Source organism: Leucopleurus acutus (genome assembly GCF_964270905.1).
Source record: "Leucopleurus acutus genome assembly, chromosome: X".
NCBI lineage: Eukaryota > Metazoa > Chordata > Mammalia > Artiodactyla > Delphinidae > Leucopleurus > Leucopleurus acutus.
Window position 1 is genome coordinate 89,798,167 of NC_139148.1, and position 72,089 is coordinate 89,870,255.

General features: G+C 44.3%; 2 protein-coding genes across 2 annotated transcripts; both read right to left on the bottom strand.

Moving 5' to 3' along the window:
- Positions 1-9,932: 9,932 nt before the first annotated feature.
- LOC309978030 (nuclear RNA export factor 2-like) lies at positions 9,933-19,631 on the bottom strand (the record flags this gene model as incomplete). The annotated part of the gene is made up of 20 exons (XM_082864393.1): positions 9,933-10,095; positions 10,634-10,706; positions 11,338-11,380; positions 11,476-11,591; positions 11,700-11,758; positions 11,865-11,972; positions 12,116-12,171; positions 12,255-12,377; positions 12,706-12,742; positions 14,541-14,650; positions 14,837-14,944; positions 15,064-15,152; positions 15,299-15,368; positions 15,507-15,587; positions 15,704-15,808; positions 15,926-16,009; positions 16,620-16,773; positions 17,007-17,190; positions 17,612-17,780; positions 19,437-19,631. 20 exons carry the CDS (start codon positions 19,629-19,631, stop codon positions 9,933-9,935), a joined length of 2,127 nt encoding a protein of 708 aa, XP_082720519.1.
- A 13,776-nt stretch (positions 19,632-33,407) lies between these two features.
- LOC309978031 (nuclear RNA export factor 3-like) lies at positions 33,408-48,376 on the bottom strand (the record flags this gene model as incomplete). Its single annotated transcript, XM_082864394.1, has 17 exons — positions 33,408-33,570; positions 34,108-34,180; positions 34,804-34,846; positions 34,942-35,057; positions 35,166-35,218; positions 35,331-35,438; positions 35,581-35,636; positions 35,722-35,790; positions 36,156-36,192; positions 37,058-37,167; positions 37,332-37,439; positions 37,981-38,061; positions 38,186-38,290; positions 38,398-38,481; positions 39,104-39,257; positions 39,478-39,634; positions 48,175-48,376. 17 exons carry the CDS (start codon positions 48,374-48,376, stop codon positions 33,408-33,410), a joined length of 1,719 nt encoding a protein of 572 aa, XP_082720520.1.
- Positions 48,377-72,089: the final 23,713 nt, after the last annotated feature.

The following is a 72,089-nucleotide window of genomic DNA, read 5'->3' on the forward strand; positions in this document are numbered from 1 at the left end:
CGTACAAATTCTTTAATTGCTTCTGCATGTATTGGCAGAAATTCTTTTATAAAAGAATTCTTCCCTCAACAACTATGCGTAGGTATAACAAGCACAGGAAAGGCAAGGTGTATATACAGTTCACTGGCAATATTTGCACTTTCAAAAATCAGGTGTTTCCCTAGGATTCTCAAAGGTGAGCAGTGAGTTGGTTTTGTTGGCTTTTTTTTTAGAGTGTCATAGATGTTTCTATATTTGACGTGTTTTAGTGCATGATAGTCATTAATGTTTTTGATGTTCAAATTGTTCTATCTTTGGCCAATGGGAGGCCCTGAGGTTATGAGTCTTTTTGCTATAATTTCTGGTATGAGAGTTCCGTCCAGACTCACCTGGTACAATCCTTACCTAGACCAAAAATCAGGCATTTCTCCAAGGAAGCCTGGTTGCTTTTAGTGGGAAATTCATTCTAGGGACTACAGTTGCTGATTACTACTGTGTTGGTCATTGTTTCTTGCCCTTTCAGTGCATAGAGCCAGTAATATAGGTTTCATATTTAAGAGAATCTACGTCATTGGCTTGCATCCTGGGCTGCTCTTCTGTCCCCTTATAGGTACGCATTTTTATCATCTTTTGTATTAACTGTACAGTTCTTAAAATATAAGGAAATATAACATACATTTGTTTTCTCCCCGTTTCATACGTAAAAGTTGTCATATTCTACACCAGTGCTCTCCAACAGAAACTTCTGTGGAGATGGGAATGTTCTGTATCTGTGCTGTTCAACACAGCAGTCATTAAGTACCTGAGTCTTATTCAGGAATTGAACATTTAGCACCTAAAACGTGGCAACTCTGAGTAACTGATTTTTTAATTTCATGTAATTTGAATTTAATGTACTGTAAATAGCTACTTGAGGCTACTGGCCGTCATATTGGACAGCAGCAGCTCCACACACTTTTCTGCACCTGGCTTTTATCACTGAACAATATATCCTGGAGATGACTCCACAACAGTACAGAGAAGGAGTCTTCATTGCTTTTTACAGCTGCACAGTCCTCTCAGATGTAGATGGACCACAGTTTATTCAACCAGCCCCTTATTGGTGGATATGTCTTGTTTCTGGCCTTCTGCTGTATGAATTGTTCTGGCAGGAATGGCTTTGTGTTTATGTCTTTTTACATTGTTAGTTTGGGATAGATTCTTAGGAGAGACATTGCTGGTTCCAAGGGTAAGTACCCTGGTAATTTCATAACACCGTATCAAATCCCCTGGCTAGGAGTTATACCATGTTACATTACCACCAGCAATGTACGTGATTGCCTATTTCTTCACTGGCTATGTAAATGATGAGAAGAGGCATCTCGGCTTTTTGGTTTGTTTGTTTTTTTCTTTGCATCTCTTAATCCAGAGTTAGGTTTCACACTTTTTAACATGTTTAAGGAACATTTTTCGGGGAAATTCTTTTTGTATCTAGTGCCCTTTCTCCTTCAGAATGTTCTAATTTGCCCTTGCTTTTTCATAATCTTTCTACTACAAGGTAGATAACCTTTGTCATTGATGTAAGTTGTATGTTTCCCAATTTGTAATTTTTCAGTTTAATTTGCTGATGGGATGCTTTCTGCCTTACAATTTTTAATGAAATCAGGCATACTATGGTTTTCCCTTATTGCTTCTGGATTTGAAGCCATATTTAGAAAACTTTTTTTTAGCTTTTAGAGGAATTTATTGTGGGTATATGTTTGTGGACAGGAGAGAGAGAAAGGGATCATATTTGAGCGTCAGGTGTAAGAGGAACCCAGAAAAGAAGTGACCATCATGTGAGAAATATGTGAAAACCATTTCACTAAGTCAAGAGAATTAGGCATTTGGACCAGAGTCTTGGTCCTGTGTTTGTCTTGATAGCTCGGTCTCTACTCTTTTCTATCTCTTGTGGGTATGGATCCAGGCTCCCCCTGACTGGCAGAGAAGGTCTTCATGAAGCAGGAACTCCATGTCACCTCAAATGGACCTGTCAGATGACTAAATGGATAGAACCACCCTCTTAGGGATAAAACATACAAAACCAGTTCCGAAATGTACCACTCTGACAGAGCAAAGGTCTAAGAGAAAGTAAAACCTCCAGCTGGAGCCTGTGAGGAGAAGCAAAACTGAAAGCAACACTGTTCACCTCATCCTTGACTCTCTGAGTGGTGTCCCGTCAGGGAAGGTAATAGCCTACTCGTCCTATGCAAAAGGACTGGGGTTTGAGTTAGAAGGTGCCACAGTTTCCCAAGTTATAGCCTCTCCCACTAAGCTACATCATTTCCTGTTTCCATGCTGGTTTCCAGGACCCAGGGCCAAGCTTGGACTAATCGTGCTTAGAATGGAGCCTGAGGTCATGGGGCTCCATGGGGTGGGCACTAACATCCATCTGGTTTCCTGGGGGCTTTTCCAGTTATGCAGGTCTGGAGATGAAGAGAGGGAGGTTGGGATGCAGATAAGGAATTGGACTGACAGTTCCTGCCACATGGTAAACACACAGTACACATTAATAAATGAATGAGAAGCAGGGTAGAAACTACACATACGCCCTTTTAGTCTTTCTATACACATATGAATGTTTCAAAGTAAGTTAAGATCACACTGTACTTGTTTTTTTCCAATAGACTTTGAGGAAACTTTTCACTTCTGTTTTTAAAATATATATGTTCCATTGAGGGGAAAAAGAAAAATGTGTAGAAAATGGAGAGCGATGCCACCTAGTGACCAAAGTCAGAACTGCAGGTGTAAAAGTCTGAACTGGGGGCTTGGCAAAGGATGGGGGATGGAAAGGACTGTGGTGGTGGTGGGGAGGGGAATGAATTTCATCCTAAAGGCAAGATTTCTAGACTTCACACTGGCAGCGATCCTTCTGTATTCATGCCCATGCTGGGATCTTCAAGCCCTGGGACTGGAAATCTGGCCCCTAAGTGAACTGAGTCGAAAGCTGCATGAGTTAGTGTATGAATAATTGGTGTAAAGAAATTTGAGACAAAGGGACATATACAAATACACACACATACAAAGAACTGTCAAATCAATTCTTTTGATCTGCTTCCGAAGCCATGAATATATGAATAGCGTATTGGTAATCAGTTTGCAATCTTTTGTATTTTTAACATTTTACTCAATGTTTCCATTCTGGAAACAGCATAGAAATGCAGTTATAAAATAAAAACATCTTCTATCTTCAACAATCCACACTCAGTGATTTATTACCAAAGAAATCTGTTTAGTGTCTAAGTCAATAAATGTATTTCTGCACTATTATTTTGTGACTTGGCTGCTGATATACCTGTTTAACAAAACTTTATCTCAGTACTTTGTTAGGGCACCAATGAATACTTCTCTTTGTTTAACACGTATGGAAAAATATAGACATGCGTTTTTAGAAACCAAAATTACATTGCCACACCCATCTGTCCCTACCTTTTGCCCACCATAATACAAAGAGAGTTTCTCTTCACTTATAGGTGCCTACTTTCCAGATTTTTCTCCGTATGTAATGCACTAACATATTTAATCACCCTCATACACCCATGTTCATATATATTCTTTTGAAGAAAAAGGGTCATCATATTTTACTTTGTACATCATGACAACCCTGTTCGCTTAATATGATTTATTTCCTATTAATTTATTTAGTTTGGTTTGTTTCCAAGTGGTTTTTCTGTGCATCCGCTCTTCATATCATTTACCTAACTCTACTGTTTAAGAATATTTTGTACATTGAAGAGATAAACCTACATCTGAATACAATATCCCCCAGATTTTCACACACCTTTTGTGACTTTTGAAATGCAGAGGATATCTAATCCTTTTTAATGAGCTTTAGTGTTTTTATTTCACTTCACGTTGTTTTAGAGAGAACAAGTGAATAATAATGCTTTCTGAGATGTTGAATGTCAGTTCATAGGATAAAATGTAACTCCAGGTTACTTTGTGTAACTCCAGATTATGAATCCTGGAGCCGCAATTGGTAAGGTTGTTTCTAGGTCACCTTACTTAACTTTTAAGTTCTGTTCCCTGAAATGAATTCAGCAAGGTAGCAGGGTACAAGATTAATATACAGAAATCTGTTGCATTTCATTACACTAATAATGAAATATCAGAAAGGAAAGTAAACAAATAATCCCATTTAAAATCCCATCAAAAAATGAAATACCTAAGAATAAACTTAACCAAGAGGTGAAAGACCTATATGATGAAAACTATAGAACATTGATAAAAGAAATGGAAGGTGATTCAAAGATATGGAAAGGTGTCCCATGCTCTTAGACTGGAAGACTTAATATTGTTAAAATGGCCATACTACCCAAAGCAATCGACAGACTTAATGTAATCCCTATCAAAATACCTGTTACATTTTTCACAGAACTAGAAATAATAGTCCAAAAATTTATATGGCACCACAAAAGACCCAGAATTGCCAAAGAAATCCTGAGGAAAAGAACAGAGCTGGAGGCATAACCTTCCCAGACTTCAGGTTATACTACAAAACTACAGTAATCAAAACAGCATGGTACTGGTACAAAAACAGACATATAGATCAAAGGATAGAATAGATAGCCTAGGAATAAACCCACCCACCTACGGTCAAGTAATCTTCAATAAAGGAGGCAAGAATATACAATGGAGAAAAGACTGTCTCTCCAACAAGCGATGCTGGGAAAGCCGGACAGCTCCATGTAAATCAATGAAATCAGAACACTCCCTCACACCATATACAAAAATAAACTTGAAATGATTTAAAGACCTAAATATAAGATGTGACACCATAAAACTCCTAGAAGAGAACACAGGTGAACCAATCTCTGACATAAATCGTAGCAATATTTTCTCAGATCAGGGTTCCAAGGCAAAATAAATTAAAGCAAAAATAAACAAATGGGACCTAATTAAACTTAAAATCTTTTGCACAGCCAAGGAAGCCATCAACAAAATGAAAAGACAACTTATGGAATGGGAGAAAAATGTTTGCAGGTGATGTGACTGACAAGGGGTTAATATCCAAAAATATACAACTCCATATCAAAATATAAACAACTCAAGCAAAAAATGGGCAGAAGATCTAAATAGATATTTTTCCAAAGGAGACATAAAGACGGCCAACAGGCACATGAAAAGATGCTCAACATCACTAATTACTAGAGAAATGCAAATCAAAACCTCACATGAGTCAGAATGGTTATCATCGAAAAGTCTGCAAATAATAAATGCTGGAGAGGGTGCGGAGAAAAGGGAACCTCCTACACTGTTGGTTCGAATGTAAATTGGTGCAGCCACGTGGAGAGCAGTATGGAGGTTTCTTAAATAGCTAAACACAGAGTTGCCATAGGATCCAGCAATCCCACTCCTGGGTATATATCCAGAAAGAAATGAAAACTGATACACACACACACACACGCACACATACACACACACTGGACTATTACGCAGCCATTTGCAACAACATAGTTGGACTTAGAGAATATTATACTTACTGAAGTAAGTCAGACAGAGAAAGACAAATATTATATGATATCACTTATATGTGGAATCTAACAAATAATACAAATGAATCTATATACAAAACAGAAACAGTCTCACAGACATAGAAAACAAACTTACGGTTAGCAAAGGGGAGAAGGAGGGAGGCGGGACAAATTAGGAGTATGAGACTGACAGATACAAGCTACTATACATAAAATAGATAAGTAACAAGGAGTTATGGTAATAAAGTATGGGGAATTGTATTCAATATCTTTTAATAACATATAATGGGAAATAATCTGATATCCGAATCACTTTGCTGTGCACCTGAAACTAACACAATATTGTAAATCAACTGTACTTCAATCTTAAAAACTACACACAAAAAATTCTGATTCTGATCATTTATAAGTACCTATTGGTCTTAAAAAGAGTTTAGGATTAAATGAGATAAAATGTAAAACCCCTTTCATATAGTAGTTGTGTACATGTTAATATCCTACCATTCAGGTTCTCTTTCCAAAGGGCAACAGCTTGTGCTGCTTTCTGGGTCCAGTTCAGCACCTCAAGAATCAGCTAGTCAAGAATCAGCTAGTCATTGGGTCCAGTTCAGCACCTCAAGAATCAGCTAGTCAGGTTGGCCCACGGAGTAGGATTTCATCCCTATCATCATCTTCAAGTCCAATGGGGAGCATGACACAGCCCAGATTCCACATCAGGCGAGGTTTCCACTATCAGTCTTTTAAGCCCTGGAATTCTATCATCTAAAACAGGAGGCTGCTTGCTTGATCTGTGTAGAGGGCAAAGTGTAGACATGTGACCCTGGAAAATTTACACATTCCGTGAGTCTGAGGTTGGCCCTCTGTAAAATGGGACTAAGGGTGCCTACTTCTAGACTTGTAAGAAGCAAAGGAGAAAACCTCAAAGAATGTCTGGCAGGCAATAGGACTTTGAGATATGTTACTCCTGGCCCACCTTGCCTCCTCTGTCCTATAAAATAGATTTGAAACAGCATCTGGAAATGTAGCAGCAAGAAGTGAACTTTGGTGCCATCTCATCATTTCCTTTTTCCTCATGCTTTCTTGTCTCCTTTTTTTCATTCTAGTTTGACCAGAGGCAATTTCTTATTGAGCCCCAGGAAGAAGGATTAGCACAGAAGAGCAAAGAACAGGAACAGGTCAGCTAGACAGAAGTCATCAAACATATGTCCAGTTCCAGAGCCATCAACTGACCACAGGACCTGGGTTGAGTCTCTTCCCCTGTGTCGGCCTGAGTCCTAACATAGAAGTACACTCAACATAGAAACAGGGGTTAGGGGTGGGGCCTTTTTGGTCAGAAGACCAGGATTTGATACTGGGAACCATTACTGGCTGGTTGACTTATCTTGAGCAAGTAATTCATCTAATATGTGTGCTATAATTGTTGCTATCTTTTATTACTATTGTGGGTTTATTCTTTCAGTTTTATGAGTATTATTATTTTTCTTACCACCCAGCCAAGTGTGAATGGTAGGAGTGGTGATTAGCACAAAGTTAGGGACGAACCCAACTGAGGCTGGAGAATATAGGAAGTGAAGACAGAGAATGGAGGTGAAGTAAGCAGACAAGCCCTGGGCTCTCTCTGGGTGCCAGGCCCTGTGCCCAACCTTTCATGACTCAGGGAAGGTTCTTACCCAACAGCACTCCTGGTTCTCAGCTGCAAACAGTGGCGACCTGGGGGCTTCCAGGGAGGTGCCCAGATGAAGGACTATACCCTTATTAGCTCCCTCCCCACTGAAGACCACCAGAGCTGCCTCTCCACTGCCATCTCCCTGCTCTTGTCTTCTGGGTATCGGAATAGGTACCCCGTGGAAACTTCCACACCTGACCCTTGAAGGGCTTTCTCCTCATACAAAAGATACTCTACCTTCCTCAGTCCTCAAAGGTTGTCCTGAACAACTTACATTCCCACCAACAGTGCAAGAGGGTTATGACACAGCAATCCCACTACTGGGCATACACCCTGAGAAAACCATAATTCAAAAAGAGTCATGGACCACAGTGTTCATTGCAGCTCTATTTACAATAGCCAGGACATGGAAGCAACCTACGTGGCCACTGACAAATGAATGGATAAAGAAGATATGACACATATATACAATGGAATATTTACTCAGCCATAAAAAGAAATGAAATTGAGTTATTTGTAGTGAGGTGGATGGACCTAGAGTCTCTCATACAGAGTGAAGTATGTCAGAAAGAGATAAACAAATACCGTATGCTAACACATGTATATGGAATCTAAAAACCAAAAGCGGTTCTGAAGAAACTAGGGGCAGGACAGGAATAAAGACGCAGATGTAGAGAATGGACTTGACGACACGGGGAAGGGAAGGGTAAGCTGGGACGAAGTGCGAGAGTGGCAAGGACTTATATACACTACCAAATGTAAAACAGACAGCTAGTGGGAAGCAGCTGCATAGCACAGGGAGATCAGCTCGGTGCTTGGTGACCACCTAGAGGGGTGGGTTAGGGAGGGTGGGAGGGAGACGCAAGAGGGAGGCGATATAGGGATATATATATATATATATATACACACACACACATACTGGATTCACTTTGTTATACAGCAGAAACTAACACAATGTTGTAAAGCAATTATACTCCAATAAAGATGTTAAAAATGAAGTTGTCCTGCACACTAAGGAAGGGGGACTCTGAGGTAAAGAAGGAAGTGCCTGCCTCTCAGAGGTATGTCATCTCCACGTTTTTACCTGACATATTGTACTTTTATCACTAATGACTTTAAACATTTCCTATACACAGCCCGTCGATACACACACACAAACACACACACACACGGAGATATGCTGTCAATTCCATTTGGTTCTACTTTACCTCCCCCATGAAATTGAGCACAATGAATGCTTTTCCAAGTTAATGAATGCATGTGCACATGTATGTGCACTATCATATTCTTCAATAGGGGTTTTGAGGGAGTACCCCTTGGGCCTGTTATATCAGGGGAGAACAAAAGGACCATTTCTCCAGGCCTAGAAGCCCACTGTCTAAAAGGGAGGCTGCTCCACTGTCCTCTAGAGAGGGCGAGGGATGGAACCTCATTCCCAAACTCCCACTTACCTGGATAGGTGATAGAAGCTATATGAGGAGGAGTTTGTCATCTGTGAAATGGGACTCATCTTTAACACAGAGCTGTCCTGACGGGTGAATGAGAAAACCTGGGGCTAAGGCAGGCATTATGGAAAGGTGTTTCTCATTGTTTCTCCTAATGAGCATATAGATATCTTTATGAAGGAAGCAAATCTCTCTGGTATGCCTTGAGTTCAAAGTTTTAACGACAGAAGGATCTCTAGCTTCTTGGGAGACTCAGAAGCTCCTAAGAGCTGCCCAACATCGTGCCTCTGAGCAGACCCTAACCCAGTTCCCCACGCTGGGAAGACAGGCTTGCCTTTGACTCACCTGGTGAGCTCAGTGAGAGATGGCACCAGGGCAGCAAGTTGTAGTGTTTGCCTAACTGCTGCTCCTGGACTGCTACGCATGTTAATACGTTTATAGGAAAATTCTAGACCTGTCTCCCATTCAACAGTGCAGGGGTCCTCAGATCATGCGTCATCCAGCCACATCACACCACAGTTTCAACCATGTGCTGCCTCCCTGTGAGACAAAAACCTAAAAAGTACTACCATTTCATTGAAATACAATTGTCCCTTCTTCCATTCACTAATAAATAAATATATATTGGGCTTAAAATTTATACTATTCCATTTGAGGTGTCTCATTAGCTCTGTAGTAGAAATAAGATAAGAAGGAAAATTAATATATGGGCAAATTTAAGAGTTACAAATGAGCTGAGATGGCTCCTTCACATTAGCTGTTAACTTGCTCAAGTTTCAAGGCACTAAAGATTAAATAATCCCTCCTTGGACCCCTCTTCCCCATTCAGCCACAAGCCTCTCTTTCTCATTGTCTCAGTCTCTCTATTTCCTTCTCTCTCTCTCTCTCTCTCTCATGATGAGATCTCATTTTCTGTAGATAAATATAGAAATATATAAACGTGCTTAATAAATATGTAAACACCTACATAAGCAAACTTACAGGAAGATATGATGAAGGTGAAAACATTCAACGGTTACCTCTGGGAGGTATGTTTTGGGGTAATGATTTTTTCCCCTCCACATGTACTGTGACATATACGGTGGAATGAACCTCATGCACACTCCTGAACACCCAACTGTCTGTTAATACAGAAGCAGCATCCATGAAATTAATAAAAATAATACAAGGCTGCTCAAAATAACTAGGTAGCTTTATATGTACCACGAATGAAATGTTCAGATTAAAAATGACTGAAATAAACAAGGAAAACAAATTACCTTCAAGTTCCCATTAATCACTCCTCTACACCTCCCAGCTCCCTCCTATCCCCATGCAACCCCAGCACTCATTTCTGAGAACACTAGAGGTTCATCTCAGATGGGGTGGAGGATGCCTGCATGATGTCCTGCTGCTGCTGGGAGAGGGGTGCATGGAGCTTGAGGTGGGTGTAGGCAGTGGGATGGAGAACACACTCTGGGTCTCACTGGGGTCGGCATCCCTCACAAACAGCTCGTCATTCACGATGCACGGACTGAAGGAAAAATGGGCCCTCAGACAACTGATGGATGGACACCCACACCCCCAATACTGACTCTGCTCCCACTGGCACTCAGCAACCAGATTCCTTCCACGTCCCTCCTGTGTCTGTCTCCCAGGTTCCTTGACTGGTACCTCTGCCCCTCCCCACAGAGCCCACCTTTGGAGAGACTGTCTACCACATTCACTCGATTTATAGGTTTATCCCCAACCCATGGGCAATTTCTCATTTACCCTTTACCACAGCCCAAGGGCTGGACGCTCTGATGCCCATTCTCGGAAGAAGACACTGAGTCACACAGAGGTCATGTGACTTGACCAAGATAACACAGCGAGTGAGTGTTGTTTCAAGGAGAGAACCCATAGGCCGATTCCAGAGCCCACGCTCTTCCTAACCACTAGGCTACACTGCTCCTGGGATCTCCCTGCTGGCTTTCCACAATGCCGAGTAAACCTAAGGTCTTTGCCACCACATTCCCACGCCCCTGAGCCCAGGTGGGGATGGGCATTCCCGCCCACAACAGGGCTCTCACCTGGCGTAGCGGGCAAGGGTAGCAATGAAGGTCCGGGTGAAGGCACGCACACAGCCCTGAGAACTTCCTTCCACTTCAACAGCAAACAAACAACAGTACCTCTTACAACTGCACTTGCTGTACACGCTCACACGGCGGTCCCCAGTCAGGGTGTGACTGGACACTCATGGTGAGAGGGCAATTGTTCACGGGGGCCAGGGTGTCGGGAATGGGGAGGGCAACTATAGGAGCAGTCTGCGCCCAGTGACAGGACCCCTGACGACCACCACACAAGTTCACGGGGTGCATTTTTCACAGTCGCCCAAGAGATGGATACTACTACCCCATTTTGCAAATGAAACCGAGAGGTTCAGTAATGGCCCAAGTTCTCAGAGTAAGGATCTGGGATGAGAGCCACCAAAATCCACAGCCTGTGTCACCAACGCCCAGGGTGTGCAGGGCAGACAGGCATGGACACAGCTCAGACGTGGATTGTCTGTGGGAAGCCTGAGGGCAGGAGAACACAGTGGGGAAGGGGAGGGGAGAGGAGGGGAGGGGAGGTGGGGGAGGGCAGGTGGGGAGGGGAGGGGTGGAATGCAGGGAAGGGAAGGGAAGGGAAAGGAAAGGAAGGGAAGGGGTCAGGGAAGCTAGGTGGTTCTGGGAGTGAGCCTGGCCAGGGGGAGGCAGCAGTGGGGCATCTGCGCTGGGGGTCTACACACACTCACCTGCCTTGAACACCCCACTGACGGAGAAGCAGAGCATCGTTTCCTGAAAGGGAAGAGCCCAGGCGCCCAGTCACCACCTCCACCTCCCACCCACCTGCGGCTTCCTGGGCCCACCCGGGGGAGGAAGCAGGCGCTCACCATCTGGTACCACGTGTCCACCACGAAGGAGCTGAAGGCATGCTGAGTCTTGGGCAACACACAGAGAGTGTGCACAATGACACGTTTTGTGTGCTTCAGCAGCTGGACCCGCAGGTCTGTGAGGGGAGGGGAAGCGAGCGAAGGTCAGGGGCTGTCACGCCCTGGGCCCTATGATTGACCCCTTCACCGCCCTTTCCCACCCAGTCTTCCCATCACACACTCACAGGGGTCCTTGAGCTTCTTCATATTCCTGCTGTCCTTGAAATACTTGCACAAGCTGCTTCTAGGAGACAAAGAGCAACAGTGGGTGGTGGGTGTTTGCAGGAGCTGGCCTGTGTCTGCTGGGGGGCCACATGGCCCGGGAGCAGAGGCTGTACTGTGATACTCACGGGGCTGGGTCCTCGGGGTGGAAGGGAATCATCAGGGAGAAGCAGGCCTCCTCGTGATAAGCACCCGCGAGAACCTGTCTGTCTCCATAGTCATGGATCAAGTAGTACCTAAGGAGGAGCAATGAAGACAGTCTATCTCTATGGTCTGGACCTCAAATGAGACTTGAAAACTCCCCTGAGCAGACCTGTGCTCAGGTGGCCTCACCTGTCCTAGCCCTCCCCCCGTTGCTCAGCTTCCCTGAGGTACTTACTGCTTCAGGAATTGCAGGACTAGGCTCTTCAGCTCATCAGATCCGAAGTAGCTTCCCTGGAATCAAATGGCACTTGAGACTATGCAGTAGATAAAGCCTCCCTGCAACACCCCAAATGTTGTTTGATCCTCTTCCTCACCTTGCAGGGCTTTACTATGTAGGGAGTGTCAACGTCAACGGTCACTGGTGATGGTAACTCCTGGCCATCCTGGAGAAGGGAAGAGGAAGTCAGGAGTGGAGACCAGGGGAGTGGCCCTGGATGATCCGGGAAAAGGATGGGCCCAGGAGGGTGAGGGTCAGAGGTCAGGTGTGAAAGGGCCCTGGAAATTCCATGGGAAAGCTTACAGTGGATGTCTTCATCATGAGGTCCTGGAAGTCTCTAGTGTTATATTCAACTTGTGTGTGTGCGTGTGTGTATTTATGGGTATTTTTCCAGCAAGTATATCCATGTCATTTTCAGGAGTCCATGTCCCCCAAAATGGTTAAGGTTCTGATGCTAATATGTGATCTAGGCAAGACCCAAAGGGCTTGAGGGCAGGTGCAGAGGCCACTGACATTCGTAAGAGACAATGATTTACGTAGGCACTTACCAGGCGTAACAACTTCGGGAAACATTCTCTGATGGCCCTGTCCAAAACCAAAAATAGAGAAGAGGTGGTTGATAGTTCAAGATTGCAATGCTTCCTTTGAGTTAAAACAGTAATACCATAAACAGAGATCAATGTGTTCTGGCCAATCCAGCAGCACCCTTTGCCCACCTCTGCTCCTGATTTTAGGGGTTTTCAGTCCACTTGCATGTTGAGCACTGAGCATCTGTCATCTTACTGTCTGAAAGGCACTGTCTCCTCATCTCTCTCAGTACCTTCACTTTAATATTCCTTCCCTGCCTCCCTTCCTCTCCTTCGCCTGGGTAGCTCCCACCCAGTCTACTAGGACTCCCTTCTCCAGTGCCACAGGGACCAGCATTTCAAACCCGTGCGGCAGGGCTTCCTACTCCTCCCTCCCTTCCTCCAGGGCCCCACTGAAGGCTGTGGGGAGAAGAGCGGATGGAGTGGGAGCCCGGGGCTCTGCTACCTCACTGGGGGTCCAGCACTCTGGCAAGACCCCGACACCCCCCAGGGACGGCCCAGGATTCTGGGCCAGCGAGGTGAGTGAGGTGGGGCTCAGGGAGGGAGATGGAGGGGATGAAGACAGAAAGGGAGTGAAGGTAGGAAGGGAGAGATGAGAGAGACATAGGGGCACAGAGGCAGGGGAGAGAGAGACAACAAAGGGAAGGGAAAGAAGCTCTCCCGTGGTCGGGGTCAGGGTAGAAGAGAGAAGAAAGGGGAAACGGCACACTTGTTGCGGCTCTTCACCTGCCCCAGCATCGCCCAGACACACCAGGTAGGAATGGAAAATATGCACATGTTGGGCTGGGGGCCCACTGGATGCTGGCTGAAACTTTGTCACCTGTGTGAGCTCAGCCAGACTTGGGCATGGGAAACCGAGCAGCCATGGGGGCAGATCTTCCTCAGAAGGAGGAAAGGGTCAGGTCCCAGCTCAGTATGGGGTTGAGGATCCGTGGCCCCCTCTGATGATCACTGTCTTCTCTCCCGATGACCCCTGCACCTCTCTGAGTTGGTTCTTTATCTGAGGAATCATACCTGTCTCAGGCTGCCCAGGGCTCCTGTGAAGGACCAGGCGGGATGATGTGACGTGTGCAGGGAGGGATGGGAAGTGCCCCTCAGAGGCCTGTCCTTCTCTCTCCTCTACCACCTCTGCCCTCTGCCTTCCACTCCTGCCTCAGGAAGCCCTCTGATCACTGGCGTGAGCCCACGTCTGGCCCCTTGACTCAGGGAGCCCTGTTTTTTCCCAAGGAGGTCCAGCTCCTGGCACTGGGCCAGCAGAATGGATGTCATGACAGCAGCCACCCATGGCCTCAGCCCTCAGCATGGCGCAGGAAAGCCCCCATGTCAACCTGGGAGAGGAGGGGTGATCCCTTTGGAGGAAGGGGAAGAGGGCCCCTCTCAGAACGGGGGAGGCAAACCCCATCTCAGCACGAAGAAGGAAGGCTTCTCTCAGCAAGAAGCCCTGGACAGGAGGACCCTTCTCAGTCCAGAGCGCCAGCATCTGGATCAAGGCTGGTCGCTCCTGGTCCTGGTGAGGAGGAGAAGCCCTGCTTCCTGGGGCACACTCTTGGGAAGTCTTGCTGGAATATAGCTGGGCGCAGAGAGCTGGAAACAGACCCCAGAGCGCCTGCAGAGGTGAGCAGGTCAGGGGAAGGAAACTCCTCACCGGTGATAGGCACAGAGAGAGCAGAAGGTGAGGCCTGTGATCCTCCCAGAAGACCAGGGCTGCCACCTTTGGCAAAGGGGCACTGTCACAGATAGTCTAGGCTCCCATGGGTGAAGGTCACCAAGAAGGGTGACAGGGTGTTCACACTGACCTTACATAGGTGGACTGGTCTGGGAAAGTGTCACACAATGGGTTCCCTTGCAGCCACAGCTCTTCAAGCTTCAGCCCTTGCATCTTGTTCAACTCCCACACAGACGTCAGCTGAGAAATATGGGGCGGAAGTGGGAGAAGGAATCCCAGGGAAAGAGGGACATCTGGATCCCTGCACCCCCAGACCCCTCCCTCCCACACAGGTACCTTCACCTGCCTCCTGTCATCACTCTGATGGCCACTAACATGCCCCACCCCCACTCTCAACCCAACTTTGACCTGGCTCCCTCTTCTCACCTCATTTTTGGAGAGGTTCAGGATCTTGACTGTGGGGGCCATCTGTATAATGTCAGACAGGCCATTCAGCTGGTACAGTTTGTTGCTGCTCAAGTTCAAGGACAACAGCTTTGGGGCAAGAAGAGGTAGAGTGAAGGTTACTATCTAGGACCTTGGAGACAAATCTGCCCTCCTCCCCATCTCTTCCACCCCCTACCCTAATACCAGCACTGGGCCTACAGCCTCACCTCAGGGAAATTCTTTTCGATGACCTGCAGGGTGGCAGTCATGCAGCTTCTTCGATTCAGAAATATATCAATATCATAGCCCACCAAGTCTTCAGGAAGGAGAGGGGAGGGAATAGGATGGCTGAGTGGGGTGTGGGGCCAGCACCAGCCCCTCCCCACGTTACCATCCCTAAGTCTCCCTCCAGGAAGACCCCTCTGCCCTCGCACGCCCTAGAATTACTGCTGTCAGCCGTACCTGGGTCAAGGCGGAGCCTCTGGAGGTCAAGAGCTTGCTGGGAGACATCAAATCGTTTGCTCAAGGTCATCTGCGGAGAGAGAGATGGAGAGAGCCACTCTGAGGCTGTGGTGGTGGCAGGGAAATCGGGGGCGAGCGGGACGGGGGACTGGAAGAAGGAGAGGTGGGTCTGAGCGCTGACACACTACTCGCCGTGAGTCTCCATTACCTTTAGCTGCTCCATTTCTTCTGGCTTCAACTTATCCCGCACAGAGTAGGGAACAGCGGAGGGGCTGACAAAGACAGGTATCTGCAGGAAGAAGAGGTGGGGTAAGCACCGGGAACTCTAGTTCCAAAGAAGACAACCAGCCCCTGGCCTGTACTCCTTCCTCAGGACGAGGTACACGTAACACCCTCGACACACACCTTTCGGCTCTCCTCGTCACGAATCTTGTAGCTGACATCCATCAATGCAGAGGCAGTGCTAGCTTCCTGGACAAAGAACCGAGCCCCATTTTGCATAAAGTGGAACTACAGGGATTGAATACAACAGCAATAGTTTCAGAAGCCAGCAGACCCTGCTGAACCAGGTCTCTCTCTCTCCCCCTTCCCTGTGCCCATGCGTCTGGCTTCGGCATCCTCTCTTACGTCCACTGGAGTGAAGGGGACACTGCAATGGCTCTGGATTGACTTCATTAGCCATGTCTTGTCATACTTTATCCCATAAGGAATCTAAGGATGAAAAGAAGGCATGGGAGAGAGGACAGACAACAGGGAATTTAGGCTGGAGGACGAACCTTTTCCTGTTCTTTTCCGGCCTTCTACTGAGCTTGAAAGGGCTTGTAAAGAAGGGACCACTGGCATGAATTCTTATGGGTGTGCGTAATATAGATTTCCTAAATACTCTTTCTCTCCAGTCAAACTCTCTTCCACATAATCAAGGTGTCAGAGATGATGTTCCTTTTATCAATTTCCAGGAGATCCTACCCGGTGCAGACACTGCTTGCCCCTCAGACAAGGTCTCCAGAGGCTCGACCCTCCGTCTCCCACACTCAGCTTGCCAAGCTGAGACCTCCAATGTGGAGTCGCTCCATATCCTTGGCAGTAGTTTCCATCTTTGATTTGAGACAGGCTCCTCCGTTCTCCTCACGGTCAGCCTGCTCCCTGTACATTGCTTCTCTGAACCTGCCCTTAGATGAACAAGACTGTTAACTCCCGCTAGTAAAAAGGACAGATTACAAACTGTCCCCAGTGAAAGAAACCAGCATCTCTACATGAGACCAACACAGCTCCCCCTGCCTTTTCTCTCCTGCGCATTCCGTACATTTTACAGGATACTCACTGTGACCCTGAACCAGCTCCCTGGGATTCCATCTTGTGTGTTCTCCCCCATTTCTCTCTCCAGAGGTTTTCTGTTTCTCCACACAGTAGTATGCATGTGGCCTTCACTGTGCCATCTCACTCCTCTCTTGTTGCCTCGGATGGTACAGGGAGAGCTGCAGGGGGGATGTGGAGAGAAGGCGGGTGAGTGGCCATAAGTGCTAAGAAAGTCTTCTGTACACCCTCGTGTCTTTGACACCAGCTCTACAATTAGGATTGCTCAACCATTATTTCACTTCTAGCATGCCTCAGATTTGCAGTGAGAGAAGAAAAACAAGTCCACGGAGCGTGAGAGAGGTGCATAGTCCCAGGGGCTGCTGTGTACAAACTCTGCTGCCTGGCCACTTACTGGCTTACTTCGGGGTCCTCCTGGACATCCCTCTTCACGACGTTTCCATCATCCTCCTTGAGCTGTGAGGGCTGAGGCTCACATCTATCGTGTTCATAATGAGGGCACCTCTCGCCAGAATTACCTGGGAAAGAACTCCAACCTTTCTTTCTTCCTTGAGGTGATCTACCACCATCACTGTATTCTGAAAAGAGGAGCAAAAATACAAGTTTGCAGACACATCTGTGGTCCACTTACCACGTACCATGTCTTAGGCTAACAGCATGGTAGGGCAGGCAAAGTGCCAACCTGGCCTAAGGGACCAGTCCCACAAGCCTCAGAAAGGACACTCTTCTGCCTGTGCAGAGAGGACAGCCTTATCCGACAGATGGCACTATCAGGGGAAGAATCGAGGAGGAGCAGGATGAGGAAGAGGACGACAAGGAGGACAAAGAGGGAGGAGGGAGGAGAGGACAACTGCGCTGAAACTTTTAAAACAGTGGAGCAGGACTGATAAAGAACCGAGGTGTATGCGTCCATGGGCTAGACTGGACACCAGTCATATATACCAGGAAGGCACCCGAATCTTGCCTTCTCTCAGGACTTTCCAGCAACCACACCAATACCTCTCTCGTGCTTCCCAAATCCAATGAGCCACCAAACCGATTCCACTAACAACCAGCAAGCTAGCTGGACTTCCTTTGCCAGTGCACTTGGAGCTTTAATGTCAGGTGGCACTGATGTAACGGCCTCCTGAACTGTCTCCCTCCCTCCAGCCTTGCCCTGAACAATACTCTGTTGGAAAGAGCCAGAGTGACCTCTCTATTGGGCCAGCCTGAAATGCCTTTCAGCTCAGCAGGCAACTCTTCCTAACTTCAGCCCTTTTATAACAAGGGTGTGAATGATAACCTGGAATGATGTGTCAACCACCATTTCCCAGTGTTTAGGGATTCTTCTTTTGGCTTTCTATTACTGGTGGCTAATTTGATTCCATCATGGCCAGGGAACACACTCTGGGAGATTTCAAGTGTTGTTTTTTTTTTTTTTAATAATTTTATTTCTTTATTTATGGCTTCGTTGGGTCTTCGTTGCTGCACACGGGTTTTCTCTACTTGCGGCGAGCGGTGTTACTCTTCGTTGTGGCGCACGGGCTTCCCGTTGCGGCGGCTTCTCTTGTTGCGGAGCTTGGGCTCTAGGCACACGGGCTTCAGTAGTTGTGGCACACGGGCTCAGTAGTTGTGGCTCGAGGGCTCTAGAGCGCAGGTTCAGTAGTTGAAGCGCACGGGCTTAGCTGCTCCGCGGCATGTGGGATCTTCCTGACCGGGACTCGAACCTCTGTCCCCTGCACTGGCAGGCGGATTCTTAACCAGCACACCACCAGGGAAGTCCCTCAATTCTTTCTGAATTTACTGATGCTTGTCTGATGGTCGAGGAGATGGTCTAACTTGGTGAATGTTACAGAGACCCTCGGGGAAAAACCTCTTCTCTGCTGTTGGTGGGCGGACTGTTCTCTTTATGTCATGCAGATCTCGTTAGTTTACTGTGTTATTCAGGACTCCTATATCCTTGCTGATTTTCTCTCTAGTAATTCTGTCACTTGCTAAGAGGGAGGTGGGTGTGGAAGGCCCCCACTATAAATATAGATCTGGCTCTTTCTCCTTTCAGCTCCACCAGCTTTTCCTTCGTGTACTTTGAGGCTCTGTTGTTTGGTGCGTACACATTTAGGAACGTTATGTCTCCCTGGTGTCCTGATCCTTTCATCATTCTGTAAGGCCTCTCTTTGGCTCTTGTTCATTTTCTTTACTCTGACATCTACTGTACTGGATACTGAAGCTACAGGCATGCTTAGAAAGTGTCCTGGGTATACCTCACCTTGTATTCACTCCTAGCAGTTGTGTTGCTGTTCACCCCTCCACCCACAAATTCTCCCCTCCAGCATATCTAATTCACCATGTCAAAAGATTTGGAAGTTTTTCCACACCTGCAGAAATAAGATCGTGTCAATTCTCTTCCCCATGGGTGGATTCACTAAGGGTATTTTATTTTTAACACATTCCACTGAAACAGTGAACCAGCAGATAATCATACTAGTGGCTTGTGGGGAGGGAGGATTATGGTAATTACACTGTTACAAACCAGCTTCCGTTGGGTTGTAATACTTAAGGTTCTCTAGGTTTGTGTGCTGTGCCTTTTGTACATTAACTATTCCATGTTGCCTCAGGGCACGCTTATGAGTAAAGATCCGCCCACTGCTGATCACTCCACGATGGACTGATTACGACCAGGCCTCAGATGAACTCCTCTGGGGAGCCCTTGCTTTCCCTGCGTGGCCCGCTGTCAGGGCAATCCTGCTACTCACAACCTTGGGACTTTCCCTGTGTGGCACTGGAAGTGAAAGGAAACACAGATAGGGCATTTGACCCACAAATGCCACTTGCTCAGTCCCCAAACCTCGGAGGGGGCCTGGCGTGCTCTCTTTCTCCCACACTCCACATCCAACTGGTCAGGAGATTCTCTCGGCCCCTCTCTCAAAGTATGTCCAGAAGCCAGCCACTTCTCACCACCTTCATTACCACCACCCTGGCCAAGATACCAACGGCTACCTCCTGGACTGTACTGCTGTCCAGCTGGCCCCTCTGCTTTCATCCTGGCTCCCTTACCTGTCTCTTTTCAACCCAGCAGCAGAGAGCAAATCAAATCATTTCACTCCTCTGCTCAACACCACATAACGATGGTTTGAAGCCCACCAACATGTTCAAAAGCCAGGAGTTCATAATGACACTCATCAACAATAACAACAACAAAGAGGAACCTTATTGGTGACCTTTGGAGAATGCCGGGCAACCAACTCGTTTTCAGGAAAATCCAGCAATGAAAGGGAAAAATTCACATTTTAAAGGGAGCAGTAAGGGCATGTGGTCTACGTACGGTGTATAGGAAGAGTCAGAGTCATTTGCAAGAACCCACTTTCCTTCCGAAGTAACGTTGCCGAGGGGAAAGCGTAAAAGGGAGCTATATGACAGCTACCGCAGTCCCCCGGCTGACCAACTACGTCGGGTGCCTGAACAGGGCTAGAGACCTCCCTCATCAAGGTGATTCAGACACAAGCAATCTCAGACATCGACTTGTCAAGTATTTGATAGAATAATCCAGTGAAGCTCTGTCACTTACTGCGTATGTGATTTTAGGCGAGTATTTTACCTCTCTGAGCCTCAGTTCCATCGTGCGGTAGTGCTGTTTGCCATGTGTTTCCATTTGTCCCTGTTCCGGCGACCTGGAAGAGCTGTACTTCTTGACCTCCTTTGTTTGGGCAGGGCTGTGTATGTGACTGGTTCTGGCTAATGGGTTGTGAGTGACATGTGCTATTTCTGGGCCAGAACATATGCTTGTTGGATTGAGACCTTGCAGGGTCCTCTTCCCCTCAGGCACAGAGACTGACAACTTTCTAGATGATGGCTGCTCTGTCAGTTTGGGTCTCCAAGTCATTCCAGTAAGAATGGCTCAGACCCCCAAAGTCCACCATCCTGTGAGGGGCATGCACCTGCCATGGACATGTAGTCGAAGTGAGGAATAAGCCCCTGAGATACGGGGACTGTCTATTACCACAGCATAATCTAGCCTATCTTGACTCTTGTATCTTATCTGTGAATTAAAATAACATCCTCTCAGGATTTTTCTGAGGATTAAATGAGAAAACTGGTATGACAAGGTTGCCACAGTGCTTGACATAAAACAGGAACTCAAAAAATGGCAGCTATAATGATTAAATAATAATAACAAACTAGTTTTGAAAAAGTGTGGAAAATTGGTATAAAATGAGAGCTATTTCATCCACTCATCCTTACGGGTAAGTTGTATCATCTTTTCAAGAGTGGGGCATTTTATTTTATTTTTAAGACTTCCTAATGACTAGCACATATGCACTTATTGCTTGCCGTCATGATATCAGAAACATAAATTGAGGTTATATGTAAAGAATGAAAAACTGGAAAGATTAAGCAAAAGAGAGAATGACTAATGACATAAGATAAAATGAGTTAGCAATAAGTGGTTTCTTAATGAGAAGAACAGATTTTAATTATTAGTAAGCATACATTCTTCTTAGTAAACAAAGGTACAAGGTATTAATGCGGCAGAAGAGATTTACTTTGAACAGGCTTTCCCAAAATGTTTCCTGAGGAACACTAGTACTTTCCACAGTGGTCTGTGGAAAAATGTTCCATTCCCATATAGCTTAAGGAAACTACCTGCTACAGACTGAATGTTTATGTACCAACCTAGTCTCCAAGGTGACAGTATTTGCAGGTAAAGTCTTTGGTAGGTGATTAGGTCATGAGGGAGGTGCCGTCATGAATGGGATTAGTGCCTTTACAAAAGAGGACCCAGAGAGCTCCCTTGCCCTTTCTGCCATGTGAGGATACAGCGTGAAGACAGCCCTTTATGAACCAGGAAGCAGGCTCTCACCAGACACTGAACCTGCTGGTGCCTTGATTATGGACTTCACAGACTCCAACACCATGAAAAATAAATTTTTGTAATTTATATGCCACCCGGTCCATGGTGTTCTACTACAGCAACGTGGACAAGCTAAGACACTACCCTATTCTTTGAGATTCAAGTGGCATATTATCTTTAAAATATGACAATATGGAAATCCTTTTTACCTTCATTTTTGTATGTCCCATATTTCTTCAATGGATAAAAACATTTTTGTTGTTGCTGTCTCTCAGACATAGTGTCTTGTAGAGCAAACCTGAAAGTATTGAAATGAGAGGAAAGAAATGGCTATTATATAATACAAAATATATATATCACCCCCTTAACCACCTCTCAAACAATATTTAAATCCCTCACAAATGTAAACACTATCTTTTACTTGCTGCATTTTACTCATTAAGTACCATCTACGTGATTTTTATGAAATGCATCATCTATAATTTTACTTAATATGGTTTTCTTAAATAAATTCACTGTTTTTTCCCACATGAAGGAAAGGGGAGAGCTTTCAAGGAATGTAACAAGGAATGGTTAGAAAATCAGAAGGAAAATCAGAAGACAATAGTGTCTGGCTGGACTAATTTAAGCCGTTTAGAGAGTCCAAGCAGAAAAAGATTATGGCATCCCACCCCCCACACACACTTCGAAAAGCTACTGATCCGCAAAGCAAATACAGAAAACAAATTCTGAACCTTAAGGTGCTGGCTACTTTCACACATTTACTGGAAAAATACCAAATTAAAAAAAGTCTCTCTCCTTGCCTCTCTCTACAGAAAAAATTAAGAGACAGAAATTCAGATCAGATTTGAAATCATCGATACAAACTGGCATCTTGGAGTTCTCTGGTGTTCTTAACAACAAACGTGGTCAGAGCAGGGCAGAGGACACCACCACATGGCAGGCAGTGAATACGAATACGGGAGATAAGCAAGAGTAGGGCTTTATTGTGGGGGTTGGGAAGGAAGGGAGAAGGGAGGGGTCCACCCAGTTTCCCGAGCCTAGCTGCCGAGAGCAGCCCATGAACGCCTGCCGCCCGCTGTCCCGCCAATTCTGAGTAAACCTCTAGTACCGGCGGGCGCCCGTCCTCCCCGACTACCGCCTACCGTCTACCGCCTACCGTGGCAGAATATGAAAGTCGGTGGAAAGGTTGCCATCGGAGCCAGAGCCTCATCAAAGTTCCCCCTCAGCCAGGACAAGTACCTTAATTCTAAAGGTCTTCTTCACCTCTCGGTCTGACTCCTCAGAAGGCTAAGCCGAGCTACCCACCGTTCGGCAGGCTCTCCACACGCTGAAAGGGCGCCCCCCTCGGTCGCGACCTTATGGCGTCACGTGACTGCGGGACTGACGTAACATAACGCAACGCGCCGCTGTGGGGCCCTACCTGACTTCCGGGGGCTTGGCTGGCGGAGGCCACAGAGTAGAAGGACGCAGGTGACCTCAGGGTTCAGGAGCTCTCAATCGTGAACTGTGACCGAGAGAAGTGAGCCTCAGGAGACCACAGCATGTCCCATGACCGTAGAATATACACAACCAACAGCCGAAGGGTAGGTGCGGTGTTCACATGACGGCAGGCGCTTTGCCTGCCATGTGATGGTAGCGGCCACATCCGTGTTGACTCAGGGATCTGAAGATTCTGGTAGCCAGCAATCTTCACGAGACAGAGATGGCTGAGCCTGATGTGTGACCAAGGGGGATATGTGACCGACCATAGCATCCATACGACTCTCAGAAGCAGGTCACCTGTGTGACTTGGAGGGCTGAGGCTTCCACATGCCACTAGCTAGTGAGGGCCACATGACAGGATGAATCCACATGATGGGCAGGGTTTAGGAGTCTGCCATGCTCTAGCGACTTGAAAAGCTGGATCTACCACATGATCATAGTGGCAATAGGTCCAGAGAGACTACACGAGCTCAGGGTTTAAGGGCTCATGGTGCTGACATGGCCAGTAGGTCTGGACCTGCCACATATCTGTCAGGGCCTGCCTCTTGATGGCCGCATCCGCGTGACCATAGCCTTAGGAGCCCACGGTGCTCAAAAGCTGGGTCAGCCTCCTGAGTGTAGGATAGTGACAGCAGGGTTCTCCCGGCTGCATGTTTCAGGAGGCCGTTCTCTTCACGAGACCTGGAGACCTGAGATTGCCCACATTCCTGGGCTTCCCGTTGATGGTGGTGCCTCCCGATGATCTTCCTCAGAACACAGGCTGGCTTCACCTGCCCCAGCCCCCTTTTAATGTGCTAATGTGCTTCTTTCGTGTGCTAATTGTTTCCCTATAACACGTGAAATTTAACACATAAATTAACACATAGCAATGGACTAGGTCCTCCCTAAATCCATAACCATTGCCATATTTTAGGGACCGCTTCAAAAACCTAAGCGGTGGGTACAGGTAAGCTTTGTTGCCGTAATTTCATGCAAGTCTAAGAGAAACTAAAGCAAACTCAATAAGTGAATTTTAGCTGTTAATTTGAAAAACAAATGTATATAATGATTACTATGTGTCAGGCACTTTGAAACGTCAACTCCTTTAATACTGGCAATTCTATAGACTAGTTACTATGATTATTATTCCAGTTTTCACTAATCAAAGCAGAAGCCAGTTAAGGCCCTCGGATTCATTTTAAGGTATAAATATAAACTTATCCTTAATAAGTGAAGTATTTGTGTATATAAAAGGTGGTATAAAATGTTATACGTTTTTTGAAAACATTTCCTTCTTTTATTTTTAAACATTCTAAGAGAAATATTGCAGACTTTATGGCTCTTAACGGAATTCAAAGGTTAAAAATGAGCAGAATCTGAATTAGATATTACTGCACTTATATTTTGTTTGCATCTTCCTAGAAAGGACAGAGAAAGGAGAATATACAATATAGTTTTAGGGTTGTTTTTTAATTGCAGTTTTACAAATGCCTCTTTTGCTGATTGGTGCGGAAAACTGAAGATCTGTCTGTATATCCAAAAGAGATTTGATGTGATCTTGCCCGTTTGCTGGCTTAGGCAAACTTAATGCTATACAAGCAGTGGGATTATTTTGCCGGCACCCTGCAACGTGGCATGGCTACATAAATAACCTGAAGAAAATACAACAGACCAAATTTTGCACCATCGTTAAATTTGAATATACTAGTAACGATAACAGACTGTGTTTGTAGTTCTAAGCCTGTTGAAGGAAGTAGTGATGTTTTGGAGTGACTCTGCTTGGGCACATTGCTGTTACTTGGATAATTTTGGAAAATTATTTATGGGACACATGTAAATGCACGGTATGAAAATGGAGCCACGTGTTTACAATAGAGCCTATTATGAAACCTCAAGATGCATTTAGGAAGCATCTGTATACAATCACTGGATGGAATCCGACATCAAGACCTGATGTCTGTCCCAACTGTAGCTTCTGTAATGGACAAATCCACTAATGGTGATTGAGGTCAACTTCTTTCACCAAAAGGCAAACCCTGGAGTTCTAATTATAACTTTACCTGGGAAGGGTCAGATATTCTCCTGTCAGAACTAAAGGTCGTATCATTTATTCTTTCCCTGCGATGATTACCAGGCGTTATTTTAGGATTAAAAAATATATTTAGTTACACCAGTGGGTGCCTGTCAGCTCTTTATAACATACATTGGGGAAGGGACGCTAAGGCTATGGGTAAACACCTGTATGAACACAGCTTATATAAGCTAGGCAGTTTAGGCACTCACTGCATGTATCAGGTGCTGTGTCTGTTTAGGTGAGGCAGGCTGATAAGCTATTCTTCTTGAATGTTGTTTGGCAAGGTTTACTGGGAACAACTTTTACTCTTTTATATTTCTGTTTTGGGGTGGACGTTTTGGAGGTCAGTGCTAGTGGCTTTGTTTAACACAGAGACTTGGGAAAGGAGAATAACAGACATTTGTGATGCTGCTAAATTAAACACAAATACTCAAATGCTTTTGGTTCAAACACAAATATGTACAACTCAAGTAGAGATCCTATGTGAATTTACTTTCAGAAAGTAAAATTGACTTAATCTGGTAACATTATCCAAGAGAACTTATGAGATATTGCTGTGCCTTTATAGAAATGGTAATCGAAACATGTTTTTCTTTGTTCCTTTAAGAAGCTTATTAATTAACTAGAAGTGACTTTACTGTCAGTGTCAAGCAATGGGAAAGAAGAGAAACAATTGTAGGTAGTGCTCCCTGTCAGAGTACTCAGTGTGCTCCCTTCCCCCAGCACAGTGTAAATTTTAACAGCTCTAGGTGATGAGCTCATTCATGGGGAGTACCACAGCCTGGAAACAGAAAATTACATCCACCGTGAAAACTTCTTTTGAGGACAAAGAATGGAAAGGGGCGAGAAGGCAGGGATTCCTTACAGGGTTTTTGCTCATAAACTATGTCATTTGTGATGGTATGATTCTCTGATACACTTTGAAAATCCCATCCACGTGAAGACCACTTACACGTGAAGAGCTGGTGCCAGCCTGTTGGTGTTATGGGCTGGGTCCTGGTATGCCAGGCGGCAGGGCTGCGGTGGTTCTTGTGCTAGTGTTCCCAGAGGAATATTACTTTTTGCATATTTACAAATATGTACATTAACAGAAGATGTTCTTTAATTTTATTACATTTTCATGAGACTGAATTTCTTCTAAAACCTTGAAGCTTTTAAAGATATTCCATATTGAAATTTAATGGTGCTCTTTAAAGAAAATTGTTGCTGATCATAAATGTTGGCAATTTTCTTGCTTCTCACCTTTCATACCTTTATGAACTCTGTGTTGTATGTGTACAGAATGGTAATACTTGATGAAATTGTAACTATAAAGAATCCATTCCCTTCTAGTCAAACTATCCTGACACAATAATATCAAAGTACGATAGTAAAGAGAAAGCTTTGCCAAAAATTTGAGAAAGAAAAAGAGATTTCAGTACGCTACCATGGATGCCTTTGTGGTCCTTCCTAAACTTACTGCAGGGGTGAGAGCTCTAGTGCTTTGTAGCTCCCCATTCGCTAATTCAATGTAGGTATTTCCTGAATAGAAGTATTTGTTACCTGGAAAGACATAGTAGTTGAAAACCATTTGAGCTTGAGTACTGTGGGTATTATGCTCATACTGATAATTGTGCTTTCAAATGGTGCCTGAAGGTGAATATTTTTCTTTACCTATGCAATATACATTCCTCATCTTCCTAAGTGGTCTCAAACTTTCATTAGTGCATTTCCTCCCTCATACAGTCACATGTTTGGGGGGAATTTGCCTGCTAGTTCCAAGGGTGAGACCAGAGTTACTCTAGATCTCACGCAATAATCCTATGTCCCTAGTCACAGTCATTGGTTCAAGATTGGGCCTGAGTCTTTATATCTTTGAGCCACTGGATCAACCAACCTAAAGTCTCCTCTACCTCTGGGCTCTCAGTTATATAAGCAAGTATCTTTCCTTATCGTATACACAAAAGTGGATTTTACTTTCTATTACTTGTAACTTTGTTACTTACTGCTATATATGTTTTTGAAGATATGTTATCAGGTGAATGTAAGTTCAGAATTTGTTATCTTCTTAATACATTTTCTTTTATGATTTGATAGTAGCCTTCTTGGTTGCAATCGCTTGATGTCTATTTTGCCTGATAGTAATACAAATTAACCACGTTTCATTCAGTTTTACTGATCATTGGTATTTTTTACCATCACTTTATTTTCATCCTTTCTGACAGTCTACTCTACCTGCTTCATGAACTACTGAAACACGTTCATAATGCCTGTATTAGACTGTTTAGACTGCCACAACAAAAATACCACAGACTAAGTGGCTTAACAACAGAAATTTGTTGTCCCTCTTTGTATACACACTTCTGCTGTCTCTCTGTGTGTCCTAAACTCCTCTTCTTATAAGCACACCAGTCAGATGGGATTAATGTATCCCCTAACAGCCTTAAATTCACTTAATCACCGTTTAAAGGCCCTATCTCCAAATCCAGTCACATTCTGAGGCACTGGTAGTTAGGGCTTCAGGATATGAATTTTGGGAGAACACAGTTCAGTCAATAACAAAACCTAATGTTAAGATGACGTTATCATAGAAAACAAGAGAGCAGAGGCAGGAGCAATGATGCGGAGCAGGCAGGAGGATGGTATGTTAGGCTTTCATTTTCCTATAGCTTCTCCAGTTCCTAAAATTCTCGAATGGCCAATGAATCCCAGGCATTTGACTGAGAAATTTGCATTGCTACTCCCTCAGCCTGGACCTAAAGGATGGGAACTAGTATTCCACACTTGTTAATAGCTCACAGCATAAAATCTAACACTTTCCTCTTATCAATAGATCTGCTATTTTCTTTCAAGATAGTTCACCCTTCTTATCCTCCGCTTCTTAATTAGATACAGAGACAAAATAATTAGTCATACAACTCCAACTGTGAGAATTAAATGAAATTGAGATCTACTTCTGCACATAATCAGGACTGATTGCTGGGTGGAAGGTTTGGAAAGCTGTTTCCTCAGCCATTTATGCACAGAATGTTCAGGCTTATTCTATTCTAACAGCTCTATGTTCTAGGTCATGCCACAGCATTGTCAATGAGACATGCAGAAGGGGAAGAGTTGCATCTGTGCACTGGGGTTAGACCTTTTGGGGCCCCAATTATCTCACCAAATACCTCCCTTACTATTTAGCAACCAGAGCCACGTGCAGTTCCCTATTTTGACTCCTAATCTTCCTGAAGACAGAGACACTGTCTGAATTTTTTCCTGGTCCTATCTTCCCTTCTTAGCACTTCGCTTGACATGCACTAGGTGCATGAATGAATGAATAAGTGGATGAATGATATTTATATTCCACACATATATCTTTCTTGTCTGACAGTTCGTAGCCCCTGGCAGGTCAGAGCCTTAGGCTTACAGCTAAGTCCAGTGGTTAGGACTCGGTGCTCTCACTGCAAGGGGCCCAGGTTCGATCCCCGGATGGGGAACTGAGATCCTGCAAGCCACGCAGCACAGCCAAAAAATAAAATAATAAAAAAAGATGGATGCATTATGTTGAACACAAATTATAGCTCAGTGAAGTTGGATTTAATATGTCTTTGTATCCCTTCCAGAATCTAGAGCTGTGTCATGCTCATATGTGGAATCAACCTGTATTTTCAGATTGAACTGTACAGTTGGGTTTTTCGTTTGCTTGCTTGCATGCTTGTTTTTTTTGTTTCTTTTGGGTTTTTTTTGCCACAGCCAAGAATATTCTCAGGATCTCCTGACTTATACATCCAACCACATGCTCCCCACCCAGATTTTTCATAGGCTCCACAAACGACATGGTCAAAACTGAACGGTTAGTTTCCTGGCATTGCACCAAAGCTGGGCCTCCATTCATTTCCCCATCGAAGAAAACCGCCCTAACCCAGCTGCAAAAATCCACATTCCAAGAGACACACTTAATTCCTCTCTATCCTTACCACAAACGTGGACTTCATCAACAAGTTCAGTACTTTCAAGATACATCTCATCTCAAACCCCATCTCACCCCTTCCATTGCTACGACTGTGGTCTACGAGACTGTAACCTCTCACTGTCATGTGTGTAGTAGCCTCCTAATCTTGTCTCTTGATCGTACAGTTGCTCTATTTCAGTCTGTCCTCCAAGGAACATTTAGAATGAGCTTTAATGAGGTAGATTATAATAATAATTCCCTTCCTTTCAGAAAGGACCCAATGGCTCCATCATAATAAGAACAAAACCCAGAGTCCTTCCCATGGCCCACAGGACCTTCTGTTATTGGGCCCCTCCTACCATTCTCACCTCATTTTCTAACACTGTCCTCCCAATACACACTGCATACAAACTGTTCCTTAAAACTGCCAAGGTTGCCCATATCTTAGGGCCTTTCGTCTTGCTCTTCCCTCTGCCTCGAGGGCTCAGCTCCTATATCTTCCCACTGCTGACTGTGTACTTGTTGTTATTTCAATATTAAATCTAAGTTACGTCTTCAGAAAGTCCTTCCTTGCCTTCCCCACCCTACTCATTCTCTGTCACATTTTCCCATATTATTTTCTTAATGGCTCTCAAATCTTGAGTGTATCAACCCCTGTAGCATGTGAGCTCCATGAGAACCATGACCCTGTCTGTCAGGTTCTCTGATTTATCTCCAGTGCCTATCACAGTGCCTCACATATCATTGGTAACCAATAAATATTTGTTGAATGAATGACTGAGTGAGTAAATGACGTAGATTAAGCATGCTAAGTTGTGAGGACTCAGGCATATTCTGGGACACGGGATTTGGGAGGATGGGAGAGTGAGCTCAGGTGTCTCTGAAGCAGCAGTTTTGTTTGAACCCATGAAAACTGTGGTTGGAAAACTGGGTAGAAAGGACATGATAATTGAGGTAGTGCTTCTAGCTGCCTTGGGTATGAAAGTGTAGCATATGTTCTATACTTATTCTCCTTCTTTCTTAATAAAAGAATCCCAAATTTGTTTGGGACAGTAATGTTTCCAGTAAAAGACCACATTTATAGCCTCCTTTGCAGCCAAGAATGGTCACATGACCGACTTCTAGCTAATGAGGTGATGGCAGAAGTGTTGTATAGTAGTTCCAGGAAGGTGGCTAAAAGGGAGATGAATTTCTCAGACCAAGGTATTTCTCATACCATCTGTTGTGGACTGAACTGTGTCCTACCCAAATTCATATGCTGAAGCTTTACCCCCAGTACCTCAGAATGTGACTGTGTTTGAAGATAGGGCCTTTAAAGAGGTGATTAAATTAAAATGAGGCCATTAGGGTAGCCACCAATCCAATATGATTGGTTTCCTTATAAGAGGAGTTTAGGACACATAAAGAGATACCAGGGTGTGTGCACAGAGGGACAGCCATGTGAAGAAGGAGTAAGAAGGAGGCCATTTGCAAGCCAAGGAGAGAGGCCTCAGAAGAAACCAAACCTGTGGACACCTGGATCTTGGACTTCCAACCTTTAAAACTGTGAGAAATAAATTTCTGTTGTTTAAGCTACTCAGCCTGTGGTGTCTTGTTATGGCAGCCATAGCAAACTAATACACCATCAGATAAGGTTTTCAAGTTTGACAGCTCATTAGAAACAACTGAGGTGAACCTTAAAGATACTGATGACTAGGCTAATCCCTAGAGGCTCTGATTCAGTTGGTTGAATCTGAGCATTCGAGGGGATCCTAATGGATATCCAGAGTTGAAAACCACATGTCTAGGAGAATAGTTTTTTGCACTCCATTGAGCAGGCTGAGAGTGATGAATCTAGCGTCATTTAGAAGGCATCCCCCGTATCTCCCTCCTTCCACTGTTTTTCCTCTACCCCATATCCCCCTTCTTCTTCTGCCCTATCCAGATCTCCACAGATGGACCCAGAGATGCCCCCACCTCTTAATCCTGTTCCATATCCAAGTTCAGTCCTAATTTAAGGAACATTTAATAGCTTCAGCCCCACTTCTGCCCTCCCTGTCAAGAAAAGTGAGTCTCGAGGGGCCTCACATTCTCTTACTCTGCCTGTTAGCCAGAGCCAGGGCACCTCTCTAGAGGTAACTTCTTGCCTCTTAATCCAATTATAAAATGGATGAAAGACATGAACAGAGGGCAAACAGGCTTAGGAAAAGCTATTCAACATCTTTAGCCATCATGCAAATGCAAATTAAAGGCACAATGAAATGTTAAACCCACCTATCAGAATGACTGAAAAAAACAGTGACAAAACCAAATGCAGGCAACACTGGATAAACTGAGTCACTCACACATTGCCAAAGGCAATGCAAAATGGTACAGGCTGTCTGGAAAACAATTTGGCAGGCTTTTCAAAACGAAACATGCGATTACCAAATGATACAGCAGTTGCACTCTGGGCAATTTACCCACAGAAATGAAAATTTATGTTTACACAAAAACCTTTACATGAAGTTCACCACAGTTTTACTCACAATAGTTAAAAAGTGGAAATAGCCCAGATGTCTTTCAGCGGGGGAATGGGTAAGCAAACTGTGGTACATTCACACCATGGTATCCTATTCAGCAATAAAAAGGAACAGACGATAGACACACTTTACAACTTGGATGGATCTCAGGAGAATTATGCTGAGTGAAAGAAATCCATTCCTAACGGTAGTGTACTATATGATTCCATTTCTATGACATTTAGGAAATTATAATAGTGTTTGACAGAGTTTAGGGATGTGGGATCAGGAAGAGGTGGGTGTGGCTATAAAGGCTAACATGAGGGAAACGTGTGGTGATGAAACAGTTTTTGATCTTGTTTGTGGTGATAGTTAGAACACCTACACTGCTGGTAAAAGTGCATGAAATTATATATATAAGTGTACACAAGTGTTCTAACACACAAATGAGTGCATGTAAAATGGCGAAACTGTGGTAAGCTCAGTGGATTGTACCAATGTCCATTTCTTAGTTTCGATACTGTACTAAAGTAATACAAGGTGTTATCATTAGGAGAAGGTGACTGATGGGTATACATGACCTCTCTACACATTTTTTTGCAACTTTTGGTAAATCAATAATTATTTCAAAATAAAATAGTTAAAAAAACACTGGAGTTGTGGGGAAAATACTCTTAGGTACAGAACCTAAGAACCTAATAAATATGTTAACACAGTTTTAGACCTGTTAAATAATTAAGAAATCCATAATTAATGGAGTAAATATGGTACTTTACTTGCTAAATACGTTATATTTGTTTATAGAAGTGAACATCAGAACGGTCGCAACTTGTGGTACTGAAGTGGTGGGGAGAAGCTTATCGGGAGGCAAAGCTTGGATTTTAGGGTTGTCCAGGAATGGAGTCCTTACTCTATAATTTTCAAGCACTGTGTAGGTCGGATATAAATGCTAGAGACTGCCAGGGATGATGTGGGAGATGGGACCTTTTGGTCCTGGCCCCACTAACTCATGGTTGGGTCAGGGGAAGAGCAATCCAAGACACACAACATGCAATGTGCAATGTTACTCTTTAATATAAAGATAAACAAGGATCATGCGTTGGAAAAATATAAAACAACGGGCAGGCCTACATGGTAAACTTCGGCTTCCTGATTAGCTGGACTGCAAGCTTAGTCATGGATATGGCTTCAGTTAAGAGAAGAGAGGTGACAAATATGATGAGGATGAAAATGACATCTAAAGGCTCATTTGCAGAGTTTTGTTCTCAAGATCCCAGGTCAGTGGATGAGGGTCACATGTGGAATTTTGCCCTTGGACTGAAGAAAGTAAAGAGAAAGAATTGGGATGTCAGCAGAGCCAGCAGCCGTGAGTGTCAACCCCAGGGCACCTGACTTCTGTCCACCTTCACCTTCCTGAAAGCCTAGAGGTCTATTTCTTCTTATCTCTGAATTCTCAGAATTCACTTTTTGATGAGTAAAGAAATTTTTAGTTCTGGTATAGTCTAGTCATTGTACTGAAAGCACCTCTAGTGGGGCAGGATAGATGACCTCCCTTAGGACCAAACTGGAGACACTTGACCACACAACTTCACTGCTACATCTATGCTACAAGAGCAAGCCTTCAAGTTTACCAACATGTATGTACCAGAATGAGCAGATGCCACTGCATGTAATGCTGAAAAAGAGGCAAAAAGCTAAATGCCTATCAATAATAGCTTATGGCTTCCTGGAATTCAATTGTTTAATATATTGATCTTAGAAAGAATAATGTAGCTTCACATATACTGAGAAGAAACTATGCTGGCACTAATAATAAAAGAAGTTTCAAAACAGTATATAAGATAGGATACCTGTATTTTATAATACATGGAAATGTATTAGTATGAAATTAGGGTATTTCTCACAAGTAAACGTTTGTAAGAAAAAATAGATTTAAAATAATTACCTGAAAATTCCCATTAATCACTCCTCTACTCCTCCCAGCTCCCTCCTATCCCCATGCAACCCCAGCACTCACTTCTGAGAACACTAGAGGTTCATCTCAGATGGGGTGGGGAATGCCTGCATGATGTCCTGCTGCTGCTGGGAGAGGGGTGCATGGAGCTTGAGGTGGGTATAGGTAGTGCGATGGAGAACACACTCTGGGTCTCACTGGTGTCGGCATCCCTCACAAACAGCTCGTCATTCACGATGCACAGACTGAAGGAAAAATAGGCCCTCAGACAACTGGTGGATGGACACCCACACCCCCAATACTGACTCAGCTCCCACTGGCACTCAGCAACCAGATTCCTTCCACGTCCCTCCTGTGTCTGTCTCCCAGGTTCCTTGACTGGTACCTGTGCCCCTCCCCACAGAGCCCACCTTTGGAGAGACTGTCTACCACCTTCACTTGATTTATAGGTTCATCCCCAACCCAGGGGCAATTTCGCATTTACCCTTTACCACAGTGCAAGGGGTGGACAGTCTGATCCCCATTCTCAGAAGATGACACTGAGTCACACAGAGGTCATGAGAATTGACCAAGGTCACACAGCGAGTGAGCGTTGGGTCAAGGAAAGAACCCATAGGCCGATTCCAGAGCCCACGCTCTTCCTAACCACTAGGCTACACTGCTCCTGGGATCTCCCTGCTGGCTTTCCACAATACTGAGTAAACTAAGGTCTTTGCCACTACATTCCCTTGCCCCTGAGCCCAGGTGGGGATGGGCATTCCCGCCCACAACAGGGCTCTCACCTGGCATAGCTGGCAGGGGTAGCGATGAAGGTCCGGGTGAAGGCACGCACACAGCCCTGAGAACTTCCTTCCACTTCAACAGCAAACAAACAACAGTACCCCTTACAGCTGCACGTGCTGTACACGCTCACACTGCGGTCCCCAGTCAGGGTGTGACTGGACACTCATGCTGAGAGGGCAGTTGTTCACGGGGGCCAGGGTGTCGGGAATGGGGAGGGCAAATATAGGAGCAGTCTGCGCCCAGTGACAGGGTCCCTGACAACCCCTACACAAGTTCACGGGATGCATTTTTCACAGTCGCCCAAGAGATGGATACTACTACCCCATTTTGCAAATGAAACCGAGAGGTTCAGTAATGGCCCAAGTTCTCAGAGTAAGGATCTGGGATGAGAGCCACCAAAATCCACAGCCTGTGTCCCCAACGCCCAGGGTGTGCAGGGCAGACAGGCATGGACACAGCTCAGACCTGGGTTTTCTGTGGGAAGCCTAAGGGCAGGAGAACACAGTGGGGAAGGGGAGGCGGGGGGAGGGGAGGGGAGGGGAGGGAACAGAAGGGAATACAAGGGGAGGGAAGGGAAGAGAAGGGGAAAGAAAGCGAAGGGAAGGGAAGGGGTCAGGGAAGGTGAGTGGTTCTGGGTGTGAGCCTGGCCAGGGGGAGGCAGCAGTGGGGCATCTGCGCTGGGGGTCTACACACACCTTCCTTGAACACCCCGCTGACGGAGAAGCAGAGCATCGTTTCCTGAAAGGGAAGAGCCCAGGCGCCCAGTCACCACCTCCACCTCCCACCCACCTGCAGCTTCCTGGGCCCGCCCGAGGGAGGAAGCAGGCGCTCACCGTCTGGTACCACGTGTCCACCACGAAGGAGCTGAAGGCATGCTGAGTCTTGGGCAACACACAGAGAGTGTGCACAATGACACGTTTTGTGTGCTTCAGCAGCTGGACCCGCAGGTCTGTGAGGGGAGGGGAAGCGAGCGAAGGTCAGGGGCTGCCACGCCCTGGGCCCTATGATTGACCCCTTCACCGCCCTTTCCCACCCAGTCTTCCCATCACACACTCACTGGGGTCCTTGAGTTTCTTCATATTCCTGCTGTCCTTTAAATACTCGCACAAGCTGCTTGTAGGAGACAAAGAGCAACAGTGGGTGGTGGGTGTTTGCAGGAGCTGGCCTGTGTCTGCTGGGGAGCCACACGGCCCGGGAGCAGAGGCTGTACTGTGATACTCACGGGGCTGGGTCCTTGGGGTGGAAGGGAATCGTCAGGGAGAAGCAGGCCTCCTCGTGATAAGCACCCGCGAGACCCTGTCTGTCTCCATAGTCATAGATCAAGTAGTACCTAAGGAGGAGCAATGAAGACAGTCTATCTCTGTGGTCTGGACCTCAAATGGACTTGAAAACTCCCCTGAGCAGACCTGTGCTTAGGTGGCCTCACCTGTCCTAGACCTGCCCCCCTTGCTCACCTTCCCTGAGGTACTTACTGCTGCAGGAATTGCAGGACTAGGCTCTTCAGCTCATCAGATCCAAAGTAGCTTCCCTGGAATCAAAACAGTCCTCAGGACCATGGCTGACAGCCCCTTCTCAGGCACCACTTAAAACCCGGCTTGATCCTCCATCCTCACCTTGCAGCTTGGTAAGCGCTTGCAGGCTTCAAAACCACACTTAGCCAGTGGGGATGTCTCCTGGTCATCCTGGGGAAGAGAAGAGGATGTCAGCAGTGCAGACCAGGAGGTGGTGCTGGATGATCAGGGAAAAGGAAGGGCCCAAGAGAGGGTGAGGGTCAGAGGTGAGTGGTGAAAGGGCCCTGGAAATTCCATGGGCAGGACTACAGTTTGGATCATCACCGTGGATTCCCCAAAGCCTATGAAGAATGTGCTTGAAGAAGGTCCAGAGCGTTTGTCAGGTTCCCACAGGGACTGTACCATCCCCCTCCGCCCAGGACTTTGAAGGGTCAGTTTCAAAACTGTAACTGGGGCAAGACCTAATGGGGTTCAGAGTAGTATGTGGGTGCTGTCAGTGCCAGTTAGAGGAGTCAGTGAACAAGGAATACACTTACCAAGGTTAGTAACTTGGGGAACAATTCCAGGATGGAGCTGCCAAAATCAAGACAAAACAGAAAAGTCAGTGGAACTGTGGCGGTGACCCTCTTCCTCATGGGAGCAAGTACACCCACACCACAGCGTCCCAGGCTTCCAGGGCCCTGAACACGTCCCCCATCGACTGACACAGAGGGAGGGCAGGCCCTCCCTCCCTCCCTCCCTTCCTCTCCTTCCCCTGGGTAGCTCCCCCGCAGACTGCCTGGACTCTCTTCTCCAGTGCCACAGGGACCAGCATTTCAAACCCATGCTGCAGGGCTTCCTTCCCCTCCCTTCCTGCCTCCAGGGCCCCACTGAAGGCTGTGGGGAGAAGAGGGAATGGGGTGTGTGCCCGAGGCTCTGCTACCTCACTGGCAGTCCAGCACTCTGCCAAGACCTGGACCAAGACCTGGACTTCCCCCTTGGATGGCCCAGGGTGCTGGGGCAGGGAGGTGAGTGAGGTGGGGCTCAGGGAGGGAGATGGAGGGGGATGAAGACAGAAAGGGAGTGAAGGTACGAGGGGATAGATGAGAGAGACATATGGGCCTAGACACAAGGGAGAGAGAGAAAACGAAGGGAAGGGAAAGAAGCTTTCCCGTGGTGGGGGTAAGGGAAGAAGAGAGGAGAAAGGGGAAATGGCGCCCCATTTGCAGCTCTTCACCTGCCCCAGAATGGCTCAGACACAGCACGTAAGAATGTAAAATATGCACATGTTGGGCTGGGGGCCCACTGGGTGCTGGTTGAAACTTTGGCAGCTTTGTGATGCAGAGAGGAGAGCATAGGGCCTGTAGTCCTCCCTGAGGTCCACGTCAGCTGCCCCTTGCAAACGGGCACTTTCGGGAGTAGCTCAGGCTGCCACCGGGTAACAGAGGATGCATCTGACCTTATGTTGGTTGACATATCAGGGAAGGTGGTGCACAGGGGGTTTCTGTCTGCACACATCCCTTCTGGCTCCAGCCGCTCACCCTTGTCCATCTCCCCTGCAGACTCCACCTGTGATTATGAGGAGGAACCACATGGGCCAGAGAAACAGAGCCAGGATGGCCGTGCACCCCTAGTCGCTTCCTTTTCCTACAAATCCATTTCCCTTCCTCTGTCACCACCACATGCGCCTTCCCACTTTCCCTTCAAAGACGGATCTGGGTACCACACCTCACCTCAGTGTTGGAGAGGTTCAAGTTCTTGGTGTTGGAAGCATTCGGCATAGTGTTGGACAGGCTGTGCAGCTGGTAGGGTTTCTTATTGCTCAGGTCCAAGGCCAAAAGCTATGATGAGGAAAGAGTTAGAGTGAGGACCCCAGCAGGGGATACCTGAGACAAATCTGCCTCTTCTACCTAATCTCTCCCACCATCACCACCTGCCCCAACATTGGGTCTAAGGTCCTCACCTTGGGCATATTCCCTGGATGGATCTGCAGGGAGGCGGCCACGCCAGTTCTAGGGTTTCGTGCCATTCCAGTATCACGGGTCATCAAGTCTCCAGGAAGACAGGAGGAGGGAAACGGGGACTGAGAGGCTCCTGGCTGGTACAGCTCCAGCACCAACCCCTCCCCGAGTTACCATTCCTGAGTATCCTTTCCAGCTAGACCCCTCTGCCCTCACCTGCTCTACAATTACTGCTGTAGCCATACCAGGGTCAGAGCGGACTCTCTGGATGTCAAGAGATTGCTGGGAGGCATCATATTGTTCCTTCACGGGCAGCTGCAGAGTTAGGGATGGGGTTCAGGGGCTCTGAGTCTGAGGTGGTGATCGGGGGCAATAGGTGGGTCTGGCTGTGAGTGCACAGGTTGTGTTGAGTCTGCATTACCTTTATCTGCTCCACCTTTTCTGACCTCAGCTCCTTCAGCACAGAGTGGGGTGCATCACAGGGATCAACAAAGATAGATATCTGTTGAGAACACAAGAGGGGCTGGGTAAGCTCCAGGAAATCTGAGCCCTGGGATCAAGCAAGACCATGCCTCTGTCCTGCCCTCTTGCCCCCAGCTAGCCCTGCTCATGCCCTTGATACATACCCTTTCATTAGCCTCATTGTAAATCTTGCCGTTGACATTCTTCAGTGCGAAGGCAATGTTGGCATTCTCAACGAAGAACTGGGCCTGCATTTTCTCATAGTGAAACTGTAGGGAGAGTGACAAGAGAAGCACAGTATGAGACCAGAGCCATTTCTCATCTGGGCCTGCCATCTACCCCGTTTCCTCTCATCGGCCTCAATGTCCTCTCTTACTTCGACTGGGGTGAAGGGGACACTGCATTGCTTCTGAATCAAATTCAGCAGCCACTTCTCATCATATTTAATACCGAAGGGAATCTAGGAGCCAAAGAAATAATTGGGGAAAGAAAAGTGATACAATGGAATCCAAGGTTAAGATAAGACCCAGCTGTGTCTTGCTTTAGGACCTTTTTCAGGCTTTAGGTAATTTCTTAAGATAGGACAATATCTGTTCTCGCTAACTTTTACACCAGACAAGGACTTCCTAAATACCCTTTCTTTCCATTTAAATACTTTTCCTGAAATAATCGACTTCATATCTTTCACATGTGCTTACTTTTATAAAGTTCTAAGAGATCCTACCTAAGGCAGACTTGGCCCGCCCCTCTGACGAGGACCCCAGAGACTCAACCTCCTCCCGCACTCAGCTTGAGCCAAACTGTGTCTTCTGGTGTGGAGTTGCTCCATCTCCTTGGCAGTAGTTTCCTCCTTTGCTTTTAGACAGCCTCTCCCATGCTCCCTGCAGTCAGTCTGCTCCCTTTATATTGCTTCTCTGAACCTGCCCTCACATGATCTAGGAAGTTAACTCCTAGGAATAACAAGACAGATTACCAACTCCACTGCCACGAGAGGAAAGTTCCCAGCATCTCTACACGCGCCCAACATGACTCTCTCTGTCATCTTCTTCTACATGTTAGGTCCATTTAGCCAGCACACTCACTCTGATCTTGAACCAGCTCCCCAAGGTCTCATCCTGCCTGCTTCTCTCCATTCTTCTCTCTGGAGGCTTTTGCTCTGTCTCCTTGCTAACATGGGTTTCGTCTTGTTCCTGAAAATTGCCTCTCCGATGACAGGATGGAATGGCATAGGGAGCACTGTGGGGAAGTGGAGAGAAGAATGTGGTCCGTATAGTCTTGGGAAGTCTTCCCTACATTTTCGCCAATGATAGCAGAGCTACAATAAAGACTGCTCAACCGTTAACCTGATCCCATCATTCCTCACTCTTCCAGGTTAGAGAGAAGAATGACATATTTAACTACAAGGTTTTGTTTTTCACTGGTTGATACTGGTCAGCCATGCTGCCTCGTCACTTACTATCTTGCTTGGATGTCCACGTGAGCATCACTTCTTAGTGATTCTCTATATTGCTGCTGCTGGGAAGTGGCCTGTTGAGACCAATAGTTGTGTCTCCTTCGGTAAATACCCCGGCATCTTGCTTTTCTTTGTAAAGTGTTCACTTGATCAATGTTCTCTGAAATTGAGAACAACACATCAATGGGCCCAGTACCAGAAAAATTCCTGGGAAAGTTCTCATGCCTAATGAAGAAATATCACTGGCTTTATAATCTAAAGAGAAATGTATCACAGTGCTAAAAAAGGCTTAGAAACTTCACTGTGTTTCTGCTTCTCAGGAAATGAGAGGTGGGCAGCATTCACAGCCAAGAAGAAAACAAGCTCAGAGGAAAGGGTCTGGACCCAGGGTTTAGTCTGTGATGTTAGTCCCTGCTCTGCTTGGATCCGGTTATGTGACCTGGGACAAGTGGCTTTTCATCTCTAAGTCTCTCTTCTCTGCCCGGCTCTTGGGACACAATAAAACCTACCCTGAAATCTACCCTGGTGTGATGGTTCAAGGGTCAAAGGTGACCTCCCTGCCTGACGGAAGAATTAGACATATGAAGGATAGGTCCGATGAAAAGATCCAGAATGGAGCCTGGAGAGACATAACATGGAGAATACCAAAAGCGAGGGGGAGATAATTAAAGGAGATGCAGTGAACATACCTAACACATGGTTAATGTGAGTCCCGGAAAGAACGGGAGGGAAGAGCGGAGAAGTGGTATTTGAAGAGATCTTGGTTGAGAAGTTTCCAAAAGTAACAAGATATCAACTCAGTGTAACAGTATTATTGTAATAGGAGATAAAGTATGCTTTAAGGAAAAACAGTCCTAAAATATGCATTCATTTCATCATCATGTAAGAAAAACTCGGAAAATATGTGACCAGAAGACTCAAACTCAAAGAAATGTTACAGGCTCTTCTTTGGGCAGAAGAAATATCCTCCCAGGTGGAGGCACATAGATACAGGAAAGAAAGACTAATGACATTTGTGAATATGTAGGCAAATTTAAATGAGTGTTGACTATATAACACAATGATAGTAATTTCTTCTGGGGATTTAAATACAGAGAGAAGGAAAATGCATGACAATAAATTTGGAGGGTATATGGAATCAAAGTGTCTCAAGGTCCCCTAATTGTCTGAGGAGTTTTAAAGAACTAATTAACTAACATTAGACTGAAAGGGCAAAAATGTACATTGTAATCTGAAAGGTAAACACTACAAGAATGGCAAAAGAATGTTTACCTAGCCACATGAGGTAACAATTTAATAGTTATAAAATGTTAATCATTTCACAGGAGAGGAAAGGCAAAAGAACTGAGAAGGGGCAAAAATAAACATACAGTAAGATAGTATATATAAACCAAATTACATCTACTTTTACATTAAAAATTTCAGATTAGTATTCCAAACAGAAAGACAGCTATTATCAGACTGGACAAGAAACCTTCCATCAAATGCTCCTGAAAAGAGACACATGCAAATTTTAATCATCTAGAAAAGCTGAAAATAAAAAAAATGGCAAAATGTATGCCTTTTCCACAGTAACCTACAGAAAGCTTGTATAACCCTATTAGTAAAAGAAAAGGTACACTTTAAAGAAAAAAGCATCACTAGAGAAAGAAGGAGATTTCTTTGTGATAACAGGTTCAATGCAATAAGGAGATATTAATATAAAATTCTAAATTTGTATGCATGTCCTAAAATAGAGCCAAAATATGCAAAGCAAAATCTAACAGAAATAGAGCATGGTCAAATTCACAGTCACAGTGGGAAATTTTAACACAGCTCACTGAGTGATGCACAAAATGGCAGACAAAAACTCAGCTAGAGGGAGAAGGTTTCAAAATGTTACTTAAGTTAACAAATATATTTAGTTGACATAGAGCAATGCACATAACAACTACTCATCGAACATTCCAGAATAGATCATATGCTGGGCAACAAAGCAAGCCTCAGTAAGCTTCTATGGACTAATACAATTTACCCTGACTAGTTAATGTAATAGTCAGTGGTAATGGTGGGTTTTCTGCCCCTCCCCCACCTCGTATAAATCCAAGGGATATTAGTTTACACAATCCCACGCCCCACCTAGGTGACCCTCCCTACTCTCCAAATCCTAGACCTGAGAAGATCACATGACTTGTGCCTTTTTCTCAGCCAGGGGAAATAATTCACCTCAGCCATGGCCATTTCCATAAGAGGGGAGGTTTTCCACATGGAATCAGGACGGGTGTGTCAGAGCCCACCTGGCCCATTTCCTCAAGAGAGTGGGAAATAGTGAGCCTGAGCCCTCTGTATGCCTTCTCTAAAGGGGGGTCAGCTTGTTGGGGGTCCTGTGGGTTGGGGTTAGGGAGGGAACCCAGAACCCCTCCTGCCCTGTGGGGATCTGAGGACAAGGTCTCGTGCTGACCAACTCACCCATGGGGTGGCCTGAAGGCAGTGATCTGTCACCACCCTCCTCACAGGCTGCTCGTGAAGAGAATCTGTGGGTCTGGAGCTGGAGGTTTGGAGAATATCAGGAAGGGCTTCCGAAGAAGGAGAGTGCAAGCCCCAAACCACTTTGTCAGAGCCACACAAACAAGATGGAGTCCTAACAGGAAGTCCCTTCCCCAAGGGCACAGAGGAGGAGAGCCCTGGGGGCCAGAGGAGACTTAACTTCCTGTAATTACTGCCCCCTGAGTTTGCTACCAGCCTAACACCCAGGGCACTCTCTCCAACTGTACCACCCTTGCAGAGGAGGCCATCTGGAATCAGGAGGCTTAGGGGACCTTGATACTTCTGGTTACAAACACAGGGAGCTCTGTATGCCAGACTCTGGATCAGCTACACTACATTGTGTTCCTTCATTCTGCAAACCCAGATAACTCTGTGTGCCAGCTGTAGGCCAGACTCTGTACTTGCTACATTGCCTCTGTTCTTTCATGAATTCCTCACAAGGGGACTCTGATATCAGAATCACCAACTTTCCAAGGTTGCTGAGGCTTACTGAGGTGCTGGAGCTTGTCTAGGGTCATTCAGATGCTACCTGGGGAAACAGAGACTGAAATTGAGCTCCACGGAATGGAAGATGACTTCTCCAAGCACAGATTTACTAAGTTATTGCTGTAGTGTGGGAGATTGTCTTAAGTTAGTACAAAGTAACAGAATTTTCTGAAAATAGTCAAATGGCTGGAATTAACCTCAGCCCACCTCAGAGAGATAATACCAAAAAACAAAAAAAATTACAAGAACCAAACAACAAAGAACAGACCTGAAAACTATAATCGAAATAGCAAGCAGAGTTTTGTGGGTCACTGTAATGACAGTAAAAGAAAACAAATCATGTATTTTCCTTTAAAAAAAAAAAAAAAGTCCTCAATGTAGATAGATACTCCTAGTGGTCAGAGCCGGAATTGTAGCTCTGAAAGTTCCAGACCAGAGAGGTTTCAAGGCAGAGGGAAGGAGAGAGGAGATTGGGCTCCAGTGCATCAGTTAGACATTTCTGGAATTTTCCACTACTTTCTGGAATTTTCCACACCATGTCCACAATCCCTTCCTGGATCTCTATGCCCTGAGAAAAGTCCAGCCACTGAGAGAGGTGAAGAAAAATCTGCACATAAGTGTGTGAACATTTGGGGGTAAAAGAAGTGTAAGACAGAAATGCACATACCACACAGATAAACTGTCAAGTCAAAAATTGAAATTTTGGGGCTTCCCTGGTGGTGCAGTGGTTGAGAGTCCGCCTGCCGATGCAGGGGACACGGGTTCGTGCCCCGGTCCGGGAAGATCCCACATGCCGCGGAGCGGCTGGGCCCGTGAGCCATGGCCGCTGAGCCTGCGTGTCTGGAGCCTGTGCTCCGCAACGGGAGAGGCCACAACAGTGAGAGGCCTGCGTACCGAAAAAAAAAAAAAATCCTTGAGAGTTTCAGGGCACAATGGAAAAGGGCTTTAGACCAAAATATTTGAACATATGTTTGCTTATAGGAGATACCATGTAAAGTGCTTCTGGCCTAAAATAATTCTGTAAGTCATCATTTTGTGGCAAATGAAGATTTTGTGGCAAATGAAGCATTAAGGGCAGACCACGTACATTAAAACTAGTGGCAAAAACATTTCTTCTGCCTCTCCCTCCCATGGAGGGGATCCCATGGAGGGGATCATTTTCTCCCCTCCATGGAGGTTAACTTTCCTCTGCTTCTACCTGGGCCCCACATGCCCAGCACACCCGCCCCCAGACAGTTCAATCCCTGTGGCACTCCAGGCTTAAGGGAGGGTATTTTATATCCATCATGAACTTCCAAGACCAAGACATGGGTGAGAGGGTTGTTTGAGTACCCTATCTGCGTGGCATTGATACCAGGGGAATTCAAAACTGCATATGTGACCCAAAAAACCTTTTATCTGTTACAAATTTATTTGAGAAATTGAAGGGAAGTTAGAAAAAGAAAACCTTGTCAATCCCAAACAAAAATGTCACATAGAAAGGAATGCAAATTATAGGAAAAATATTTTATAGGCAAATGTTTAATATTCTCGTACATAAATAAATCTGATTAGTAGTAAGAGTGTCTTTCAAAGTCTATCGAAAAAAATTAAGTAAGATCTATACATCACAAACATATAAAGATTAAACAAGTAAAAAAACAATTACAAAAATATGTAAGTGTGTACATATATTTACATATGCACATAAACATACATAACATGAGGAAAAGTGTATACATACTGTGAGAAAAATTTGGAAGAATATATATATCATGTAAACCTGTTTATATAGTACTGTACACAGAGAAATATATCTGGGGAATATAAACTAAACTATCAAGGATGTACATCTTGCTCTGTAACAAGATGAAAATAATATAGAAAAATATTTTCTCTAATACACGTTCTTGCACTTCATTAGTTTATAAAGATAGCAGTTTGAAATCAGAAAAATAACTGATGTAAAATTTTATAGCATAGTAGTATATACCTGGTTGGGAATTTCACTACAAAAATAATAGGTGTGTGGATTAACGGTATATTTCTACATCTATATGCTTTTTCACATTACTTTTGTCTCTCAATTACACACATATAGGTTGCCCATCATAGTTGGGAGGGAGAGGCAGAAGAAATGTTTTTGCCACTAGTTTTAATGTACGTGGGCTACCCTTAATGCTTCATTTGCCACAAAATCTTCCAGAAATGTCACTCTGAATGAGAACTGGCTCCCTCCATCCTTCCAAAGATTCCTGCTGCGTGATGTCTAAGCTGCAATTCTAGACACGTGGACCATGGACAACAAAATGTGGTTACTTAAGTCAAAGGGATTGAAAATGGAGCCAGGAGGCTAGTAAGGAAGTAGGACTTACATATTTCTACCCCCAAATGCAACATAAACCTTTGACCTGGCCAACCTGAGACCGACTGGAACTTGTTTTCATTATTCCCTGGAGACCAGAGCATGGCGACCAATCTGGTGCCTCAAGTGACTGAATGCCTGCCAGCACCAATCATAGTTCTGTAAAGATAACCTATATAACTTCTCTGGAATGTCTTTATATGTCACCTTTATAAACTCTTGCCATTTTTGTTTCCCTATGAGCACATTTGAGTTGCTACTCAAATCAGTGCCTCACAAATTATAATTCATAAGACCCGAAGTAAAAACTATTTTTCTTATCTGCAGCCTTCTGCATTTCTTGGTTGACAATATGTTCACCAGTTATCATGGACCGCCAATTTCTGAATTTCCTCCAGTGGAAAATTTGGGAAGAGGAAAGAAAAATTTATTAAAAGTTGCTTGCATAGTGAGTGGTGGAAGAACACGTAAAATAAAATCATACTCAAATTGTTTTACCTAACGACTTTCTTCTTCTCTATGGTTTCACAGATAGAAATCATAGTAATAATATAGGACTCCTCTTAGAGGGCTGGTGGTCAGTAAAGGCCTGAGGTGGGAGCAAGGAGGGCAGAAGGGGTTCAGGTACTTTCTACAACTGTCCTGTTAAGTTTCACAAAGTTTTTCCCAGCGTGACAAACTTCTGGGTAAGGGATTGCCACTCTGGATTTTCCAAATGGATGAACCAGGTTACAGGGTATTTCCTTCCTGTTATATCTGGCTAGTCTCCACTCTCTCCTCTTCTGCTGGCTAAAGCCTCCTTAGGCTCAGATCTCAGCTTAAACTTCACTTCACGTGAGAAGTCTCAGACATACCCTACTGGTGTGATTACCACGAGGCATCTAGTAACTCCACCACCTTTACCATCTCCAGACACATGTTTCATGTGAAAGGGGACCAAAGACTGTGAGCTCACAATGTTTCATAGGCTGTAGCATCACACAGTGGACTTAAGATGCTGAAATTTTCAAATATCTTGTCTGAAGAGTTGCCTCAGATTCTCTCTGCCACTTTTGAGAGGGATGCTGGGGACACAGGTCAGTTCAGCAACGGAAATGCAGAGTTCTTCCACAGACAGCAATTGGAACGTGCAGTTCAGAGAAGCTGAGGAGGCTGTGGATTGATGCTCCTTCCTCTACAAGAGCCCATGAGAGTACTACAACGAGAGGCTGTGATTTTTAGCAGGCATAGTTTTGCATGGCAAAGACCAAATGAACCTTCCAGAGGTAAAATTCCAGGTTTGAAAGGTTTTGAATAATTTGCTGCATGGAATACTCTTAAATATATTTCAAAACATTTAAATGAATTTGGAAAATAGTAAAAGAAAAATTAAGGAAGGAAGCAAAACGTTCCATTAACCCAGGATGAGTTATCATCATTTTTATATTCTCATTAATTATGTGCATAATAGGACACTGGCTTATCTTTTAATCTACACATAACACTTAATCCTTTTGACATGACTACAAACTCCATATTGTGACTCGTTCTTTACTGATAAGGAAACCGAGCCTCAGATTTCAGGCCTGGCTGAGACTAAGGCACTTTTGTGACCTTCACTGTCTTGTGATTTCAATAAATCCTGACAAGGACACTATGAGGGGAAGAATCCTCACTCCCGGGATGGGGAACCTGAGGTTTGGGACCTTAATGTCCCACACTGCCCCATGTCATGCTCCTACTCATTGGCTGATTCCAGACTGGAACCCACGTCTTCTGAACCCGAGGCCTTTACTCTTCCTACTGATTCACTCAGCCTTGCCTCAATTATAGATACGGGTATACTTTGGAAATATTGTGAGCTTGGTTGCAGACCACAGCAACATAGCAAATATTGCCATAAAGTGAGTCAAACAAGTGCTTTGGTTTCCCATTTCTTATAAAAGTTATGGTTACACTATACTGTAGACTATTAAGTGTACAATAGCATGAAGTCTAAAAAACAATGTACATACCTTAATTAAAAAATACTTTATTGCTGAAAGTTGCTACCAATCATCTGAAACTTCAGTGAGCCATAATCTTTTTGCTGTTGGAGGGTCTTGTGTCAGTTTTGATGGCTGCTGACTGATTAGGGTGGTGGTGGTTGAAGGTTGGGGTGGCTGTGGCAGTTTCTTAAGATGAGACAACAGTGAAGTGTGCTGCATCAATGGACTCTCCTTGGCAGAAACGATTTCTATGCACTGTTGTTTGAAAGCATTTTACCCACAGTAGAACTTCTTTCAAAATTGGGATCTGCTAAATAGACATTTCTCCAAAGAAGATAGACAGATTGCCAACAAACACACGAAAGGATGCTCAACATCACTAATCATTAGAGAAATGCAAATCCAAACTACAATGAGGTATCACCTCACACCAGTCAGAATGGCCATCATCAAACAATCTACAAACACTAAATGCTGGAGAGGGTGTGGAGGAAAGGGAACCCTCTTGCACTGTTGGTGGGAATGTAAATTGATACAGTCACTATGGAGAACAGTATGGACGTTCCTTAAGAAACTAAAAATAGAGCTACCATACGACCCAGCAATCCCACTACTGGGCATATACCCTGAGAAAACCATAATTCAAAAAGAGTCATGGACCACAGTGTTCATTGCAGCTCTATTTACAATAGCCAGGACACGGAAGCAACCTAGGTGTCCATCGACTGATGAATGGATAAAGTAGATGTGGCACATATATACAATGGAATATTTACTCAGCCATAAAAAGAAACGAAATTGAGTTATTTGTAGTGAGGTGAATGGACCTAGAGTCTGTCCTACAGAGTGAAGTAAGTCAGAAAGAGAAAAACAAATACCGTATGCTAACACATATATATGGAATCTAAAAGAAAAAAAAAAGGTCATGAAGAACCTAGGGGCAGGACAGGAATAAAGACGCAGACGTGGAGAATGGACTTGAGGACACGGGGAGGGGGAAGGGTAAGATGGGCCGAAGTGAGAGAGTGGTATGGACATATATACACTCCCAAATGTAAGATAGATAGCTAGTGGGAAGCAGCCACATAGCACAGGGAGATCAGCTCGGTGCTTTTGTCCACCAAGAGGGCTGGGATAGGGAGGGTGGGAGGGAGATGCACGTGGGAGGAGATATGGGGATATATGTATATGTATAGCTGATTCACTGTTACACAGCAGAAACTAACACACCATTGTAAAGCAATTATACTCCAATAAACATGTTTAAAAATAAATTGGGTCTGTCCTCTCAAAGCCTGCCACTTTTTTTATCAACTAAGTTTATGTAATATTCTAAATCCTTTGTTGTCATTTCAACAATCTTCACAGCATCTTCACCAGGGGTAGATTCCACCTCAAGAAACCACTTTCTTCTCTCATCCATAAGAAACAGCTCCTCGTCGGTTAAAGTTTCATCATGAGATTGCAGCAATTCAATCACGTATTCAGGCTCCTCTTCTAATTCTAATTCTCTTGCTCTTTCCACCACATCTGCAGTTACTTCTTCCACTAAAGTCCTGCATCCCTCAAAGTCATCCATCAACTTCTTTCAAACTCCTGTTAATGTGGATATTTTGACATCTTTCAATGAACCAGTAATGTTCTTAATGACATCTAGAATGGTAAATCCTTTCCAGAAGATTCTCAATTTACTTTGCCCAGATCCATCAAAGGAATCACTGTCTATGGCAGCTATAGCCTTATGAAATGTATTTCTTAAATAACAATACATGAGGGTTAAAACTACTCCTTGATCTATGGGTTGCAGCATGGATGTAATTTTAGCAGGCATGAAAACATTAGTCTCACTATACCTCTACATCAGAACTCTTGGGTGAGCATGTGAGTTGTCTATGAGCAGTAATATTTTGAAATAATTCTTTATTTTTCTGATCAGTAGGTCCCCAACAGTGGACATAAAATATTCAGTAAACCATGTTGTAAACAGATGTGCGGTCATTCAGTCTTTGTTGCTCCATTTATAGAGCACAGAGTAGATTTAGCATAATTCTTAAGGGCCCTAGGATTTTAAGAATGGTAAATGAGCGTTGACTTCTATTTAAAGTCACCAGCTGAATTAGCCCATTACAAGAGAGCCAGCCTGTCCTTTGAAGCTTTGAAGCCAGGCATTGACTTCTCCTCTCCAGCTATGAAATTCCTAGATGGCATCCTCTTCCAATATAAGGCTGTTTTGTCTACATGGAAAATCTGTTGTTTAGTGTAGGCACCTTCATTAATTATCTTAGCTAGATCTTCTGGATAACTTGCTGCAGCTTTTACATCAGCACTTGCTGCTGTACCTCACACTTTGATGTTATGGAGATGGCTCCTTTCCCTAAACCTCATGAACCAACCTATTCTAGCTTGAAACTTTTCTTCTGCAGCTTCCTCACCTCTCTCAGCCTTCATAGAATTGCAGAGAATTAAAGCCTCACTCTGGATTAGGCTTTGGTTTAAGGGAATGTTGTGACTGTTTTCATCTTCTCTCCTGAGTACTAAAACTCTCCCCACATCCGCAATAAGGTTGGTTTCCTTTCTTGTCCTTTGTGTGTTCACTGGAGTAGCACTTTCAATTTCCCTCAAGAAGTTTTCGTTTTAATTCACAATTTGACTAACTGTGTGGTACAAAAGGCCTAGTTTTTGCCCTGTCTTGCCTTTTGACATGCCTTCCTCGCTAAGCTTAATCATTTCTCTTTGTGGAACTTATACTTTGAAGGGGAAGAGGGAGAGAGAGAGAAGGACAGAGAGACACCTGTGTCTGCATAAGGATTAGGGGCCCTAAGAGGGTTTTGTTGTTGTTGTTGTTGTTGAATCTTCAACGCCATGAAGTTTGAGCAAGTTTAAAATTTAATATGAAGGAGCAATCGCATCTCAGATTTAACCCTTGAATTTTCCTACATGTTCATTTCCTTCCTTATCTTCTTACCTTCTTATTTCACAATAGAGTTAATGAAACACTTTCAATAAACAGAATGGATTATAATATAAATTTTTATTAATTATTATAATAATTATTAAGTTATTAATATTAATAACTAATAAAATTATTAATATTGTGTTAATTATAATATTAATGATTAATATAATTATTATAATGATTAATAAGTTATTAATAATTAAAGAATGGGCAATTGTGTCCAACAACGCTAGTACTTCTTGGATTTTTGCCTCTCAGGGAGGCAGCGGGTGGCTGAAATTCTGGGGTGACATGATCTGAGGACTCCTGTCCTGGTGGCTGTGGGTCGGATTCAGAATTTTCCTATAAACGTATTAACATGCGCAGCAGTCCAGGAGCAGCAGTTAGGCAAACACTACGGCTTGCTGCCCTGGTGCCATCTCTCACTGAGCTCACCAGGTGAGTCAAAGGCAAGCCTGTCTTCCCAGCGTGGGGAACTGGGTTAGGGTCTGCTCAGAGGCACGATGTTGGGCAGCTCTTAGGAGCTTCTGAGTCTCCCAAGAAGCTAGAGATCCTTCTGTCTTTAAAACGTTGAACTCAAGGCATACCAGAGAGAGATTTGCTTCCTTCATAAAGATATCTATATGCTCATTAGGAGAAACAATGAGAAACACCTTTCCACAGTGCCTGCCTTAGCCCTAAGGCTCAGCCAGCCTCTGCTACTGAGTCTTGACTTTTTTAAAGAGCCTTTGAAGTTCTACAGTATGCCATATACTTTGGGCAGGTTTTCTCATTCACCCCTCAGGACAGCTCTGTGACACAGGTATCGTGAGTCCCCTGTCACAGATGCCCAAGCTCAGGCTGACAGAGCCTAGGTCACCTGTCCAGTAAGTGGCAGGACGGGATGAGGCTCCTGCCCTCACCCGCCCTAGAGGACACAGAGCAGCCTCCCTTTTAGAAGATGGGCTTCCAGGGCTGGAGAAGTGGTCGGATCACATTCCCTGCTATTGTGGCCCCGCGGGTACTCACTCAGCAACCCTTCTGGGTGAGGAAGATGACAGATGTCAGGTGGCATCATGTCCACCTCCATTTTTGTTCTTTTTAAGTGAAAAAGCGTGTACTTGGAAAGAGTAAAATATGAAACTGTTTACTATGATAGCAGTTCTATTCGGAGAATTTCTATTTATGTTGAAGCAGTTCCATCTGCTGTTGACTGCAAATCTATGTCGCGTGCACTGATTTATCTCTTCCCTCATTAATGTCTGCTGATGTACTTTGTGGACTCTACAGAGGGTTCCTACCAGCGAACACGTGTTAACCCCCATAACCCTACAGGCTGTACAGGCTGCCTAGTCCTTGTCTCACACACTCTGTCATCCCCTGTCAGGACACAGAACACTACTGTGCAGGCTGCCCACACCACGATCCAAAGCCCCATCCTCTCTCAGTCACCTCCTTCCTGCCCTTTGCCTGCCCACCAACTGACAAGTTTCGCTGCTGCCACTTGGTGTTCCATCGTGTGCAAGCTCTGGAGTATATGCTTTCACAATCTTCATTTACACCTACCAGTGTTTTCAGACAGAATTAGAATCATTCTGTACATATATTCATAGGCTGAATGTTAAGGGAAGGTACTGTATTTTTCGTTGCTGTTTGAATAAACTTATTTGTAAGAAATTTGCAAATGGCGGTTCTTTAGTGCCACCTGGTGACAGAAGCCTGAACTGCAACTCGAACATTGCAGGACAGGAAAGTGGGAGGGAGGGGCTGTGGCAAAAAGCCACAACAAAGAGCCTTTTGGAAGTCTGGGTGTAAAGCGGGGAATTCCTTGGGTACAGCTATACTAATTGCCTTTTTCTGGACATTGCATATAGATAGAATCATATACTATGCGGTCTTTTGCATATTTGGCTTCCTTCACTTGGCATAATGTTTTCAATGTTCATCTATGTTATGGCATGTATCAGTACTTCATTCCTTTTTATTACCAAATAGTACACCACATTTTATTTACCCATTCTTTAATTGGTGGACATTTGGATTGTTTCCACTTTTGGCTGCTGTGAATAATGATGCTACATACATTTGTGTGCAGGTTTTTATGTAAAAATATGTTGTCATTGCTCTTAGCTGTGTACCTAGGAGTGGAATTGCTGGGTCATATGGTGACTCTCTGTTTAACCATCTGAGGAACTGCCACACTGTTTTCATGACCCTGACAGTCTTGAGGAGTACAGGCATAGCGTCTTATTTTTCTTGTGATTAGCCTGTGGTTGTGGGTTTTGAGAAAGAATACCACAGAGTTGAAGTGCCCTTCCCGTCACATCATATCTGGGAGGACATGGTACACACGTGACATCACTGGGTCACTGGAGATGTCGACCTTCATCAGTGGGTTAAGGTGCTGTTTGCCCAGTTTCTCCAGTGTACAGTAACTGTTTTCCATTTTCCTCCTCTGTTCTTCAGAAGTGAGTCACTAAGTCTGCCCTACTCTCAGAGGTGGAAGGCAGATTTCAGGTTCACTTCACAGAGGCAGGCTATCACCATGTATTATTTGGAATTGTTTGATAAACACAGTTACTCTCATCACCCATTTCTTTATTAATTCAAACATTTATTGATATCCACATGGATTGATGTATATGGATTCTGTACGTTGTTTTTTTTCTTACTTAATGGATACATCCCAAAAGAAAGTCAAGCATCATAATTTCTACAATGCAGTAAGAGAATTTTGACTTATCAGTCAGGAAACTGCAAAAGAGTTCCCTATACCTACCAATATATTGTCCAAATATGGTATATCACACAGTGCTTTCAGACAATATATTTTCATGGCAGAGCCTGGAACAACAATATAATTTCAGACAATTTTATTCCATACTTGGTAATCCCTTGAGAAAGAAACAAACAGATAAAACAAAGGTTACTGAAGTGACCATAAAAATAATTATTGCTAACTTTCACTTAACATATTTGCAAAATACATTTCAATGAAGTAAAATTATGAGATATGTCCGAGAAAATGTGTGCGTCATTTGAAAGCCAATTGTCAAAAGCACAGCCTTCATGTTATCTAACTCTAACTCCATGGAAGGTATGTTACAGCTTGAACTTTTCGGTAACTGATTGCCCTGTAATGTAATTCCTTGTCTGTATCCAAGTATTTGAATTCTGCCCTGTGGAAGGGAAATCCTTTCCTCTTGAGGAAATACCTATCTGTCTCTATTTGAAAAATTATTTCCACATTCTGGATCTACAGTATAAGTGTGACAAATAAGTGGTGGTTGAATTGGCAAGTGTAATGTCAGTGGAAGCGTGGGGGAACACAGCCCTGTTAGATGAGGGATGAAGACAGAGTTGGAAGGGAGGTGCAGGGAGATGTGAACTGAGTGTGCAGAATTCTTGGTAGAACTTCGGTGCGAGGGGAGAATCTATGTAAAGAGGACAGTAACTAGAGATGTGGAGGGGGGATAGGGCTTGAAGCATATTTTAAAATCATCAATTATAAGAAACTTGAGCAGGTTGAAATCTTAATGGGAAGGAGCCATCTCTTCCTAGATTTAACAACTGAGCTTACCACACCTGCCTTTCCACACTTTAATTCCTTGTTTCCATTCTGGAGAAGCCTAAAACTCAACCAAAGAGATCGTGTAAAGTTTGGTCTTAATGCCTGTTAACTGGATGAATAGATGGATGGATGAGGATATGTCAAACATGTGCTGGGTATTCACAGATTTTTATGTCCCAGTGCAGAGCTCCTCATGCAGATGACAGAACCCATGGTGTTGTGTGGCTGAGAGCATGCAGTCTCTCAAGACTGCAAATGATGGCCACAACATAGGAGGCATTTCAGTGTGGAGGACAGGGCTGCGCATTGCAGTTGCTGTGGAAACCTAACGTCATGGTGGCAACCGTGACGTCTTTTTAAGGGAGACAGACATAAACTGGGGAAAAGAGCAGCTCCCACCTTCAGGTGTTTGGGACTCAGCTGAGGGTGTGGGTCCCTGGTGGGGGCTGGACCACGCCGGTGTGTGGGGAGACAAAGGGATCCACATCCAGGTCACCTCTTTCCCGCTTTGGGGCTTGGTGCCTCTGCTGTCTCGTAGGTAAAGCCATTGCGGTCCCTCCTGGCCCCAGTGAGTGTGGTGTCCTGCTCCAGGGGTGTCCGGGAGCCACTTTCCTTCTAAAGGAGGGGCACAGGAGGTGAGATAGGTATCGACTTAAAAAAGGTGCACAACGTGAGAGTTGCAAGTTAAGTTTTATTTGGGGAAAAATGAGGACTATAGCCCGGGAGACAGCATTTCAGATAGCTCTGAGAAACTACTCTAAAGAGGTAGGCGGGGGGAAGGTCAGTATATATGTGATTTTGGTAAAGGGGGAGTACATACAATAAAGCACATATTTGGTTTTTTTGCAGGTCTCGCGAGGGTTACTGCTAGTCACGAGGAGCAGAGGTCACCATTAAGGAATTTAGTGCTTTTCTAGATATGAGGAGATGCAAGAATTGGGCTCATAAAATCAGCTCCTGAAAATACCTAACTATCTGAAGACCTGTTCTCCCAGTTTTTCTCAGAGCACAGAGTGCCGCATTCCTGATCTCCACCCTGAATTCCTTTCAGGGGGTGTTGAAGGTAATCAGCTGCAGCGGCAACTGATTTAATCCTTATAGAGGTAGATGGCAAGTGACCATGGCAAGTGCCAATTTGTAGTTGACACAGGTAATAACGCTCTCTAAGCCTCAGCTTCCCCCCTCTGTAAAATGGGGAGAAGAATGCTTTACCCACAGGATTGCTGAGAACATTGAATGATAACACGTGAGTAAGCTGATGGCCTTATCGTTATTCCAGGCTCATGAATGTTTGCATGGATTCAGGCCACTTCTTATTCGTTTTCCACTTTGTTCTTAGGGTACAAACAAGGAAAGGAGAAGAAATGGGCCTTGTGAGAAGGACATTATAACATGTGCTGAATCTGTCTCTCCCTGTGCAGCTCCTCATGCCAGTGGCCGAGCTCATAGCAGGTGTCTGAAGGAGGCAGGTTCTGAGGATCTGTGTCCTGATGGCTGCTGGAGCTTCTACTCCAGGTTTAAAGGCAGTGGCTTCCAGGAGACCCCAACATTTACATTTTGGGTTTTCCTACACTGATGCTGGTTCCCATGGAGGTCTCTGCTGATGAGTTTTTGCTCTGGTAGGTTGTATTCTCTGTATTCAATTTTGGAGACAAATTCGCCTTGTGACCTCATGTCTCTGATAGATCTGCGAAGAGTTGATTTTTCAGTTTGTTTGGCTTTTTACTTGTTAGGATGGAGTGCCGACTTTGAAGCTCCTTACACGTCAGGCTAGAAACTGGACACCTATTTATTTTTTGATTTATCTATTTTGTTGCATGTGTCAATAGTTTTTTTTTTTTTATTGCTGGGTAGTAATCCAGTATATGGATATGCCACATTTGCTTTATTCATTCACCTCTTGAGGGACATTTGGGTTGTTTCCAAATTGGGTTTCTCTTAAATAAAGCTGCTGTGAACACTGGTGTGTAAGTCTTGGCATGGACATATGCCTTCCTCCTCTAGAATACATCCTTACCAGTGCAACAGCTGGATCATATGGTAGATGAAAGATTAACATTGTAAGAAACAAACTGTTTTCCAAGGTGGTCACACAATTTTCATTGCCACCATTAGTGTGTGTGAGTTCCATTCCCCACAACCTTGCCAAAACTTGATTTGGTCAGTCTTTTTCCTCGTGACCATTCCCTGTCAGGTGTAGTGGTACCTAATTGTAGTTTTCAATTATAGTTCCTCAATGATGATAATGATGAGCATATTTTCATGTGTTTCTTTGCCATGACTATATCTTCTCTGTTGAAGTATCTCTTGAAATCCTTTGTCAATTTATCTGTGAGTGTGTCTGTATTCTTCTTATCGACTTTTGATTCTTTACTCTGTGTACAAGTCCTTTATCAGATACATGATTTACAAATATTTTCCTTCAGTCAGTGGCTTGCCTTTTCGCAGGATGAGGTTTTGCATTTGATTTTCAGCAATCTCACCTTGTGGCTACAGGAAATAATGGTTGCCTTCAGGGCAAATATGGAAGCTTACAGATCATTTATGAAGTGCTTGAGCTGGGAGTTCCAATCCCTGAGCTCATCCTTTTCTTTCTCCATTTCGTCTAGTGACATTAGGAGCAATCAGCCAATCTCATTTGTTATTTTGCAAAACTTTTTGAAAGTATCATATACACAGTCACCCCACATCCTTTCTTCTTATAAGTGGTTGATTAGGTGTCTACAGTGGAGACATTTGGGTAAAATCTATTCCCAGATCACACCATGGACTATCAGAGCTCTCTTTACTACTGGAAATACAGTCCATAGCACCTTTAAATCTGATCAGATTAGAGAGCCAATTCCAGAAATCCAAGGTCAATTCACAAAACTCATGCTTAAATTTCTCTTCCTTTAGAACCACTTTTGGTACCAAAATCTGTATTAGCCAGAAACAGGACCAATAGAAGCCTGGGGGGAAGATGGCGGAAGAGTAAGACGAGGAGATCACCTTCCTCCCCACAGATACACCAGAAATACATCTACACGTGGAACAACTCCTACAGAACACCTACTGAATGCTGGCAGAAGACCTCAGACCTCCCAAAAGGCAAGAAACTCCCCACGTACCTGGGTAGGGCAAAATAAAAAAGAATAAACAGAGACAAAAGAATAGGGACGGGACCTGCACCAGTGGGAGGGAGCTGTGAAGGTGGAAAAGTTTCCACACACTAGGAAGCCCCATCGCGGGTGGAGACTGCAGGTGGCGGAGGGGGGGAACTTCGGAGCCACGGAGGAGAGCACAGCAACAGGGGTGGGGAGGGCAAAGCGGGGAGATTCCCGCACAGAGGATCGGTGCCGACTGGCACTCACCAGTCCAAGAGGGCTGGGAACTGAGGCTCGGGCTTTGCTCGGAGCGCAGGGAGAGGACTGGGGCTGGCGGCGTGAACACAGCCTGCAGGGGGTTAGTGCACCACAGCTAGGCGGGAGGGAGTCCGGGGAAATGTCTGGACCTGCCAAAGAGGCAAGAGACTTTTTCTTCCCTCTTTGTTTCCTGGTGCGCAAGGAGAGGGGATTAAGAGCACTGCTTAAAGGAGCTCCAGAGACGGGTGCGAGCCGCGGCTAACGGCACGGACCCTAGAGACGGGCATGAGACGCTAAGGCTGCTGCTTCCGCCACCAAGAAGCCTATGTGTGAGCACAGGTCACTATCCACACCTCCCTTCCGGGGAGCCTGTGCAGCCCGCCACTGCCTGGGTCCCGGGATCCAGGGACACCTTCCCTGGGAGATCGCATGGCGCACCTCAGGCTGGTGCAACGTCACGCCAGCCTCTGCCGCTGCAGGCTTGCCCCGCACTCCGTACCCCTCCCTCCCCCTGGCCTGAGTGAGCCAGAGCCCCCCAAGCAGCTGCTCCTTTAACACCGTCCTATCTGAGCGAAGAAGAGACGCCCTCCGGCGACCTACACGCAGAGGCGGGGCCAAATCCAAAGCTGAACACCAGGAGCTGTGCGAACAAAGAAAAGAAAGGGAAATCTCTCCCAGCAGCCTCAGAAGCAGCAGATTAAAGCTCCACAATCAACTTGATGTACCCTGCATCTGAGGAATATATGAATAGACAATGAATCATCCCAAATTGAGGAGGTAGACTTTGAGAGCAATATTTATTATTTTTTCCCTTTTCCTCTTTTTGTGAGTGTGTATGTGTATACTTCTGTGTGAGATTTTGTCTGTATAGCTTTGCTTCCACCATTTGTCCTAGGGTTCTATCTGTCCATTTTTTTTCTTAAAAAAATTTTTTTTCTTATTAATAATTTTTTAATAACTTTATTTTATCTTATTTTACTTTATCCTCTTTCTCTCTCTCTCTCTCTCTCTCTCTCTCTCTCTCTCTCTCTCTCTCTCTCTCTCTCTCTCTCTCCTCTCTCTCTCTCTTCCTTTCTTTCTTTCTACTTTTTCTCCCTTTTATTCTGAGCCGTGTGGATGAAAGGCTCTTGGTGCTGCAGCCAGGAGTCAGTGCTGTGCCTCTGAGGTGGAGAGCCAACTTCAGGACACTGGTCCACAAGAGACCTCCCAGCTCCACATAATATCAAACGGCGAAAATCTCCCAGATATCTCCATCTCAACACCAGCACCCAGCTTCACTCAACGACCATCAAGCTACAGTGCTGGACACCCTATGCCAAACAACTAGAAAGACAGGAACACAACCCCACCCATTAGCAGAGAGGCTGCCTAAAGTCATAATAAGCCACAGACACACCAAAACACACCACCAGACGTAGACCTGCCCACCAGAAAGACAAGATCCAGCCTCATCCACCAGAACACAGGTACGAGTCCCCTCCACCAGGAAGCCTACACAACCCACTGAAACAACTTTAGTCACTGGGGACAGACAGCAAAAACAGTGGGAACTAAAAACCTGCAGCCTGCAAAAAGGAGACCCCAAACACAGTAAGATAAGCAAAATGAGAAGACAGAAAAACACACAGCAGGTGAAGGAGCAAGATAAAAACCCACCAGACCTAACAAATGAAGAGGAAATAGGCAGTCTACCTGAAAAAGAATTCAGAATAATGATAGTAAAGATGATCCAAAATCTTGGAAATAGAATAGACAAAATGCAAGAAACATTTAACAAGGACCTAGAAGAACTAAAGATGAAACAAGCAACAATGAACAACACAATAAATGAAATGAAAAATACTCTAGAAGGGATCAATAGCAGAATAACTGAGGCAGAAGAACGGATAAGTGACCTGGAAGATAAAATAGTGGAAATAACTACTGCAGAGCAGAATAAAGAAAAAAGAATGAAAAGAACTGAGGACAGTCTCAGAGACTTCTGGGACAACAGTAAACGCACCAACATTCGAATTATAGGGGTTCCAGAAGAAGAAGAGAAAACGAAAGGGACTGAGAAAATATTTGAAGAGATTATAGTTGAAAACTTCCCTAATATGGGAAAGGAAATAGTTAATCAAGTCCAGGAATCACAGAGAGTCCCATACAGAATAAATCCGAGGAGAAACACACCAAGAAACATATTAATCAAACTGTCAAATATTAAATACAAAGAAAACATATTAAAAGCAGCAAGGTCGCAAAAAAAAAATTAAAAAAAAAAAGCAGCAAGAGAAAAACAACAAATAACACACAAGTGATTCCCCATAAGGTTAACAGCTGATCTTTCAGCAGGAACTCTGCAAGCCAGAAGGGAGTGGCAGGACATATTTAAAGTGATGAAGGAGAAAAACCTGCAACCAAGATTACTCTACCCAGCAAGGATCTCATTCAGATTTGATGGAGAAATTAAAACCTTTACAGACAAGCAAAAGCTGAGAGAGTTCAGCACCACCAAACCAGCTTTACAACAAATGCTAAAGGAACTTCTCTAGGCAAGAAACACAAGAGAAGGAAAAGACCTACAATAACGAACCCAAAACAATTAAGAAAATGGGAATAGGAACATACATATCAATAATTACCTTAAATGTAAATGGATTAAATGCTCCAACCAAAAGACACAGACTGGACGAATGAATACAAAAGTAAGACCCATATATATGCTGTCTACAAGAGACCCACTTCAGACCTAGAGACACATACAGAGTGAAAGTAAGGGGATGGAAAGATATTCCATGCAAATGAAAACCAAAAGAAAGCTGGAGTAGCAATTCTCATATTAGATAAAACAGACTTTAAAATAAAGACCATTAGAAGAGACAAAGGACACTACATAATGATCAAGGGATCGATCAAAGAGGAAGATATAACAATTGTAAATATTTATGCACCCAACATAGGAGCACCTCAACATATAAAGCAAATACTAACAGCCATAAAAGGGGAAATCAACAGTAACACATTCATAGTAGGTGACTTTAACACCCCACTTTCACCAATGGACAGATCATCCAAAATGAAAATAAATAAGGAAACACAAGCTTTAAATGATACATTAAACAAGATGGACTTAATTGATATTTATAGGACATTCCATCCAAAAACAACAGAATACACATTTTTCTCAAGTGCTCATGGAACATTCTCCAGGATAGATCATATCACGGGTCACAAATCAAGCCTTGGTAAATTTAAGAAAATTGAAATTGTATCAAGTATCTTTTCCGGCCACAATGGCATGAGACTAGATATCAAGTACAGGAAAGATCTGTAAAAAGTACAAACACATGGAGGCTAAACAACACACTACTTAATAACGAAATGATCACTGAAAAAATCAAAGAGGAAATCAAAAAATACCTAGAAACAAATGACAACGGAGACATGATGACCCAAAACCTATGGGATGCAGCAAAAGCAGTTTTAAGAGGGAAGTTTATAGCAATACAATCCTACCTTAAGAAACAGGAAACATCTCCAATAAACAGCCTAACCTTGCACCTAAGGCACTTAGAGAAAGAAGAACAAAAAACCCCAAAGTTAGCAGAAGGAAAGAAATCATAAAGATCAGATCAGAAATAACTGAAGGAAATGATAGCAAAGATCAATAAAACTAAAAGCTGCTTCATTGAGAAGATAAACAAAATTGATAAACCATTAGCCAGACTCATCAGGAAAAAGAGGGAGAAGACTCAAATCAATAGAATTAGAAAGGAAAAAGAAGAAGTAACAACTGACACTGCAGAAATACAAAAGATCATGAGAGATTACTACAAGCAACTCTATACCAATAAAATGGACAACCTGGAAGAAATGGACAAATTCTTAGAAATGCACAACCTGCCAAGACTGAATCAGGAAGAAATAGAAAATATGAACAGACCAATCGCAAGCACTGAAATTGAAACTGTGATTAAAAATCTTCCAACAAACAAAAGCCCAGGACCAGATGGCTTCACAGGCGAATTCTATCAAACATTTAGAGAAGAGCTAACACCTATCCTTCTCAAACTCTCCCACTATATAGCAGAGAAAGGAACACTCCCCGACTCATTCTACGAGGCCACCATCACCCTGATACCAAAAGCAGACAAGGATGTCACAAAGAAAGAAAACTACAGGCCAATATCACTGACGAACATAGATGCAAAAATCCTCAACAAAATACTAGCAAACAGAATCGAGCAACACGTTAAAAGCATCATACCCCATAATCAAGTGGGGTTTATTCCAGGAATGCAAGGATTCTTCAATATACACAAATCAATCAATGTGATACACCATATTAACAAACTGAAGGAGAAAAACCATATGATCATCTCAATAGATGCAGAGAAAGCTTTCGACAAAATTCAACACCCATTTATGATAAAAACCCTCCAGAAAGTAGGCATAGAGGGAACCTTCCTCAACGTAATAAAGGCCATATATGACAAAGCCACAGCCAACATCGTCCTCAATGGTGAAAAACTGAAAGCATTTCCACTAAGATCAAGAACAAGACAAGGTTGCCCACTCTCACCACTCTTATTCAAGATAGTTTTGCAAGTTTTAGCCACAGCAATCAGAGAAGAAAAGGAAATAAAAGGAATCCAAATCAGAAAAGAAGAAGTAAAGCTGTCACTGTTTGCAGATGACATGATACCATACATAGAGAATCCTAAAGATGCTACCAGAAAACTACTAGAGCTAATCAGTGAATTTGGTAAAGTTGCAGGATACAAAATGAATGCACAGAAATCTCTGGCATTCCTATACAGTAATGATGAAAAATCTGAAAGCGAAATCAAGAAAACACTCCCATTTACCACTGCAACAAAAAGAATAAAATATCTAGGAATAAACCTACCTAAGGAGACAAAAGACCTGTATGCAGAAAATTATAAGACACTGATGAAAGAAATTAAAGATGATACAAACAGATGGAGAGGTATACCATGTTCTTGGATTGGAAGAATCAACATTGTGAAAATGACTCTACTACCCAAAGCAATCTACAGATTCAATGCAATCCCTATCAAACTACCACTGGCATTTTTCACAGAACTAGAACAAAAAATTTCACAATGTCTATGGAAACTCAAAAGACCCCGAATAGCCAGAGCAATCTTGAGAACGAAAAACGGAGCTGGAGGAATTAGGCTCCCTGACTTCAGACTATACACAGCTACAGTAATCAAGACAGTATGGTACTGACACAAAACCAGAAATATAGATCAATGGAACAGTATAGAAAGCCCAGAGATACACCCACACACATATGGTCACCTTATCTTTGATAAAGGAGGCAGGACTGTACAGTGGAGAAAGGAGCGCCTCTTCAATAAGTGGTGCTGGGAAAACTGGACAGGTACATGTAAAAGTATGATATTAGATCACTCCCTAACACCATACACAAAAATAAGCTCAAAATCGATTAAAGACCTAAATGTAAGGCCAGAAACTATCAAACTCTTAGAGGAAAACATAAGCAGAACACTCTATTATATAAATCACAGCAAGATCCTTTTTGACCCACCTCCTAGAGAAATGAAAGTAAAAACAAAAATAAACAAATGGGACCTAATGAAACTTCAAAGCTTTTGCACAGCAAAGGAAACCATAAACAAGACCAAAAGACAACCCTCAGAATGGGAGAAAATATTGGCAAATGAAGCAACTGACAAAGGATTAATCTCCAAAATTTAAAAGCAGCTCATGCAGCTCAATTATAAAAAACAAACAACCCAATCCAAAAATGGGCAGAAGACCTAAATAGACATTTCTCCAAAGAAGATATACAGACTGCCAACAAACACATGACAGAATGCTCAACGTCATTAATCATTAGAGAAATGCAAATCAAAACTACAATGAGATATCATCTCACACCAGTCAGAATGGCCATCATCAAAAAATCTAGAAACCATAATTGCTGGAGAGGGTGTGGAGAAAAGGGAACACTCTTGCACTGCTGGTGGGAATGTGAATTGGTTCAGCCACTATGGAGAACAGTATGGAAGTTCCTTAAAAATCGACAAATAGAACTACCATATGACCCAGCAATCCCACTACTGGGCATATACCCTGAGCAAACCGTAATTCAAACAGAGTCATGTACCACAATGTTCATTGCAGCTCTATTTACAATAGCCCGGAGATGGAAACAACCTAAGTGTCCATCATCGGATGAATGGATAAAGAAGATGTGGCACATATATACAATGGAATATTACTCAGTCATAAAAAGAAACGAAATTGAGCTATTTGTAATGAGGTGGATGGACCTAGAGTCTGTCATACAGAGTGAAGTAAGTCAGAAAGAGAAAGACAAATACCATATGCTAACACATATATATGGAATTTAAGAAAGAAAAATGTCATGAAGAACCTAGGTGTAAGACAGGAATAAAGACACAGACCTACTAGAGAATGGACTTGAGGATATGGGGTGGGGGAAGGGTAAGATGTGACAAAGAGAGAGAGTGACATGGATATATATACAGTACCAAACGTAAAACAGATAGCTGGTGGGAAGCAGCCACATAGCACAGGGAGATCAGCTCGGTGCTTTTTGACCACCTAGAGGGGTGGGATAGGGAGGGTGGGAGGGAGGGAGATGCAAGAGTAAAGAGATATGGGGACATATGTATATGTATAACTGATTCACTTTCTTGTAAAGCAGAAACTACCACACCATTGTAAAGCACTTATACTCCAATAAAGATGTAAAAAAATAATAATTAAAAAAATATTCCAACCAGCAGTGTGTGAGAGTTCTTCTGCTCCATAGCCTTGCCAACACTTGCTATTTTCCGTCTTTCTCAGTTGTTTTTGTTCTTGTAGGCACGTGGTGGAATATTATGTGGTTTAAAGTTTAAGTTCTCTAAAATCTTAAGTCTCTTTACATCCAAATACCCTCCTCTTCTTTTAATCTCCATTTATTTACTTCAACTGGATCTTTTTCATGTGAAAGTTTGCATTCTGAATTATGCTGATTGTATCTCTATTGTGCTGTTTGTTCTGTTCCTCTGGCCCATCCTATTTCCTTTAAATTGGTAATTACTGTACATATAGAGGCTTGTTCGGATTCAGATTTGTGGAAAGAGTACCTGAGAAGTGGTGTACTTCTTATAGCCCTACATCAGGAGCCTCACAATGTCAGGCTGTCTCTCCTCCTGTGCCCTTGAGACTGATCACTGGGTCCAGGTGCTATCAGCCTGGTCCACCCATTATGAAATTTCCCATCTGCCTTTTAACTCATGGCTTTTGTAGCCCCCTAAAAATTATGGCCTAGATCTACATTTCATTAGTGGTTGTAAAGGATGATGTTTTAATTTTATAATTTATTAGCTAGAATTCTTCTATAAAACAAACTTCCCCTCCTTAACCACAAGGTTACCTTGAGGTCTGGTCCACACAGAAGGGAACGATGAATGTTTAATTCTTTTACAGTATTTCCACTTTCAAAAATAGTGATTTGTTTCCCTGGGATCCTCCAAAGGTGAACAGCGAGTTGGTTTTATTTGTTCTTTCATAGATGTTCATATATTTCATGTTTTAATACATTGCAGTCATTAATGTTTTTGGTGTTCAAATTCTTCCTTCCTCAGTCTCTGTAACCCCCATTGTTTGTGTCTTTTGTGTCCTTGACATACTTTCTGGTAATGGAATCTGCTCTAGACTCATCTGGTACAATCCCTATCCAGACCTGGTATCAGCCATTTCTCTAAGGAAACCTGGTTCCTTTTAGTGGGAAATGTTTTTATAACATTCAGTCTGGGACAAGAGTTGCTCATTGCTACTGGGTTGTTCTTGTTTCTTGTCCTTTAAGTGCATGGAGCTGGTAAATATGTATTATATTTGTTATGAAACTATGTATCATGTCCTTCCATCCTGGGCTGCTCTTCTGTCACCTATAAGAAATCATTCATATCAGTTTTGTTTTAACCTTTCCAAAAAATATAATCAATTATAACATGTATATTAGTTTTCTCCCCTTTTCATACATAAAAGGTGGCATATTATACTCCAGTGCTGTGCAATAGAAATTTCTGCAGAAATGAAAGTGCTGTGTATCTGTGTGTCCCACACAGTAGCCACTGGCTACTTAAGAGGCTGAGCTCCTAAAATGTGTCTACTGTGACTGAGGAACTAATTTTTAAATTATTTAATTTAATCTAATTAAATTGTAAATAGTTAAGTATGGCTAGCGGCTACTGTATTAGACAGCAGCAGCTCTACACAATTTTGCGCACCTTGGTTTTTCACTGAACAATATATCCTGGAGATGACTCTGTAGCAGTACAGAGAGGGAGTCCTCATTGCTTCTATAACTGCATAATCCACCAGATGTAGATGGACCATAGGTGATCATCCAGCCCTCTGTTGGTGGACATGTCAGGCATAAGAGCAACCCAGAGGGGAGGTCCATCTTGTGAGAAATCTGTGAAAACTATCCACTAAATCAGGAGACTTAGATGTGCAGATCAGGGTCCCGGTCTGGGCTTGTCTTTGAGAACTTGGTCTCTATGCTTTCTGTCTCCTGTGGATCTGGGTCCAGGCCCCCACCACTGGGAGACAAGGTCCTAAATGAAGCAGAAACTCCATGTCACCTCTGATGGGCCCCTCAGATAACTAAATGGGAGGGACCACCCTCCTAGAGATAAGACAGACACAAAATCACTCTCGAAATCTATCATGCAACCTGGCCAAGAGCTAAGAGAAAATAACCCTCTAGCTTGCACCCATGACAGAAGCAAGACTGAAACCACACAGTGTTATTACCTTGACATTCACTGTCCTTCTGGGAGGGAAATCTTGTCAGGAGAATGTAGTAGCCTCTTAGGGCTCTTCAAGAGAACAAAGGTGTGGGTTATGAGTTGCCTCGGTTTCCCAAGTACAACCTCTCCCCTCTCAACAGCATTATTTCCTGTTTAGATGCCAGGTTTCCTGGACTCAGGGTGAAGCTTGGACTAAACTTGTTTGGAATGGAGTCCTTTTGAGGTCATACCTCACCACCGCATGGTGTGCGCACTAGCATCCACCTTGCTGCCTGTGGATGTCTCCAGTTACCCAGATCTACTGATCAGGAGGGGGAAGGTATGGGATGCAGATGTGGAATTGGACTGACCATGCCTGGTACACAGTAGACACATAATTCACATTTAATAAAGAAATGAGATGCAGATGCAGGAGTAAGCAGGAAGTGAAAGCTACCTATATGTCCTTTCATTCTTTTTATACACATGAATTCTTCAAGGAGCAGTGGGATTACACAACAGCCTCTAAGTAGATGTGTGTGACACTATAGTGGGTCATCTATAAAATGGTACATTGATACCTACCTCGCAGGTCTGTTGTGAGGAGAAATTAACAAACCAATAAGAAAAGGGAGCCCTCATACACTGTTGCTGGGAATATAAATTGGTGTAGCCACTATGGTCGATAATATGGAAGTTCCTTAAAAACTAAAAATAGAACTACTATATGATACAGCAATTCTACTCCTAGATATATATCCAGAAAAAATAAAACACTAATTCGAAAAGATACATGTACCCCAATGTCCATAGTACATTGTTCATTATTTACAATAGGCAAGACATAGAAACAACCCAGGGTGGAGGAGAGCACCCAAGATGGTGGAGTAGAAAGACCCTGAGCTCACCTCCTCTCATAAGCACACCGAAATCACAACTATCTGCAGAAAAAACATCAATGAAAAAAAAATGGAACCTACCAGAAAAGATCTTCTACAACTAAAGACATAAGGAACCACAACAAGATGGGTAGGAGGGGCGTATTCACAATATAATCAAATCCCATACCCCATGGGTGGGTGACCCACAAACTGGAGAATAATTATATTGCAGAGGTTCTCCCACAGGAGTGAGAGTTCTGAGCCCCACGTCTGGCTCCCCATCCTGTGGGTCTGGCACCAGGAAGACAAGTCCCCAGAATTTGTCTTTGTAAGCCAATGGGACTTAATTGCAGGAGCCCCACAGGGCTGGCAGAAATAGAGGTTTCAGTCTTAAAGGACGCACACAATCTCACACGTGCCGGGGCCAGGACAAAAGCATTGATTTGATAGGAGCCTAGGCCAGACCTACCTGCTGGGCTTGGAGAGTCTCCTGTAGAGGTGGGGGGGGGAGTGGCTGTGGCTCACCCTGGGGACATGGACATGGTGTCAGACATACTGGGGAATATTCAACCCTGTGAACACTCCTGGCAGCTGATATATTGGCTCATTAGTTCCAAGACCTGGTGTCAACCAACAGCCTATAGGCTACAGTGCGGGGATACCTCAGGCCAAATATCCAACTGGGTCAGGACACAGTGCCATCCATCAGCAGACAGGCTGCCTAAAGGATAAAGAGCCCATAGCCACCTCTGGACACACCCCTAGACACAGCCTAGCCCACCAGAGTGCCAAGATCAAGCTCCACTGAGCAGTGGACAGGCATCAGACCCTCCCACCAGGAAGCCTACACAAACCTCTAGACCATCCTCAACCACCAGGGGGTAGACAGCAGAAGTAAGAAAACTACAATCCCACCATGCAGGCCAGACCCTACCCCAGTACCAGCTGGGCCCTGACCCTGCATGCTAACAGGCCTACGCAACCTTCAGGACACCCCGGACCCCATACCCAACTGTGTCAGGAACCACCCTCCCCCATCAATGATCTGAAACAAGTTCTGGGATCCCTGGGCCCTGCAGCCAGACTCCAGAAACCAGCTCTGCCTGCCACTAGTGTGGCACTAACCCCAGGATCTAGCTTCACCTGCCAATGGGTGAGCAATAGCCCCAGAGGCTTTGGGACACTGGCTTCACCCACCAGTGAGCCAGCACTAGCCCTGGGGCCCCCTAGGATTCCTCAATGAGCCACCTCATGATCGGACCCTGCTAAACAGCAGCCAGCAGCATCAGTACAAGGCAGGACCTGGCAACCAACCAGACTAGGGCCAACCAGGCCTACCAGGCCACCCACAAAGTCAGCCCACCACAACAAAAGGACCCATACAGCCCTCTTAGGGGGAACCCCTAGAGCATATACGTTGGGTGATGAGAGGGGAGTGCACTGCTGGGACACATAGGATGCCTCCTACAGAGGGTGAATTCTCCAAGGCTGAGAAACATAACTAACCTACCAGATACATAAAAATACAAATAGCAACTTAGACAAAATGAGGCGGCAGAGGAATATGTTCCAGACAAAGGATAAAGTTAAAACCCTGGAAGAACTAAGTGAAGTGGAGATAGGCAATCTACCTGAGAAAGAGTTCAGAGTAATGATTGTAAAGATGATCAAAGAACTTGGGAGGAGAATGGATGCACAGAGTGAGAAGTTAGAAGGTTTTAATAAAGAGTTAGAAAATATAAAGAACAACCAAACAGAGATGAAGAATATAATAAATGAAATGAAAAATACACTAGAAGGACTCAAAAGTAGACTAAATGATTCAGAAAAACGGATCAGTGAGCAGGAAGACAGAGTTGTGGAAATCACTGCTGAAAAACATAAAAAAGAAAAGAGAATGAAAAGAAATGAGGACAGTTTAAGAGACCTCTGGGACAACATCAAGCACACTAACATTTACATTATAGGGGTTTCAGAAGGAGAAGAGAAAGAGAAAGGTCCCAAGAAACTATTTGAAGAGATAGTAGCCAAAAACCTCCCTAATCTGGGAAGGGAAATAATCACCCAAGTCCTGGAAGCCCAAAGAGGCCCATACAGGATTAACCCAAAGAGGAACACAACAAGACACATTGTAATCAAAATGACAGAAATTGAAGATAAAGAGAGAAGACTAAAAGCAGCAAGGGAAAAGTCACAAGTAACATACAAGGGAACTCCCATAAGGCTATCAGCTGATTTTTCAGCAGAAACTCTGCAGGCCAGAAGGGAGTGGTGCAATATTTAAAGTGATGAAAGGGAAAGCCTACAACCAAGAATACTCTACCCAGCAAGGCACTCATTCAGATTTAGTGAAGAAATCAAAAGTTTTACAGATAAGCAAAAGCTAAAATAATTCAGTACCACCAAACCAGCTTTATAACAAATGTTAAAGGAACATCTCTAAGTGAAAAAGAAAAGGTCACGACTAGAAACAAGAAAATTATGGGAGGATAGTGAAGATGGCGGAAGAGTAAGATGCGGAGATCACCTTCCTCCCCACAGATACACCAGAAATACATCTACACGTGGAACAACTCCTACAGAACACCTACTGAAGGCTGGCAGAAGACCTCAGACCTCCCAAAAGGCAAGAAACTCCCCACGTACCTGGGTAGGGCAAAAGAAAAAAAGAAAAAACAGAGACAAAAGAATAGGGACGGCACCTGCACCAGTGGGAGGGAGCTGTGAAGGAGGAAAAGTTTCCACACACTAGGAAGCCCCTTCGCGGGCGGAGACTGCGGGAGGCGGAGGGGGGAGCTTCGAAGCCGCGGAGGACTGCACAGCAACGGGTGCGGAGGGCAAAGCGGGGAGATTCCCGCACAGAGGATCGGTGCCGACCGGCACTCACCAGCCCGAGAGGCTTGTCTGCTCACCCGCCGGGGGAGGGCGGGGCTGCGAGCTGAGGCTCTGAGGCTCGGGTTTCAGTTTCGGACAGAGCGCAGGGAGAGGACTGGGGTTGGCGGCTTGAACATAGCCTGAAGGGGTTAGTGCACCACAGCTAGCCGGGAGGGAGTCGGGGAAAAGTCTGCACCTGCCGAAGAGGCAGGAGACTTTTCCTTCCCTCTTTGTTTCCTGGGGCGTGAGGAGAGGGCTTTAAGAACGCTGCTTAAAGGAACTCCAGAGACGGGCGCGAGCCGCGGCTGAAAGCGCGGACCCCAGAGACGGGCGCAAGCCGCGGCTAAAAGCGCGGACCCCAGAGGCGGGCGGGAGACGTTAAGGCTGCTGCTGCCGCCACCAAGGGGCCTGTGTGCGAGCACAGGTCACTCTCCACACCCCTCTTCCGCGGAGCCTGTGCAGCCCGCCACTGCCAGGTTCCCGGGATCCAGGGACAACTTCCCCGGGAGAATGCACAGCGCGCCTCAGGCTGGTGCAAAGTCACGCCGGCCTTTGCCACCGCAGGCCCGCCCCGCACTCCGTGCCCCTCCCTCCCCGCCGGCCTGAGTGCGCCAGAGCCCCCGAATCAGCGGCTCTTTTAACCCCATCCTGTCTGAGCAAAAAACAGACGCCCTCCCGCGACCTACACGCAGAGGCGGGGCCAAATCCAAAGCTGAGCCCTGGGAGCTGTGAGAACAAAGAAGAGAAAGGGAAATCTCTCCCAGCAGCCTCAGAAGCAGCGGATTAAAGCTCCACAATCAACTTGATGTACCCTGCATCTGTGGAATACCTGAATAGACAACCAATCATCCCAAATTAAGGAAGTGGACTTTAGGAGCAAGATCTATGATTTTTTCCCTATTCCTCTTTTTGTGAATGTGTATGTGTATGCTTCTGTGTGAGATTTTGTCTGTATACTCTTGCTTCCACCATTTGTCCTAGGGTTCTATCCATTCATGTTTTTTTTAAAAAAAATTTTTTTCTTAATAATTAATTTTAATAACGTTATTATACTTTACCTTCGTTCTTTCTTTCTTTCTTTCTTTCTTTCCTTCCTTCCTTCCCTCCTTTAGACAACGAATCATCCCAAATTGAGGAGGTGGTCTCTGACAGCAAGATTTAGGATTTTTCCCCATTTACCTCTTTTAGTGAGGGTGTATGTGTATGCTTCTGTGTAAGATTTTGTCTGTATAGCTTTGCTTCCAACATTTGTCCTAAGGTTCTATCCGTCCCTTTTTTTTTTCTAAATAAGAATTTTTTAATTCAATAACTTTATTATACTTTATTTTATTTTTACTGTATCTTCTTTCTTTCTGTCTTTTTTCCTTCTTTCCCTCCTTCCTTCCTTCCTCCCTCCCTCCCTCCCTTTCTTTCCTTCTTGCCTTCTTTCCTTCTTTGCTTCTTTCTTTCTTTCTTCCTTCCTTCCTACCCTCCTTTCCTTCTTTCTTTCCTCATACTTCTACTAATTCCCTCTACTTTTTCTCCCTTTTATCCTGAGCCGTGTGGATGAAAAGCTTTTGGTGCTCCAGCCAGGAGGCAGGGCTCTGCCTCTGAGGTAGGAGAGCCAACTTCAGGACACTGGTCAACAAGAGACCTCCCAGCTCCACATAATATCAAACGGCGAAAATCTCCCAGAGACCTCCATCTTAACACCAGCACCCAGCTTCACTCAACGACCAGCAAGCCACAGTTCTGGAAAACCTATGCCAAACAACTAGCAAAACAGGAACACAACCCCACCCATTAGCAGAGAGGCTGCCTAAAATCATAATAAGGCCACAGACACCCCAAAACACACCACCAGATGTGAACCTGCCCACTAGAGAGACAAGATCCAGCCTCATCCACCACAACACAGGCACTAGTCCCCTCCACCAGGAAGCCTACACAACCCACTGAACCAACCTTAGCCACTGGAGACAGACATCAAAAACAGGAGGAACTATGAACCTGCAGCCTGCAAAAAGGAGACCCCAAACACAGTAAGATAAGCAAAATGAGAAGACAGAAAAACACACAGCAGATAAAGGAGCAAGATAAAAATGCACCAGACCTAACAAATGAAGAGGAAATAGGCAGTCTACCTGAAAAAGAATTCAGAATAATGATAGTAAGGTTGATCCGAAATCTTGGAGATAGAATGGACAATAGATCGGACAAAATGCAAGAATCAGTTAACAAGGACCTAGAAGAACTAAAGATGAAACAAGCAACGATGAACAACACAATAAATGAAATTAAAAGTACTCTAGATGGGATCAATAGCAGAATAACTGAGGCAGAAGAACGGATAAGTGACCTGGAAGATAAAATAGTGGAAATAACTACTGCAGAGCAGAATAAAGAAAAAAGAATGAAAAGAACTGAGGACAGTCTCAGAGACCTCTGGGACAACATTAAACGCACCAACATTCGAATTATAGGGGTTCTAGAAGAAGAAGAGAAAAAGAAAGGGACTGAGAAGATATTTGAAGAGATTATAGTTGAAAACTTCCCTAATATGGGAAAGGAAATAGTTAATCAAGTCCAGGAAGCACAGAGAGTCCCATACAGGATAAATACAAGGAGAAATACGCCAAGACACATATTAATCAAACTGTCAAAAATTAAATGCAAAGAAAGCATATTAAAAGCAGCAAGGGAAAAACAACAAATAACATATAAGGGAATCCCCATAAGGTTAACAGCTGATCTCTCAGCAGAAACCCTACAAGCCAGAAGGGAGTGGCAGGACATACTGAAAGTGATGAAGGAGAAAAACCTGCAGCCAAGACTACTCTACCCAGCAAGGATCTCATTCAGATTTGATGGAGAAATTAAAACCTTTACAGACAAGCAAAAGCTGAGAGAGTTCAGCACCACCAA